The sequence below is a fragment of the Schistocerca gregaria genome, unplaced genomic scaffold, assembly GCF_023897955.1.
Source record: "Schistocerca gregaria isolate iqSchGreg1 unplaced genomic scaffold, iqSchGreg1.2 ptg000139l, whole genome shotgun sequence".
Lineage (NCBI taxonomy): Eukaryota > Metazoa > Arthropoda > Insecta > Orthoptera > Acrididae > Schistocerca > Schistocerca gregaria.
Window position 1 is genome coordinate 252,008 of NW_026061718.1, and position 72,089 is coordinate 324,096.

At 42.2% G+C, this 72,089-nt stretch overlaps 1 long non-coding RNA gene across 1 annotated transcript; it reads right to left on the reverse strand.

The window, feature by feature from the left end:
- Positions 1–18,137: 18,137 nt before the first annotated feature.
- Positions 18,138–50,305, reverse strand: LOC126301790 (uncharacterized). Its single transcript, XR_007553094.1, has 5 exons — positions 49,959–50,305; positions 23,259–23,374; positions 22,970–23,074; positions 22,623–22,874; positions 18,138–20,944 (listed from the first exon to the last, which is right to left on the reverse strand). It is a non-coding gene; the product is annotated as an uncharacterized LOC126301790 (long non-coding RNA).
- Between the last annotated feature and the right edge of the window lie 21,784 nt (positions 50,306–72,089).

Here is a 72,089-nt window from a genome sequence, read left to right on the forward strand (position 1 = left end):
TATCGTCTGTATTCTATCATTGCTTAACCCTTGTATAAAGCATGCTCTTCCTAGTGAATCAACCAGTTCTATTGCGCCCTTTAAGTTCTCCCTAGCCGTAACTCTGCTTACTGCTTCCCTGAAATCCCTTTGCATTTCATCTATTCGGCTTGCCCATGTCGCAATTGGCTCTCCTTGTCCCTGTCTCGATTGAAATATCTTGCACGCGTAGTAGTCAATGGTACGCTTACTCGCATAATTTTCCTCTAGAACATGTTTTACTTCCTGCCATGTCCCCGTGCGTTCCCTTACTTGCAGCGATCTGGCCTCTCCGGTTATTTTGGCTTTAACAAACTTCAGTAACGTTTCGTGTTCCTCCGGTTTCACAAGTTCAAATGCAGCGCCTACATTTTCAATAAACTCCCTAAGATCTCTCTTATTTCCTTCGAACACTTTTGGAACTATACACAAGGCTTCTTTCACTGATATCTTACCGCTACTGGAGGATGACAGAACTTCGTTAGTTTGGGCCATTTTACCAACTTAACTATGTTAGCACTTTACAATACAAGATACAAAATTCTTAATATAATTTTATATGTACCGCTTCTCTTGTGGTGCGCCGTCTGTTCCGCTGATCCGCGTTGTCCCGCGTTGCTCCGCGCTGTCTTTGTGCTCTCTATGCCCGCGCTGCCGCGATACGTCGGCCGCCGCTCTGCTGGGCTGTGCCGACCCCGTCGCTCGCCTCGGCTGCCGCTGCTACGGCTGCTGTCGCTGCTCGGCCCGGACCCCCGGTCTCGAACGCTGGCTGCTTAGGCACCTCTGTGCCTCGTCGCTCCGCGTCGTGCTGCCACTATCCTGCGTTGCCCTGCACCCGCGAGGACTACTTCTCTGGACTCTGTCGTAGTGGGGCTACTAATGCTGAAAGTTGCGAGTCGCCACAACTTCCTGCTAATTGCCACAGTCGCTGTAGCAAAATCTACTGGCTCCTATCTCCTTTTTGCCTATATGCCTTTGTGGTACCCCACACCTGGCACCAAAACTTTTATTTATGTCGCGTCCCAAGTGTGGGTTTTGCGAGGGATTGAGCGACACGGTTCGTAAACGGGAATTAGCCGGTTGACCTAATTGAGAGGGAGACTTTTGATCTGGCTAAGATGTTAAATTCCCTGGTGTGAAGGTACAAGGCTAGGATGTTGGTAGAAGTAAACTCGTATGGACGTTATAAAAGTTCTAATTTATTCATAAAGAATACAGATCACCCTAACTGCGTAGTGATTGTACCTACAGAATAGCCAAGCCCATTACAGAGACGGTGACTGACTTCCACCGTTCTGGCTGCCTGATAGAACTTTCCAGCACTTTGCTGCCCACACTAGCACCCTACGTCAGAGTCCCGCGGTCGCTGCCTAAACGCTCATCGGCGACTATCTCCAACTGTCTGCCTGCAGCCCGCCCTCAGCCCAAGTCGGCTGCTACTCACGCTGACTACCGTCGCTGCCTAAACCCGAGAGAGAGAGAGATCCCCGGAGCGGCGTGCCTCCGAGTTTTGTTAGCTCTTCCCCTTCGACCCCGCCAGCGCTTGGCATGACGTAGCGTCGAGTGCAACTTTTCCTTATTAGGGATTGTTTTAGTATTAACTTCAGTACTTTTCTTCAGAAGCTGGGTGGAGGGGTAGAGGGGCCTCTCCCTATATGGTCACGCACTGCGTCCTGAGCCCTTCATTGGCTCCTCATGACGTAGTGCGGTCCCCACCTAGGGCCCTCTTTCTTTCTCTCTCTCTCCGCTCCCAGACTTCTCCCTCTAGCCAAGAGTGTTGATACTGCAAGTTATTGTTTATTAAGGGACCTGCCCAGAGCGCCCTGTTTATCTTAATAGCTGAGTCTGCTTCCTTGCTTATCACGCGCAGCTGCCTGGCCGCTTGGACCGCCGCCTCAGCTATCTGGCTGCGTCATCTTTTGTGACCCCTCTGACACGCCTGGCGTCCCCTGTTAACTCTATCTCCCCGTATGATTTCTGGTGTATCGTCTGAGAACAACTGCATTTAGACTTGCCTTTTCTGCGGTTACAACAGTTATTAGAAAGACTTTTTTCTTTTGCTAGGTGCTTCCGTTGATTGATACCTTAATCACATATATTCATCAATTTCACAGTGGAGTAATGTATTTCATTTGTGAAATGTTGGTAAATGTTTGTTGTTTACGAGAGGGTCATCTGGTTGTATGGCCAGAAAGCAGATTCTCCTTTCAATGTTCTTATGGTGCAGATTGGACACCACATGCACCTTACTTAATAACGGCTGTTAGGAATTTGATAAATCTTCTTGTTTTGGTATTTCCTTCATTTGCTTTAGATTTTTAAAAATGTTATTCCAATGGTCACTAAAAATGCTCAATGTGCTGCACAAATTGTGGTACATGTTTCTTCCCTCTCAGCAGGGACATTCCGTTTCATGACGGCTATATTTGTTCTACCATTGAGTATGATTTTGTTTAATGGGAACCACCACTCCGAGCATCCTGAGTATTGGAGTTATTAGGAAAGACTTCATTGTTTTGGTAGGTGCTTGTTTTGATTATTTCCTTTATCATTTATATTCATCAATTTCACAGTGGGTTAATATATTTGAATCGTGAAATGTGATTATGTGTTTATTGTTTACAGCAGAGTCATCTGGTTGTATGGCCAGAAAGTAGATTCAGCATTCAATGGTTTTTTGGTGGAGATTGGACACCACATGCACCCTACTGAACACCGAATGTTCAGAATGTGACAAATCTTCTTGTTTAGGTATCTCCTTCATTTGCTTAATATTTTTTAAAATCTTATTTCAATGGTCACTAAGAATAAGAATGTGCTTCACTAATTGTAGTACATGTTTCTTCCCTCTCAATAGGGAGAGTCCGTTTTATGACTGCTATGTTTGTTCAATCAGCGAGTGTAATTTTGTTGGATGGGAACCACCAGTCCAAAAATTCTGATGATTGGAGTTATTATAAAGACTTTTTTCTTTTGCTTGTTGCTTCTTTTGATTGCTACTATTGTCACTTATACTCATCAATTTCACAGTGGAGTAATGTATTTGATTTGTGAAATGTGGGTAAATGTTTGCTGTTTACAGCACATGCACTTAACTGAATAACGAATGTTCGGAATTTGATAAATCTTCTATTTTAAGAATCTCCTTTAATTGCTTTATATTTTTAAAAATGTTATTGCAATGGTCACTAACAATAATCAATGTGGTCCACAAATTTTGGTACATGTTTCTTCCGTCTCAATAGGGAAATTTCGTTTCATGACTACTATGTTTGTTCCACCTTCGAGTGTGATTTGTTGGATGGGAACCACCACTCTGAACATTCTGACTATTCGAGTTATAAGGAAAGCCTTCTTTGTTTTGCTAGGTGCTTCTTTTGATTGTTACCCTTCTCACTTATATTCATCAATTTCTCAGTGGAGTAATGTATTTGAATCGTTAAAAGTGGGTTAATGTTTGTTGTTTACAGCAGGGTCATCTTGTTGTAAGACCAGAAAACAGATTCTCCATTCAATGGGTTTTTGGTGCAGATTGGACACCACATGCGCTTTACTGAATAACGAATGCTCGGAATTTTATAAATCTTCTTGTTTAGGTATCTCTTTTCATTTGCTTTATATGTTTCAAAATCTTGTTGCAATGGTCACTAAAAATAATCAATGTGCTCCACAAATTGTGGTACATGTTTCTTCCCTCTCAATAGGTGATTCCGTTTCATGACTGCTATGTTTGTTCAATCATCGAGTGTGATTTTGTTGGATGGGAACTACCACTCCGAGCATTCTTACGATTGGAGTTATTAGAAAGACTTTTTTCTTTTGCTTGGAGCTTTTTTTGAATGATACCCTTATAACTTATATTCATCAATTTCACAGTGGAGTAATGTATTTGATTTGTGAAATGAGGGTAAAGGTTTGTTGCTTACAGCAGGGCCTCTGGTTGTATGGCCAGAAAGCAGATTCTCCATTAAATGGTCTTTTGGTACAGATTGGACACCACATGCACTTTACTCAATAACGAATGTTCGTAATGTGATATATCTTCGTGTTTAGGTATCTTCTTCATTTGCTTTATATTTTTTATAGCATTATTGCAATGGTCACTAAAAATAATGAATGTGCTGCACAAATTGTGATACATGTTTCTTTCCTCTCAGCAGGGAGATTCCGTTTCGTGACTGCTATAATTGTTCTACCATCGAGTGTGATTTTGTTGGATGGGAACCACCATTCCGAGCATCCTGAGTATTGGAGTAATTAAGAAAGACGTCATTGTTTTGCTAGGTGCTTGTTTTGATTCTTCCCCTTATCACTTATATTTATCAATTTCACTGTGGAGTAATGTATTTGAATCGTGAACTGTGGGTAAATATTTGTTGTTTACAGCAGGGTCATCTGGTTGTAAGGCCAGAAAACAGATTCTCCATTTAAGTGTTTTTTGGTGCCAATTATACACCACATGCAGTTTACTGAATAACAAATGGTCAGAATTTGATAAATCTTCTTGTTTAGGTATCTCCTTCATTTTCTTTATATGTTTAAAAATCTTATTGCAAAGGTCACTAAAAACAATCAATGTGCTCCACAAATTATGGTACATGTTTCTTACCTCTCAACAGGGAGATGCTGTTTCATGACTGCTATGTTTTGTTGAAACATCGAGTGTGGTTTTGTTGGATGGGAACCACCACTCCGAGCATCCTGAGTATTGGAGTTAGTAGGAAAGATTTCATTGTTTTGCTATGTTCCTATTTTGATTGTTGCCCTTATCACATATAATCATCAATTTCAAAGTGGTTTAATATATTTGAATCGTGAAATGTGGTTATGTGTTTGTTGTTTACAGCAGGGTCATCTGGTTGTATTTCCAGAAAGCAGATTCTGTATTCAAAGGGTTTTTGGTGCAGATTGGACACCACATGCACCTTACTTAACACCGAATGAACATAATTTGATAAATGTTTTGGTTTTGGGATCTCCATCATTTGCTTTATATTTTTAATAAATGTTATTACAATGTTCACTTAAAATAATCAATGTGCTGCACAAATTGTGGTACTTGTTTCTTCCCTCTCAACAGGGAGACTCCTTTTCATGACTGCTATGTTTGTTCAAACATCGAGTGTGATTTTGTTGGATGGGAACCACCACTCCGAGCATCCTGAGTATTGGAGTTATTAGGAAAGACTTCATTGTTTTGGTAGGTGCCTGTTTTGATTATTTCCTTTATCATTTATATTCATCAATTTCACAGTGGGTTAATATATTTGAATCGTGAAATGTGGTTATGTGTTTATTGTTTACAGCAGGGTCATCTGGTTGTATGGCCAGAAAGTAGATTCAGCATTCAATGGGTTTTTGGTGGAGATTGGACACCACATGCACCCTACTGAACACCGAATGTTCGGAATGTGACAAATCTTCTTGTTTAGGTATCTCTTTTCATTTGCTTTTTATGTTTCAAAATCTTGTTGCAATGGTCACTAAAAATAATCAATGTGCTGCACAAAATGTGGTACATGTTTCTTCCCTCTCAATAGGGACATTCCGTTTCATGACGGCTATATTTGTTCTACCATTGAGTATGATTTTGTTGGATGGGAACCACCACTCCGAGCATCCTGAGTATTGGAGTTATTAGGAAAGACATCGTTGTTTTGCTAGGTGCTTTTTTTGAATGTTACCCTTATCACTTATATTCATCAATTTCACAGCGTAATAATGTATTTGAATCGTGTAATGTGTACTTAAAGAATCCGATGTAAACAAAGCGGAAATGTTGATTCACTGTGCAAGTTGTACTTCGCCAAAAGAAGACAGGTATCAACATCAGGAAACCGAGAAAGACATCTCAGTGTCTTGTAATAACGGTTTTTCAAAGGAATATGCTAAGTGTGTCAAACATCAGCTCAGCAATGGAAAAACGGCTACAAAAAATGAAAGTGAAATTATTTGGCCATAGTCATGCACAAAACATTCCGGAACTATTGACGAACAACGTGAATGACAGTGTTCAAGTTTCTGGCATTGTAAAACCGGGAGCAAATTTCGATAGCGTAACGGTGAGTGTTAACGAATTATGTTCTGATTTCACAAGTACTGATTGTGCTGTGCTCATAGGGGTTGCTAACAACATCTACAGGAACGAAGCTAGTGCCTTTATCAAGAAGCTGTTTAGAGTGATGCGGTTCCTGTACTTCACCAATATCATCGTAACAACATTGCCACTAAGGTATGACTTACCAGACTGGTCGTGCGTAAACAGAGAAATTAGACTTACTAATTTAAAGACGAAAAAATTCTATGAAAGAAACTGTTCCACTTACCATGGAATGCATCTCAACAAATACGGTAAAAGGATGCTAGGTTTTAACATAAACAATGCTTTTGAAGAGGTCTCTCTGGTCAACGAAAGTTGAAGTAAGCCTGTTATTGTGCTGGGCGATCCTTCACAGGGAAACTAACAGAGTTGACCAGTTCCCATGGAATTTGGTCCACAAGTAACACAATAAAGGAATGCAATTTAGAATTAAAGACCCACGCAGGTGCCACATTCGATGACCAATTAAATGATTCTCTGATTGATTTAAAACATTATTTCATAATGCATCTTAATATAGGCGGTCTATCAGTTGGAATGATGAACAAATTGTATGAACTAGAAGTATTTTTGGAGAACACAGGTACTGTAAAAGTTATATGCTTTAACGAGCACTGGCTTCAAAGTGAAAATATAAACTTGATAAATTCACTTTCAGGTTACAATTTAGCAGCGAGTTTTTGTAGAAAAAACGGTTTTGGAGGATCGTGCATTCTAGTAGAAGAATCACTAAGCTTTGAAGTCAGGCAGACTTTTAATTGCTTGAACGAGGAACTATTATTTGAAAACTTCTGCATTGAACTTTTGGAATACGGCATATTAATTATTAGTATATATCATATCCCTGACTATTCCGCTACATGTGCATTTTTAGACATACTTGAAACCTTGTTATATAGATTGAAGATAGGAAAGTTATGTAAAAAGGTCATAATTTGTGCTGACTTCAACATAAATGTAAGGGCTGATAACAGGTTTGCCATGTCTCTGAAGAACATGTTATCTACAAATCGCTTAACATTAAACTTTAGTGAGTACACTAGAATAACAGCATCTTCTGCAACATGTATAGATAATATAGTGAGCAGCATCAACTATGATACTACAGAAAAGTTCATCATAGAATTAGGTATATCTGACCATTCAGCTCTTTTTCTCTCATTGCCAAATTTGGAAAAAACTGTAACAGTGAAACGAGTCAGGAACTTTAGCCAACACAATTTGAATACATTTGTATCAAGGCTAAATGAAACATCCTGGTCTTTCAGCAAGCAGAACTCAGTAAATACAAACTACAATGCTTTTGTATCAGAATTCATGAGTGTTTTCAATGAATGCTTCCCCTTCATAACAGCACGTGACAAAAACTGTAGAAGTAACTCAAGGATAACTGAAGGCATCAGGATATCTAGTATTAGAAAGAGGAAACTGCACATGCAAGCAAAGAACAGCCATGATGCAGAGTTTGTCAGCTATGTAAACAAATACAAAAGAACATTTGGTAGAGTAGTTAAACAGGCAAAACAAATGGCAAACAGTAAGTACATATCAGATGCCACAAATAAATCAAAAGCTGTATGGCAAATTGTCAGGAGTGAAATAGGTGCAGAAAAAACAAGAAGTTGTAGTCATAAATTAGAAATAGATGGGGAAATGATTTTAAACTCCAGACATATTTGTGAAGAATTCAACAGGTATTTCATAAATTCTAACAAAATTGACAAATTCCCTCCTCCACATGTAAGTCCCAATATAATGCAGCACAGATCAGTAGAATTTAAATTCACTAAGGTATCCTGCGACGGGTGGCTAACATTATAAAATCCCTAAAAAATCTCAAATCTCTGGGCTGGGATGAAGTCCCAACAAAAATAATAAAGGCGGGATGTGATAATATTGCACCCCAACTCTGTCACGATGAAGCAAAGCAAGCGCTGTATCATGTATAAGATACAGAGGCGAGCGAGTGCACGGGACTTACCCTAGTTCACTGCTAGTAGCGTCACGTCATCGTAACGCGCCTGCATATAGTATTGCACCACATTTAACATAAAAGTAAAAATTAAGATTTGTGTGTAAAACTTTGTTAAAGTATAGTTCTATGTAATAATGTTTCAGGTAACAAATCTTAATGTTATAAAATTAGTAGTTTACGTAAAATTCACGTTTTGAAAGAAAAATAGGAGGCGCTAAATAATGACGCTAGGAAGCCAAAATTTGGTGAGAAGGTGCAGTAAGAAGTCATTAATGAGTGGTGCTGGTTTCCAAAACCATAAAACTAAAATTGACTCCAGAATCCGCGTTTTTCGGAGAAATCAGAGGCGCGAAATAATAGAGCTACAATATTGAAAATTGGTAGGATGCTTCAGTTCACCCTAATAATAATAATGGAAATACCACAATCAGTTACCTCTTCTAGTTTTTTAGTAATTTAGTAAAAACTACTTTTGTGAGTAAAATGTACATAAGCATTATAGATTAAGTACTTTAAATTTTAATGATAAAACAAATTCTTTAAGACCAATGATCAGATAGGACAATTAACAAAGCTACACCAAGTTTTAGTCTTGTAGCATAATTAACAGCTGATACAAGTCTTGATAAAGCTATGGTTCAGAGGTAACAATCTACCGTTAGTTCCATTGTAAAAATTCTAGAGAGTAAAGTTTTAATTTTAGCGGGCTGAGATTTTCTACGTGCTTCTGTACTGCTCAGATGTATGTATACAAAAATTGAGAAGTTTGTAAAGCTATTATTAAATGTGATATTTAAGATTATGTGCCTGAGATAGCGATCATTTGAAGGCTGCAGGCATCTGCATAGGAATGGAAAGAACAGATGCTCTCTTGGCGGTACGCGCCGGAGCTATATAAAAAGAGCGGCAGAGGCAGTAGTAAGCTCACTCCGCATTAGACCAACGCCTAGTCCACGCGAGCTTAACGTCCGATCGCGCCTCGCCTCGGGTGACGTCATAGCGGGCTGTGACATGCGCGAACTTAGCAATGTAAACGGACATTGAAAATCGCGAGGACTGTACACCGTCCTGGATCGTTTAGACTTCGGTAACAAACTGTTATTGTGCCGTCCGTGTGAAGTATAATTCCGCGTGGCAAGTGGTGACTAACTCCACTTTTAAGGCGAGCATTAATCTTTTTTTTTAACATTATTGCGAACTATTAATAGAGCACCGTTAGTTAGAGTAATGAACTATTCGGGAGGAACTTGCTGTAGAAGTCGCCTCTGAACTATTAAACGATTGGCTGAATTAACAATATTTAATGTCTTTAGCATTTTCAGAAGTTTCGAGTAATTTGTGTGAGCCTTTAAGATAATAAAATCTTGTTTGGAACTTTAAATTTTATTGAAGCAGCCCTAATCCCGTGAAGAACTATGGATATTTTTCGTTTAGCTGGGCTGTACAGGAATGTGGCCGTGCAGACTGGGAACTAAGGTCAGTAAGTTTCCCTTCGCTTTCTGACTGGCCACCAAATTAGTTGCCAGGCTCGCGTGATTTAAGGTGGCAATGTTCAACTTTCATTCATCATTAAACAACGACTTCTTCGCCGTCCCACATATGTTGCATCGGCAATAGTCTGTTACGTGAAATGAACATTCAAACAACTCATTCGACGACTTCTTCGCCGCCCCACAACATAATAAATCTATCGTTTGATGAAGGCTGCTTTCCGGATAGGCTGAAGTATGCGGAAGTTCGACCTATTCACAAAAAGGGCAGACAAGAGGAGATAGGAAATTTTCGCCCAGTATCAATATTACCAATTATTTCTAAAATATTTGTGCGAGTAGTTTGTAACCAACTAGAGGAATATAAAAAAAATAACAATATTCTTAATAATCAGTATGGATTCAGGAAGGGCCGAAGCACTGTGCATGCTATTAATGAACTAATCTCTAAAATAAGCAAGTGCCTCGATAACAAGGAGAGTGTATACGGTATCTTCTGTGACCTGAGTAAGGCATTTGATATGGTAAGCCATAAGCAGCTGCTCCTCAAATTAGCTTCTTATGGCTTCCATGAAAAATCTTTAAATTGGTTCAAGTCGTTTCTCAAAAATAGGAAACAGAGTAGTTATACAAGGTAAGGGTAAGAAAGCTTGCTCTAGTTGGAAGGAAATACAAGCAGGAGTCCCCCAGGGGTCAATACTAGGCCCGTTACTATTTTTATATTATATAAATGACATGCCAGGTAAGGTAACTTCAGATACGATTCTGTATGCAGATGACTCAACAGCAGTAGTCTGCTGCAAAAACACTAAAGAATTAGCACAGAAAACAAAACAGACTCTTCAAGAACTAGAAAGTTGGATGAATAATAATGCTATGAAACTAAACTTAACAAAAACACAAATTGTACAAGTCAGGACCAAAAAATCTGTTGAATATGTAACAAAGTTAAGTTATGAAGGCAGAGATTCTGTCAAATTTCTGGGAGTGACCATAAATAAAAACTTGACATGGACTAATCATGTGGATTGCTTACTGAAACGGTTAAATAGTTTTGTTTACGCAATGAGGGTTCTGAACAAAGTAACTGACTTAAGTGTTAGGAAAATTGTGTATCATGCATATTTTATATCAGTTGTAAGATATGGGATAATTTTTTGGGGAGTTGAAAAAGGAAGCCCCCTCAGAGTGTTCAAGCTACAGAAAAAAATAAGAGCTATGACTGGAACAAACAATAGACAATCATGCAAACCCTTATTTGCAAGCCTTGACATACTGACAGTTCCTTCCATGTTTATATACGAAACACTTCTCTTTGGTTTAAAAACCCACATCTTTTTGAGGGAAACTCATTTTCACATTCTTATGAAACAAGGCACAAACAAGATTACATGTTACCTTGCCACAGGTTAACATTTGAAAATACGCCATATTATATGGCTTTGAAGCTTGGCAATAAAATCCATTCAACGTTGAAGGACTGCAAGCTAGAATCCACTTGTGCAAACATTGAAAAATATTTAAAAAGCAAATGCTACTACAGTGTGGATGATTTTATAAACGAGGAAGGCAAGGAGGAGATATTCATGTGCTTGGTTTTCCTGTTTGTTCTACATTATGTTCAATGTGTATGCTTATGTTCCCTTTTAATGGAGGTATATGTTCTTTTTATATGTGTCCATACTTATAAACTATGTATCTAAATTTCTAGATGTAAACATGTATACTACTATTAAGAAAGTATTTGGTCTTTGGAGGATGTCTATATTTATAAACTCCAGAAAAAAAACATGGTAAATACTTTAAAAGAATGATTTCAAACCACAGTGGAAATGTTAAGAAAAAGGAAGAACTCTAACATGTAATTATCTTTTTATGTTATGTCTTTGTGGGAGCATCCACAATGCATTATTTTAATGTATCTTGTTGTAGGTATACTTAGGTAGGCATAGAATTATTCATTGACGAGTCACCAATGTTTCAATTGAATGATTGTATATAAAATGTCATGTGACAAAGATTCTATTCTATTCTTTACAGCAGGGTCATCTGGTTGTATGGCCACAAAGCAGCTTATCTATTCCTAGGGTTTTTGTGCAGATGGGACACCACATGTACCATACTGAATAACAGCTGTTCGGAATTTGATAAATCTTGTTTAGATATCTCCATTTGTTTATATTTTTAAAAATCTTATTCCAATAGTCACAAAAATAATCAATGTGCTGCACAAATTGTGGTACATGTTTCTTTCCTCTCAGCAGGGAGATTCCGTTTCATGACACATGTTTGTTCTACCGTCGACTGATTTTCTTGGATGGGAACCACCACTCCCAGCATTCCGACTATTGGAGTTTTTAGGAAAGACTTCATTGTTTTGCTAGGTGCTTGTTTTGATTGTTACCCTTGTCACTTATATTCATCAATTTCAAAGTGGAGTAATGTATTTCAATCGTGAAATCTGATTTAGTGTTTGTACTTTACAGCAGGGTTGTCTGGCTATATGGCCACAATGCAGATGCTCCATTCAAAGGGTTTTTGGTGCAGATGAGGCATCACATGCGCCTTACTGAAAACGGATGTTCGGAAGTTGAGACATTCTTGTTTAGGTATATTCTTCATTTGCTTTATATTTTTAAAAATCTTGTTGCAATAGTCACTAAAAATAATGAATGGGCTGCAAAAAATGTGGTACATGTTTCTTCCCTCTCAACAGGGAGATTTTGTTTCATGACTGCTATGTTTGTTTACCATAGAGTGTGATTTTGTTGGATGGGAACCACCACTCACAGCATTCTAAGTATTTTAGTTAAGAGGAAAGACTTATCTTTTATATTCATCAATTTCACAGTGGAGTAATGTATTTGAATCGTGAACTGTTGTTATGTATTTGTTGTTTACAGCAGGGTCATCTAGTTGTATGGCCACAAAGCAGATTCTCCATTCAATGGGTTTTTGGTGCAGAATGGTCACCACATGCACCTTTCAAGCATAATATCTCATTTCAGCTCATACAATTTATAACTTTGGCATTCTGTTGTTATTAGTGCATTGCTTGACAAATCAAAAAAGTAAACAACAGTTAGCCAAGACACAAGCAATCATAGCATCCACAATGGCTCAATTTTCACTTTCACAAAAAGAAAACCAGACTGACTGTGGGTTCGGTGTTCAGCAGGAGGCAAAACCTTGTCAGTGGTCTGGCTGTGAGACTCTAATGCATTCTAACCCCCGTGCTTACATTACTGGGTTTTGAGAGAACTGTCAGGAGGCGGCAGTGTTCTGCTTGGTAGGTTGCGCAGGCCCTGAAACACAAAGTGTATCAAAAGTTATTATTGCGACAGTAACGCATTAAGTCATTAGAAACTGCTGTCAGGTAGGACCACTGTACTGAATAACAACCAGAAGCATTTTGATAAGTAATGTATATCAGTTCAGTTTATAGAAACTATATGAACACCAGTTCAAAATCCCTTTCTTATCCGCAGGAATTTACACTAGATTATAGTACAACAGCTGTAGGGACCTAGATTAAGTTTATTCATTGTGGCTGTTAACTGTTTATTCAGTGTAAATGCAGAAAATTGCAACACTCATTTCATTTTATTCAACAGAACAACCAAAGGAAATAGAAAATCTAGCAGAATAAATTACACCACAAAATTCAATTCACTTCACGTCACTGCAGAAATGAAACACCAGAAAACATTAACAAAACTGTATATAAAGGTGCTGAAATTTCCAGGAAGCCAACAATTACAAGCATTACTCTTCTTGCTATCCAGATCAATATAAAAAAATGTTCAGAAGAATGTTTTAGCATGTGATTTACCACCCAATGGATACAAGTTAAAGATAAAAAGAAACAAAAATTGTAGAATCAGTTGGCTCCAGTAATGAATACAATCCTGCTGTAATACATTAACTAAACCAACCAGTTTCTGGACAACCACGCACAAACAGGAAGTTCATGTATATACTGACACCTCGAAATATACCGCGTTTTTCCACTATACTGATATGTCGAGGCGCCGACCTCGGGAAACGCGCGCCGACCTCGGGAAACAGGTTTTTTTTTTTTTTTTTTTTTTTTTTTTTTTTTACAGTTTATTGTTTAACATACAAAGACCCACTGTCTTGGTTACAAAAGTGGGTTGTTAATCTAAACAATACTATGTTTGTTACAAGTAGTGTGTTTACATACTTTACAATATACATTACATTCGGTGATTACATACCAGCCTCTTAGCCGCTCCGGGATGCCAGGAGCGTTGCCCGTCCCTCACCACGAGGAGGTGGGCCGGGCTCTACTGCCTAGGAAACCACTACTGTGCTATATCCACATTTTCTTCCCTCCACCACCCTTTATTTACACACAATGTACATACAAAATTCTACTTCTACAAACTACTTCAAAATTACAAATCTTGCGCTTCTGCGCCAAAAAAAGACAAACAAGATTATTTTACAACACAATTACAAACACAGAAAGAACTGAAATACAATTACTTCTCTTTCATCTTTTAAGGGTATTTGTGTCCAGTTGTGTTTATGTACTTGTCGGGTTTTTTGTTTGGATCTGCAGAAGGCTTGACATCCCTTGGAACCACCCTTAGGGCATCTCACGCGTCTATGTTTCCATAGACCGCAGAGCCCTCCATCATCTTCCTTCTTGCCCTCTTACAGTTCCCAGAACTTTGTGCGGCACCAGTGGGGCGGACAGGCGCCACGCGAGCGGAAATCCGGAAGGCATGGCCACCCTCCATTCCACCACTGACAGATAGGTGTATGGTGTTTGTCACTTCTGTTGCCGCGCAATGCTCCTCATCCCTGTTGAGGAGTATGGCTTTTCTCTAGTTTAACGTTGGTAATTCTCCTCAAATATTAATTTCGCAAATTGTGATACTTGGTCAACTAGACATTGTAAGGTGTTATATGTCTCAGGGTTTCTCAGAATGTTCATGACTGTTTGATCTTGGATTTCAAGCCTTAGCTCTGAGGCGACTGGATCGAAATCGGGACATTCAAATACTACGTGCTCGGGCGTCCCCACAGGGGCGCCACAAACGCACTCAGGTGTCGGACGACTCCCAATCCTGTGAAGGTACACAGGATATGGGCCGTGTCCTGTTAAAAAATGTACAATTTCTTGAGAGGGGACGAAATGTTTCATGCGTGTTCTTTCCTGAATACTTGGAAGGAGGTCATAGACACGCCTTCCTGTGTCTGATGTATCCCATTGCTGTTGCCACAGATTCATCGTTTTTTGTTTTATTTCTTTAACATTATTGAGGCGTTCACCCATTATTAGTGTAACTTGTTGGTGTTTACGTTTGGAAAGCCAGTACATTGCAGCCTGCTGTCTGATTAACAGATCTAAAGGTCAGAGTCCCATGATTAGACACAGTGCATCTGTAGGTGTTGTACCAAATGCGCCTACACATCTCAGTATTACATTGCGCTGTATCCTTCTTACCATAGTGGCAGGTATGACCTGAGTGAGTTTGTGGGCCCAGGCACTGGAGCCGTATCCCACAATTGGTACCAAGACACAGTTATTGTACATTTTTGTTGCAATCGGAGGAAGATGGAAGCGCCGTTGGGCTATACTTATTAATTTGTTTAGTACTGCCATAGCCTTAGAGGCAACGTGATTTATATGTGGGATGTAGCTCCAGGCTTCGTCTATGAAGACGCCCAAGTACTTTGCAGCACGTGTTCTTGCGACTATTCGGTTATTTAGTCTTATAATTGGGTCTCTGGCTAGTCTGCCTTTTAGCAAGATGAAACTTGACTTATGAGGCGCGATTTCCAATTTTGAACTTTGACACCATTGTATCAGTATTTCGGATACATGGGCCGCTCTTGTCTCAATCTCGGCACGGCTGTCGCCCTCAACAAGAACGAGGAGGTCGTCTGCATACGCCACGACTCCTAGTGTCATGTTGTTCCTTTCCAGTGTTTCCAGTAATGGGTCCATATTCACGTCCCAAAACAAAGGACCGCACACAGAACCCTGCCGACAGCCCTTTGAGATGTTCTTAGACACCACGGCACCAGGAGCCGTGATTCTGGTGACTATTTCTACAGTAGTCCTTCAGACAACCGTATAGCGCCGCAGGGCACTCCAGCTCTCGAAGTCGAGAGAAGAGCGCCGGCCACCACAGATTGTCGAAGGCACCCGAAATATCCACCATGACTCCGAGAACATACTTCCGCGTGGATGAGTGTACAATACTTGCCACTTTGTTAATAGCATCAGATGTTGATTTTCGAGCTCGGAATCCGTATTGCGAGTCACTCATTCCACGTAGGACTCTGTGACTAGACAGTCTAGAGACCAACAGCTTCTCAAATGTCTTTCCCAAGACGTCCAGGAGACAGATCGGTCTGTAGGATTTGGGCACCATTGGATCCTTATCGGGAGCCTTTTTAATGATGATAACTTCTGCCGTCTTCCAGCAGGTTGGGAAGACCTTTGTTTCCATACATCTGTTGTATATTTTCGCAAGGCCCGGAGCCAGTTTGTTTGCAATACATTGCAGAACTTCTGCAGGAATGCAGGAATTGCATCCGGCCCCGGAGCCTTGCACTTTGCAAAGGAGCGAATAGCTGCCTTCACTTCCTCGATGGAGTAGGGGTACACCTGTACGTTGTTGTAGTAGTGTAGCTGGTCTTGCCGTCTGATTTCCTGCTGCATCTCAGTGTCTGTGTCAGGTCGATCGTCTGGGAGGAGCACCCTCAGTAGCTCCTCAGCAGTCTCTGACCAGTCCTGTGTCAGTCTGTCTGTGTCACCGACTCTTACAGTCGAGAGATGCATTGGTGAATGTATTTTCTCTCTAACTATTTTGTATGGTGTACCCCAGGGATCCAGAGTCAGGTGAGACTTTACAAAATCTTCCCAACTCCGCTGGCGATGTCTGAGAGTTTCCTTGAAGAGCCATTTCCTTCTCCTATACTGGGCAAGATGGTAATGCCGTTCCTCCTGGGTGAAGGACCTTTGATAGCTGCTTCGTGCTCTTCTCATAGACTGCCTGAGCCGGGTAAGCTCTGGAGTCCATGGAGAAGTCGCTTTGCGTATGAAACGCCTTCGCTTTGGTATCGCCGCAGCCAAGGCCGCCCTGATAGAGACAATTAAGGCCCCTACAGCCTCCTCCACTTCAAAAGGACCGTCTCCCAGCTCTGGAGGATGAAACTCCGCCTCCAACAGGTCCCAGTCTGCTCTCCCGTAATCATACTGCATTGTCCACCCCTCTAGCACACGCTCCACTTGTGATGCTATCGTAAATTCGATAACGTTATGATCACTGGTGCTTATGTTGTCATTTACGTGCCAATTTTGAATAGTGTTCACAATGTTTGTCGTACAGAGCGTGACATCAATAGAGGATGCTGCCCCAGCTCTACTCCTGTAGGTAGGAGGGTTGCCGGGGAGATTGACAACATTTAAATTATGTTCCATAATTAGATCTTCTAGTGCCTGTCCTCTTTGATCTTGAACTTGGCTGTGCCAGAGGGGGAATTTTGCGTTACTGTCCATTGATATTATAATTGCTTTGCCTGCTAGGGCTCGCAATGCTGTAGATAATTGCCCGAGATAAATATTGATTGGATCCCTGTATTGACAGTATATATTGATTATGTACCAAAATGTATTACAAAAGTTTATCTCCACAACCGTTACGTGGGAAGTGCAAAACTGTGTCAAAACAGTGGTTTTAATTAGCTTGTTGTAGATGACAATTGCTGACATGGGATTTGGACCCATTGATATTACCTGAGCAGTGACGGGAAAGCTTGTGACCCTGCCGGAGGCAGAGCTTGGTTCTTGAATTAACATGACATCAATGTTCTTCTCTTCCGCTATCTTTCGGAGCTCCTGAGTTACGAGGGAGCTCCTCATAGAGTTTATTTGTAGGACTTTTATCTTAATCCGGGTGTCTGGTGTAGAAATGGCTATCAGGCCATACCTGGGCAGGGTCAAAACCAATCCTGCCGTACATCTTGACCATGTTTTTGTAGGTCTTGTTAATATCAAATTCCCGACCCCGTCTGATATATAATTTTGACACTAGGTCTCGTAATTTCTCAAAGTCTGTGGGAATGTTTAACGGGGCAAGTTGAATACAGTCTGCATCCTCCAGTGCCGGGAATGGGATTTTCTCTCCGCAAGGATGCCCGACCCTCACCAGCCGCCTCGGAGCCATGTTTAGAACTGTGGGTTCCTCCAGTCTTGACAGTCTTAAAGTTTCCTCCTGGTGGACACTGAGTGTACATCTTTTCTAGTGTGCCGTCACCATTTGTTAGTTCTACAATCTTTCCAGCTTGAGTTATTTCTACATCTTTTTGTGTCATTTTTACAGTCTGTTGCTGCTCCGCTGCAGAGCCCAGCGCGACGGCCGACGACGACTCCACCTCCGAGGACGAAGGCGAACCCCCGCTCCCAGCGGATGAAGCCACCCCGCCGGTCACCGCCGCCACCAGAGCGCCCAGAGGACCCCCCCCCCCCCCCCCCGTGGCCAGGAAACCCCCAACCTGACAGGAGAAGTCCGTCAACTCCGGCTGCTCTGTCGGAACAGGAACTGTGTAGATCTCTCCCTCCACTCGCGAGGGGAAGCCCCCACTCTGTGAGGAGGGAGACTCCAAGCTGTTCTGCTCAGTCGCCGTCTCGCCTGGAGGACTCCTCCTAGTGGCCAGGAAGGACCCGACCTGGCAGGAGAAGTCCAGCATCTCCGGTCGCACGTCTGGAACTGAAACAGAATAGACTTTCCTTTCCTCCTCTCTCTCGTTGACCACTGAGGGCAGAGATTCCTGCGATTCCTGGAACTTCGCCACCGACCTGCATCTCGCAACTGTTTACTTGGTGATTTCCGAGTGACCTTATAGCGCGTCGCCATAATCGGTCCTCTGTATGAGCCGCTGTATCATTATCTTGTAAGTTACACACTCCTTGCCAGGAGTGTTGCAGGTACGTTTTCGGTATTTACATGGAATGCAGGTGGGCGTTTCTCTTTCGCACTTGGTTTTATCGTGCTTTTCGCTTCCGCAATTCCCACATACTGGGTTTAGGAAGGTGCAGTATTTTGCGACGTGTCCATAATCATGACATTTAGAACATTTGGCAAGGGCAGTATAGTCCTTGACTGATATCACATTGTAACCTACGTATAGTCTGTTGGTTGTTATAATTTGCTTACGCCATGCTGGTGATACTTCGATAGCATGATGCACAGTGTTTCGGTCACGAGGGCCTGCCTTAAAACGGACCTTGAATTGTTCAATGAACTCTTCGCAGGTCATTTTATCCTCGAAATTCTGTGCATAGACGCAGTCAGCCACATCGTTCTGAGTCATATATGATGGTACATCGTACATCATCATAAGTAGCCTGCGCTTTTTGGGTTTTTCACATGTGAATGACTCTTGGATTTTAGTGTTGCTGATTAGTTTATCGCTGTCCTCGGTAGAGGCCAGTTCAACTATCAGCACGTTTTTCGTGGTCCTGATCTGGTTTATTTTTATTTTGTCCACTCTTGGGTTTATGCTCTTTTCGAATTTTGCTTTAGCAGTCTTAACATCGTCCCCTTTCTTTGGTTTTATGAAAACTGTTGGAACGGCTTTTTGTACATTCTGTTTAATCGTTTCTTGTACCGTGCGTTTTGTAATAGTTGGTGCTGCTGCAACTGCAGCATAAGACTTTTGGGGTTTTGCCGCCTCTTTTCTAAGGCGGTCATTTTCCGCCTTTATCTCCTCATATTGCCCCTCGAGCTTGGCATGCGCCAAAGCCCAGTTGGCAATTTCTTCTTTGATCACCCGGATTTGATCTGCGGTGATCTTTCCGTGTTTGACACTTCAGTCTAAAAGCCGAAGGAAGTGCGCATGTCGTTCCATGACGGATACATTCGACCTTGCATCGATAGGAGCGTCTTGCTCCGGTAGCGCTATATCACTCTCCACGTTTTCCGCCATCATTGAGTTGAAGAGTGATTAATTGGAGGCCCGTCTCTCACCCCGGACCGGCCTCTCTGACATGGGGGGGGGGGGGGGGGGGGGGCAAATTGCAGCTCGCTCACCAGTCCCGCCCCTTGACCAAGAGCCTTATGAGCTGCTGGGTTTAGCACGCCGTTTCCAGCGCACTAGTCCCCTTCCACGACCACATCACTGGGGATTTCACCCGTCCCTCCCCGGCAAATGCCCACCGCATTCCGGAGAGGCGGATTCACCTCTCGGTCTTCGCCCCCTACTCGGCCGAGTTCCCACCTGAAGGCCAAGAACCCAGTCCTACCCAGGTGCTGGGTCGGTCCCCCAGACTTTCGGAGGTCTGGCCCCATCTAACCTAGCCAGGGACATGTCACCACGCCCTGGCTTGACGGAGCGTGTCCGGGACATCCCGTTCACGGCGATGAGCCTTTGCCGGCTCGGGCCGTGATCCCTCCCCAGCGAATGTGGCCGTGGGAATTGCAGGGCTAAGATGTTGTTTGCCCTGCGAGGGACAGATGTGTCCCTTACGACGCAGCTTCCCCTGCGCCACGCACCCTTTGCTTTCGCTTGGGTTGGGGGCACTTATTGTCTTGCCACGACGGGAGTTTTACGTCCTGCCTTGACACACGACAACCCTCACAAATCCACAGCCCAGAGATGTTGATGGTGATAGCTGGGTCTTATATGTGGAGTTTGACATCATCGAGACGGTGCGGCACTCAAGCCCGAGTTACGTTCCCCAGGGGGGTCTCCACACGTACCGGGGGATCATGACCGAACATGTCTCACCCACCGCTTTTGCTAGTTAACGGTGGGCCAGTGCAGACCGTGAGGATTGCACCCAGTTAAGGGCTAGCCTTTTAACGTCATGCATGGACGGCCCATCCCGTGTTAGCTTCGCCCCATCTGAGGGGGTTACTGAGCCAGAGAGCCACGAGATTGGACATTACGGTCCCCGCCCCACTCAGGTTCCTCTGAGCCCCGACGCGTTCGTTGACTTCAGGGAATCAGAGGGTCTCCTGGCGGTTTTAACCCAGTTATGGGAGGCAGCGCGCCGACCTCGGGAAACGCGCGCCGACCTCGGGAAACGCGCGCCGACCTCGGGAAACGCGCGCCGACCTCGGGAAACGCGCGCCGACCTCGATATTACTGGTAATTCATTTACAATAATCTACATGTACTGCACAATGAAATGTACTGCACAATGAGAAGAGACTGTCAACCTCAGCACTTTGAAGTAGTGCACAGCCAGGATGACTGAGGTTGCGTTGCTGTTTCTAATCCTCTGGTGCTTGAGCTGCAGAATCCATAACTGCCTCGAATGAGAATGGCAGGAATGAATATCCTGCAGCAGTATAGAACTTACTCTGGATCTCCACCCTGCACAGAAAACAACGAGGCACTATTAGTTCTTATCATTCTCACCAAACTACAGAAGCCTGTAATGGACATTATGACGATGTCACCACCTTCACCAGTGAAAGTTCTTAGTAGCAATTGAGACAAGAGAAGTAGGCCAATTATTAATTTGTTTTTCAAAAGTCATTTCATTGTATATGGGAATACTCAGTGGACATCATCTGTCTAAAAGATGTCAACTTTGCAGACTATATGTATAATCAGAGCTTTGTCTTTTCCATTCCGAGTTTGTTTATAATGGTATTAAGGGAATCAGATCCACTGGGCATTTAGAGCAACCTGCTTTAAACAACATGAGCAGGCAGTAGGCACAGTATTTGACTGACTGTTCTTATATTGTTTGTTTCTCACAAAAAAAAAAAAAAAAAAAAAAAATGCTTGAATGGGGGTCAAAACCAATACAACCAGTACAAGTCTCAGACTGTGCAGCAGAGGATCTGTGCTTCATTTCTCTGGAAGGTGGCTGGATGTCAACTTTCCCTCCAATGACTTCACAGCACTCATTACACTGGCACCTTACTAGCATATAAATAAACTTGATGGAAGTACATTGCACCCTTGCACCTGAAGGTGACTGGCACACTTCCTCAGTGCCAACACCATTTAGTGTAACACTCATCTGTTCATCTTCTAATGTCACAGCATCAAAGGCAAGTTTTTTAAAATGTTTTCAAGACAGTTGCATATCATGTACATGCACTAGGCCCCCACACACAGTCAAAAATTGATAAACATTTTTTACATTGCTTCACAGTCAATATAAATAGATTATTTTGTCTTTTTTTCAACCTCTAGATGGGCAGTGTCAAATATTTAAATATTTAATTTATAAATATAAAATTCACGTACACAGAAAATCTTAGTGGAGAAAGAATGATACAAAGTGAAAAAAGAATACAAATGGAAAAATTTACTCAGTGATTAACATGATGTGACAAAGGAAAAAAATTAGATTTAAAACCATTAATGGAATAAAAGTAATAAAGTAATTGACAAAATTTAGTGCCATTATTAGTTTCAAACCTACAACCTTACCCTATTTGTTATGCAATGTAACCAGCCATTATACTATTATAAATTAATTCTATTGAGTGTCACATAAAATTCCGATTTTTTCCATTGATTACTCCCAGAATAGGTCCCACAGGGGTGAGTGACTAAGTGCAATACCTGGTATCTTAACTTACATCATCGTACAGATGGTTTCACAAACAGTCAATCTCACCTCTGAGGATCTCTTCTTTTAAGTGCTCATCTACTGCCGAATGCCCCTATTACACAATGATGGGACACCTTTACTCTTTCTGCTGTTCACTGTACATTTCCATTAAATATGAAATTATATTGAAAGTAACGGTACTGACCAAATTCCACAATCTGTATTAAATACTTTAACAAAATTAAATACCTGGATTGATTTAAGTTTGTTGAAATTAAACATGGAAATGAATGAGTTAATGAGTAAATCAAAACAAGCAATATTATATCTAGGACAGCCACAGAAACCGGGATTTACAATTTATTACTTTCAGTGGCACCTCTATGAAATATAATTTTTTCCTACTCTATATTTAAAATATACTGCCATAGTGAAATAAATTATTTGAAAAACAAGTAAAAGATAACCACATATACTTACGGGCATGCACCAGTGACAGTGCCCAAAGTCACAGATACAAGGCAGTGTGAGAGCCTAGCACGTACTCTATTGTGTGGATACCCTGATGGATGAAGATTTCTCCCAGGTCGTGGTCTGGACTGCTCTGCGGCACGGGAGCCCCATCTGTAATGTCCTTAGTGTGCTGTCCCTGACATCGATCCCACCTCCACATCCATGCCATTCTCTGCAGGTACGGGATGGCTTGAAAGTTGGGGAAAGTCAGAAGATTGTCTGTTAAATGAAAGAGCAAACTGACTCAACACTCCTGCGAGATATTTACCCTCAAATGTGTCAAAACATTGCAGGGGGTACAGATTATTACTCACCAGTTGGTGGGCTTTGTGGTGCCTCATTATCGAAACATTGGGTTTTGCAAGAAGTATCCAAGGCACACACAGTAGGGCAAGAACAAAGAGCCGCTGCAAGCCTTTCTGCAATACAGAAGAAAGACAAAATTGCATATACTAAAAGTAATGGAAAAATGCGAAACTGGTGAAATTACTTTCCAGAATAAGTTGTTTGAAAACACACATTAATACTATTTGAGGTAAGACTAATGATAATGTAGAGTGAAACCAAACAAATTCAATGAAACATTTTTCCACTCTTGCTCACCTGTCAACTATACATGAACTCATCACAACCTTTTGGAGGAACAATACCTTTGAACAATACCATATTGATGAAAGTGATTGAAATTGATGGAGCACACGCAGGGCCTGATGTGAAACCTGAAAAAAGAAAAGTTGTGTTTAGTCATCTATCAAATCACAAGCTATAAATTTAATCTAATGCTCCGAAAGTGAAAGCCAAGACGACTTTAACAAAACCTCCACTGTAATCACAAATTCTGTCTACTATAGTAGAAGTTTAAAATGCCAAAAATTTAATTCCCACTTACCAAATGTCAGTTCATAGTTCACCCGTTTTACAAACACCAAGATACACGTGAAGAGGAACAAGATAAAAAAATTATGTCAGACAAACTTGCATATGATAATGGAATTTTTGAAATACCTGGAGAGCAGAAATGGAGCCATGTAAATAAAGTTGCCTTATCATCACCTGTTTAATAAACACGGAGTCAATACTCTAATGTAAAACAAATATGAGAGTCATATGTGAATTACTCAAATGGACGCTGATGAAAACTATCAAAATTAACACATGTACACTATATACCAAAAGGAAAATTCAGTTCAGAAAATCACCAAAACATAGCTTCAGCTGGCAAAATACAAAGTACTGTCGATGGATAAACTTAAAAGAATAGGAAACTATTACAAGTGTGGGGAACATACGAGTTCCTTCATTAGAGATGAAAGTGGCATTAGGTTGGGAAGGCTGGAAAGGAGTGCAACTTGCTCAGACCCACCTATTGTAAACATGATAGGAGGCAGAGATGAAAGATGTTTGAGAACGTAGGAAGTCAAAGGTAGGCACTACAGCAGCATCATATAGAAGGGATAGTGTGAAAATCCAACACTAACACTCACTCTTACCTGCTTTCTCACTAACCTTTGTTTCATCTTTTTCTCAACAGCTAGGTCGTTCACAACCTGGCCTCAGACACTGACCTCAGTTCAACTATGTCCGCCCTACCTAACTGCCCTCCTAAAGAAATTATACAGAAGTTCTGGAAGTGTGTGTCTTTCTTCTTCTTCAAGTGCTTCTATCAGTGATACTCAGAATTTCATCATCAGAAAGTAAGTGCAAGGTTGGATCAAATATATATCGAAATTTTTGTTTTGTGTGCCTTTTTGTAAACAGGGAGTGGTGCGATCTCTCCTTGTTGTTGCTTTGGTTTCCAATGGCTGTTCTCCACAGCTAGATTTACTGAAGAAACAGTAATGTCAGAGCAAAAGGTAGTGTCCTATGTTGCACAACACATTATAATAAAGTTTGTCACAATAATGGTTGTAAAATGTTAAACTTTTTGGAAGGACTTGCAGCACAGTTCAGAGACTACACCCTGAGAAAGACTGAAGAGTATGCATGGCACAAACATTTGTATCAGAACAACAAGCAATTGAGAAGGAAACTCGCCAACTTCGCACAAGGACTAGCATGACAACATCCACGCTGTTTCTTCAGTCAGTTGACCTCACAGAAAAGTAATTTTGTGGATATGAATTTTTCTAAAGCTTAAATAAATTTAAGACAATTCTGGTTTATATTCAATTAACTCTCTTACTGACCAACCTGTCACGTATATATTTTCTATGACATACGGAACCGAAGATATTAGTGAGAGAATTCTAGTGAACTACAAATACATACAAGCTCTGAAATATCATTGGGTAACATGGGATTTATCAATTTTGATGCATCAAGAAAACATACACATCACAGCTTCATTCTCTTAATCCTGCTCTGAGCAAGTTAACAGTTACTTCCATGATACCAATCGCAAGTTGCAAAATGAGAAGATAAGCTGTGTCTAGGAACAAGTAAGGATGAACAGAGAGATGGAAAGGAGAGAGGTTAGGGTTCAACAACCCATACACAATGGACATATACATTCTGGGCAAAATAAATGGCACAGAAAATAATTATAGTAAGAATGATGTGGGATTTCAGTTTTTATGCACTTCAGTACCTGTTTGGTACCATTTTGCCACTAAGTTTTGCATTGTACACTTTGCTGGACATTTTACCAAAATACTTCCAGTCAATCTCTTACACTAACAGTCCTGCACATGTTTTCCATGAACTTTTTTGTTTGTGTGTTTTACTCATCTAGTCAGTAAACACATGTGCTCATCTTACTCAAACATAATGACACGCGCAAGTACTCAACACAGCATGAGGGACAGACACTTGCAGACATATACTAACAATCGATTGGTGCATCAAAATCACAGTTTCCAGCTTTTATGATGAGCAGCCCCCTGTTTAACAACAATCAGCTCCATGTCAAGTCTTACAAATATTTGCTGTTGCCTTGAAGAAATCATCAATGCATACCTACAGCAAGACAGCCAAATGAGATCTGAACCTCCATCTTATTTCCTTAAGGGGTACAACAATTTAAAAAAATCTCATTTGAAGATTAGGTGCTTTCCAAGCATTCTTAAATACGAGACTGTTTTATTCACAAATTTGTTGGCAGCTAAGTGCATAGCGTAAGCAGAATAAAATCATGATGATTTTTTGAATCTCACTAGAAGCATAACATTTATTCTTACTTTTCTGAATTTCTCATTAACTAACAGAAATGTTAACAAATAATATGGACTCAAATTTGTTAATAAAAATTTATCTATTTATTTTTAATTACTATCTGCATGAAAATCCAAGTACTCACAAATTAAATTTTGTTACACAAATGTGAAACATCAGTTTCAAAAAACAAAACATTATTTGAATCTAGAGGTTTACTCAAGCCAGAAGCCATACAAGATTCTACCATATTATGTGATACCACTAAAACCACAATTTACATGGTTTACATAATCAACTACATTATCTTGGCCCAGAACTGGGCCACAGCAACTATACTGCCTTCAGTCTTCATCAGGTATCCATCACTACATGACTGCACAACTCAGGGCAGATGGGCAGTGGCACAGGTGATCCATTGTTTGTTGTCCTCCACATTTTACAGTGCCATTCCACTGGAAGATTTCTATTTGAGAAGATGGTCCCTGGATTTACAAACACCTAATCTTAGCCTCTTTAGTCATCTTGGCTGATCAACCTAAAGTACTTCCAGATGGTAGAAATGCAGAAAGTTTACCCACCTTTGAAGTGTGTCACATCTACCTGCCTATATTTCTCTGCCAGTGCATGGAGACATATATATAGTGTGGACGTTTAAGTAAAGAAACTACTTCTGGAGTTCTGCCTGTATCTTGGTGGTGTCATTTCAGATAAAACTCAAGATTTTAATAGTGTCTCTACCACTTGTCTTCAGGGATAAAATGAGTGTCACAGTTGGTTCTGTGTTCTGCTTCTGACACAGACAAGCCAGCATGGTTTGAAACCTACCACAGGAGAGTGTCACAGAATTAAATGGTGTCACATGCTGAGGGACACCAACAGCACATTTGAAACTGCCGTTTTGCCTCCCTGTAAGTTTCAGTCATTCCCTCCTGTTACCCATCTATAAACAATGTGTCATCTTGCCCCCACCCTGGAATTTTCTAGATTCTGCTGGTCCTCCTATATAAGCAGTGTGACATTACAGCCTTTATCAATGCGATTTTTTAACATGTAAAAGTTTTTTTTTCTGTATTCGTGTCAGTATGTGCGAACTTTTAACATATTCAAATGAATGCTGTAACCAGATATCTTTGCCGTGCTCCTGAAAAGCGCAGAATATCACGATAGCTATAAACTGTTATACGCTGCTATCGATCAGTAAAAAAACGACGCACCTATGTTTCAAAATAACAATTGCCAATTTTTACTTCTGCAGGGAGCCGCGCCACTCTCTAGCTGTTCTTCTGTGAATGTGTTGCGAGTCGGACGCAAAATTATTGTGCTCCATGCTGATATAATCATTTTATTGTAACTTTAAGAGTTTAAGTGATTAAAAATATATGTAGCCACAAACACTCGAGAATGTGTATCATGAAAATTCGCTCCACTACCACAATGGGTGGCCATGTTAATGTAAGTTTCCGTTTCATAATATAATACTTGAAGCCTTGAAGTTTATTTAATTTCAAAGAAAATCTCTCAACCTTATTTTCATTAATTATACTTGTGATAATCTTTTCTGTTTAAAAGATTTATGTAGCCTTATGATCCAGCTTGTGTTCTGTCGGAACAGGAGGCTGTCGTGACGACATCGTTATAATATTTATTCCAAGTTCTTTCAGTTCCATTTATATGTTCGTACAAATCCAATTTGTTGGCCCCTTAGGTTTCTTTCATGTAACTTCTGTCTGCTTTCTCTGCGCGATCTTCCTCTGAAAAAATTTCTGTTCATTTTTTAGTAATTTTCTATATCGCGAATAAGAAAAGACAGCCGGCTCCTGCTCCGAACGGAACACCGTGACTTTTCTAACGCACGAGTTATCCGCTGAAAGGTAATAGAATTCCTTAAAGCTGGATCAATTACACATGTTGCTGCTGTTCTCCGACAAATCTGGTGTGATTAATAGTAATTTATTCTGTCACGATAAAAAGAACCTATTTTACTTTTACCAAAGCAACAAAGCTTTCAATTAAATTACTCAAAAAAATCATACCAGAGCAGAATAGTGTGCCAGTTCCAAGTAAGTGATTTTATTCCTGAATATGATGGCAGAAAACTGTTGAAAGCTCAACAATTTTATTCAAAATGATGGAACTTGAACATTGAGACTTTTTGTTCCATTTTTCTATCAACACATCCCCCCCCCCCCCCCCCCCCCCCACACACACACACACACACACACACACACACACACACACACACACACAGAGAGAGAGAGAGAGAGAGAGAGAGAGAGAGAGAGAGAGAGAGAGAGAGACACACACACAGGAAGCCTCAAGATGGCGTCAGTTGCAGAAGTTTTGAATGTAAAGGTTGTCGAAAATAATGTTATACAGTGTCAAACTTGCAAAAAGTGCGTGAAACCTGTTAAAAGTGGCTTCGTGTGTGTCCAGTGTAACTATAAATTTCATTTTCGTTGCGGAAAGACTGATCCTTCCCTGAGAAGCGACGATAACTGTGCGACTATGTGGAACTGTGCGGATTGTAAACAAAAGGCTGCATCTCTTAATGATCAAGAAACGTGTACTTGTGATGTAGCAAGGAAGACCGACAGTATAAAAAAGGAAAACCTATCATATCTTAAAATCATTGGACTCTTGCAGAATGAATTAAAAAAACTGTACGAGAAATATTAAGTAAATCCGCACAAGTCAGAGCAATGGCGTGGTAAAACAACGACCAAAGATGTGAAAATCGGTGCTTCATCTTCCGAAAATGATCTGTTAATTATTGCTGAGCTACGAGAGGAAACAAAAATTCTGAGTGATGAAAACAGAAGACTCAAGCTTAAATTGGTAGAGAGTGATCATCGGCTATGTCTTAATATCTCCAAACCCATGGAAGGATTGCCAGAAAGTGAAGCTACGACTAAAACGGCTCTCAACAGGCCTAGCAGTAAATGGGTTACTGTAAAATCGAAGAGGAGCTTTTACAAACATATTAACAATAAACATAGGCAGGACATTCTGTTACCATTAAATAACAAATATAATTCGCTTCAAAACACAGGTGACATAGAAACTGTATCAGCATACTCATCTGATAATGTGGTGCAGGACACTCAAAACTTGGCGAACAGCGAAGTAAGGTACAAGAAAAAAACGTAAAATTAAGATTTATTCAGACAGTTACACCAGAGGATTAGCAGCTATGTTAACGGAACGCGGACCTCGTGTGATTAACGAGTTTGAAATACAAGGTACTGTTAAGTCAGGAGCTGGTCTACGAGACGTTGCAACATCAATCAAGAAAGAAAGCACAGCCCTCGCGGACAGAGACTTTGTAGTGGTAATGGCCGGAGCAAACGACGTCAGCAGAAATGAAAGGAAGATAGCTACTTCGACACTGAAGAAGACTCTCGAAGTGTTAACCCACACCAACGTGATTGTTGTTAATGTTCCTCATTGACACGATTTGCCCCAGTGGTCGTGCGTGAATAAGGAAGTGGAGCAGACCAACAAGGAGTACAAAGCTATCTGTAAGCACTTTAAGAATGTTTCCTTAATTAACACCATTAGTTGTAGCAGAGAATGGCATACCAAGCATGGGCAACATTTCAATAAGCTAGGTAAATGTGTTTTAAGTGATACAATTCTCGGAATAGTATTGGATAAGCTAGAGAAGGAAAAAAGACCAGTAATGTGTTTGGATTATGTTTCAACTGAGATGACAAAAAACTTGTATGCATAGACCAGGCTGGGTGTTCTAGTAATGGAAGGACACAACCTGGTCAACTTTCATGCGGTAACACTAGGTCATGTCAACTAAGAGAATATACAAAAGAAGAAATGCCTAAAGTAGGGTTCAAAATATGCTACCTCAATATTCAGGGTATGACAGATAAAAACGTAATAGTCAACGAATTTTCAAATGAAAACGTGGTAGATGTTCTCTGTTTAAGTGAACATTGGTGCAAAGAGGATGAGCTTGGGTACAAAGTATTGGAGGATTACACACTACTAAGTTACTATTGTAGAAAACAGCACTTACGTGGTGGGGTAGCAATATATACAAAAACACCTCTTGCACCAAACTGTGGCAGGATGGATCTCAATACCGTTTGTGATGAAATGCATTTTGAAGTATCAGGTCTAGTAATTGAGAGCCTTAAGCTAATGGTAGTAGTAGTGTACAGGGCACCTAGTGGTGACCCACATATCTTTCTGGAGAAACTTGAGGAAATCTTAATGTACATATGTATACCAAAATGGAAAAAATACAATATTGTCATTGGAGGGGATATCAACTCAAGTTTTGATGTCCTGCGGGACAGAAAAACTGTGACAGAGCTCCAAAATGTGCTTCGACAATTTAACCTGTACTATGTTAACTGCAAACCCACCAGAGGCTCATCCTGTCTAGACAATATATTTACAAATATTAAGAGAACTTGTATGTCCACTGATGTAATTGGTTTCCCTTTCTCAGACCATGATGCAGTATATCTTAGTCTTAATAATGTAACTTCAGACTGCACTAAACGAGAATCTAAAATTGTGATTACAAGACCAGTGAGCAAAGAGAGGGTGGATAGGTTTAGACATGCCCTCACTTATTTCAGTTGGGACACACGTTTTAATAAGTTTCAACACTGTTCAGGTGATATTGTTTTCACCAAGTTTTTCTCCGTATTCTTAAATATATTTGAAAATAACATCCCTCTGAAAAAATGAACAGTGAATATTAGTAGTAATTACAAGAAAAGGAAAACGAAGGAATGGTATACTCCACAGTTAGGGCACCTGAAAAATACTGTCATGCTGTATTCTAGTCTGTACAAATCCAGTAAATCAGAACTGCATAAAGAACTATGCTAAAGCTAAATACAAGTATAGGAAGGCAATAAATGAAGCAAAGAAACTGCATAACATAGTAAACATTGAAAAATCTAACAATAAATGCAAAAAGTCGTGGAGTCTAATAAACTCCATTGCACACACTAAATACAAAGAGGAAATCGCCATTACCCCAGAAGAATTTAATAAATATTGCATCCAGTCCATTGAAGAAATTAGTAGTTCAATAAACAAACCCCTGAAAATGCACTTAGCATTATGGACAGCTGTTTTGAAAAGCTTCCCCCGAGCACCTTCACTTTCACGGAAGTGAGCCCAAATAATATCCTAAAAATTGTAAAAAATTTCAAACCTTCAGTTAGTGTTGATTACTATGATATGTCAGTTAATTTGTTGAAAGATGTTATTGGTTGTGTGATTTATCCTTTAACCTTTTGTGTTAACAAATGCCTAGTTGAAAGTAAGTTCCCTGACATACTAAAAATTTCTAGAGTTGTGCCCATATATAAAAAAGGGGAAAAGAACTGTCCCGCTAGTTACAGACCTATATCCATAACCCCAGTTTTTTCAAAAATTTTAGAAACAATTATGTATGAGCATGTTAGTGTCTACTTGGGTAAACTAAATATAATTAGTGATAAACAGTTTGGATTTAGAAAAGGTAAATCCACAACGGATGCAATGGACTCCCTCGTAAAATTAGTCCTAGATGTGTTCGAGGCTAGGGACTATGCCCAGGCTACATTTTGTGACCTGAGCAGAGCCTTTGACTGTGTAGACCATGACACTGTGCTGAAAAAGCTAGTTTACTATGGTTTTGATGACAACAGTATAAATATGTTCAGGTCTTTTCTAGAGAACCGTCAACAAGTTGTGTGCATTGGTAGAGAGAACTCAAATTTGGTTAATGTTAGGTACGGAGTGCCTCAAGGGTCGGTGCTTGGACCTTTACTGTTTATACTAATGATTAATGACCTGCCCTTATTCATAAATTCTCACACAATATTGTATGCTGATGACAACTTTTCTACATAAAAGCTCTGATCTAGGTACACTAAAAACACTGACTGAAAATACCCTTGCTCAGTCCTCATTATGGTTCAAAGCTAACGGCTTCCTACTAAATGAAAACAAAACCCAGACACTTTACTTTAGCCTCAAAGAGATTCCCAATTACCAAGAATTAGAAACTGTTAAATTTTTAGGTGTTACTACTGACAATAAATTAACATGGGAACCACACATTAAAAATATATTGGCTAAGCTTTCAAGAGTCATTTATCTAATTAGAAATTTAAAAAGACATGTCCCCCAATGACTATGTGAGATCAGCATATTTTGCCTTCTTCCAAAGCATCATCTCTTATGGAATCTTACTGTGGGGTAGTAGCTGTCATGTAAATGACATTTTACTTTTACAGAAGAAAGTGATCAGAATAATAACGGATTCTGATAAAAAAGAACATTGTAAACCTCTGTTTATTAAATTGCAGTGTCTTACAGTAATAAACTTATTCATCTACAATGTTTTATTGTACATTAGAAACAATGTCTCTAATTTTGTGTTTAGAAATGATATTCATAGCCATAATTCTAGAAAAAGAACATCTGTAGACGTACCATATCGTAGATTATCAAAATCGCAGAACTCCTATCTAGTTCTCGGACTAAGGATGTTTAATAGACTAAGTGCTGACTTTAAAGAACTGCCTGTAAATATTTTTAAAGCTAAATTATACAAGCTACTAGTGAACAATCCGTTTTACACCATTGATGAATTTTTTAAAGTTGAAAATACTGTATTCTAATGTGTACCTATTTTATGTTTTTAACCAATTTACATCGATATAGTAGTTTATGTAGAAATATAAGCTCCTGACTGTCTATTGCTGTAACCAGCTGAATGACAATAAAATTATTTTTATTTTTATTACAGACAGACAGAGACAGACAGACAGACAGACATTAATGACAAACTGTACAAAGGTACCTGATGAGGAAAAGCTATAGGTAGAACACTGTCATTTTATCTTTCTGCTCTAAAAACTTAAACTCTTCCAAAACACTTCCCCATATCTACTGCTCACAATCTTTTCAATTTTATTTTATTTTTAGGTCAATCTGACCTAGGACTGAGCATCTATTTAAATACTTCTTGTGAATGTTTCCCAAATTAATCCATCTATTGAAGTGGGTCTGACCACATTCTGTATCATATTGTGTGATGTGAACTATTTTTGCTTTTCGCCCACAAGCAAACCAATTTACTCTGTAAAGTTGTTTTACTGGTGCTATTTTTATACATTCTAATTTTTTAACCAGGAGCTGCGATAACTGATTATGGATAACCTCAAAAGTTTATTCCTTAACAAAACAATTAATTTGCATTTTTGTTTCATTTACTATGCACCACACACAATTCAATGCCATAAATACGAGGGGAATGCAATATGTAATGCAACAAACAATTTTTTCTCCACAAATATTGGTCGACATATGCGCAATTTGTTGTGGGAAATTGTGGAATATTGCCACTTCTGCCACCATAGCTCATCAAGTTTGATAGGTAGCAGCACTGTGTGTAGTCTTCAAAATTGTGTCTAACAGAGGAGTATTCCAAAAAGGGAGCTGTCACTGCATTTCTTTTGGCAGGATGTCTACAGAGACCTGGCAGTGAAGAAATGCATGGTGCGTCATTGGGCAAGCATTTGTCACCCTCGCAACAAGGTTAAGCAAACCTATATAATCTCCCACATGCCAGCAGCTGCACACAGCTAGGACTCCTACAATTTTAGAACTTGCCCACAGTCGAGATGGGTGACTGTTCACAATCAAAACACTTCACTGCTCAACTGGACATCTGTTGACAGTGATGGCACAGTCACCCACTAGATGGGGTACTCTACGATGTGTGCCCACTGGATTCCACATCACCTAACAGAAGACCACAAAGAGCAAGAAAGGACCATTTCTTCAGAACTGCTTGCGTGTTACTTGGCTGATTGTGTCAATTTTTTTGTCAAACATCACAGGCGATGAACCATGGGTTCGTCACTCTGAACCGGAAACAAAACTGCAAGCCACAGAGTTGTCCCACACCACTTCTCTGAGGAAGAAGATCAAAGCCGCACACCCGGCCATTAAAGTCACGGTGACAATCTTCTGGGATTCAGAAAGTGTTATTCTGTTTCATGTCCTCTCTTGCAGTGCAATAATTAACTGACATTTATTGTGCTACACTCAGGAAATTGAAGAAATGACTTCAGGGTGTTCGTCACCACAAAAATGCAAACAAAACTCTCCTTTTCCATGACAATCCAAGAACTCAAAACAAGCCTATATCCAAATGGAGCTGCTCACGAAACTGCATTGGACTCTTGTTCCTTATAGAGGCTACTGACAATCTCACACATTCCGATTTCCATCTGTTTGGCTCAATGCAGCTTGCACTCTGCAGGAAGTATGTGTAAGATGGTGAAGTTATTGGTGCAGCAGGATATTCACTCTGATGTCAACCAGCAGAGTGGTACATGCAGGCATACAGGCACTCCCAGTCAACTGGTACAAGCCCATTGCATTGCACATAGATTATTTTGAGAAACATCGTTTTACAGAGAAACATGTTTTTGCAACCAAGAGGATGGGAAACAATGTGGTTATTAGCATCTTAAATAAGAAACTTGCTTCCAGGAAAAATTTTGTTGCATTACTTATTATATGCCCCTCATAATTCCAGTGCAGTAACATTTTTTTGTTGAGTAAATAAAAAATTTTCTTTAAATATTGTACATAGCACAACCACTAAATCTTAGCATGAAATACACTGGCTGTGCAAGTAAGTTTTAATTCTGCGGTAACAATCGAACTGCTGTTCTTTAAACATTTTTGTTGTTTAAATGTTCAGTGTATTTTTCTTCTTATTTTCTTGCATGTACGAGTATGTGTTAGCAGTGCGTGAAGAAGGGCAATGGAAAACAACATTGTAAACTTTATACATATTTTTGAAGACTTTCACAAGGGCTGGATTCGGTTGGAAGGGGGCAAGTGAAGATTATTTTAGTCAAACACTTTTACATTCAGAACAAACATTTGAAGAAAAGAAATGTGACTAGGGATCTTGGCTAGAATTGGACAGACACTGCTCTGAAATTGCAGTAATATTTGTCTAATGGTATATGGAGCATTTGTTTAAGTGCATCTAAGGAAAATATTTAGCCAACAGTCTGTACACTGAAACTGTAGCAGGGTTTTTCCTTAATATAGTAAAGTTTTGTCACAATCATGGCTGAATAGGAAATGCAGATAACTGCTGATCCCTAGAATGTTCCACTTGCTCTCTTTAAATGTGTTTCTGTACTGTGTCAACACTGTGTTTTGAACTTATTTTGTGTGTGAGTGCTGTTAACATGAAACCACTGGTTGTTATCCCAACCCCATAAATTATGATCTGTTAACTGAATGCCTCATGTGCCGATGTACAACAATCAATGCTCATACAACAGTCATGTGCAATTATTACTCTGATATGGCACTAAAATAATCATTGCACTGCCATGTTATAATATTAATAATGGCTCCTTGAAACAGGTAAGGTTTTATTGTATATGGGAGTGGCAACTCATTAAATAGTGAAGATGCAAATGAGCAATGTGGATATGCAGATTGCCTTAAACGAGAGTGTCTAAATTATGGTTCGAAGTTTTCTTTCCAAGCTACACCAGCAAAAGAATCTTCAGTGTTGACCAACCCTAGAATCACGGTGCCATTCTATAGCATCACATCTCCAGTTTATTAGTACACAGTGTAACTGCATCTTTTACACATGTTTGTGAACAAACAATAAGCTAACAAGTATTGCAACAAATTCTGCATCAGTAAGCAGTATCTGCATTATTATTCAAATAGCTGTAAGCCCTAATGCAAATGTTTTGTGCATTATATACTCATAGTTATGGGTACTAATTAACAGTGTTACTAGGCAGATATCATCCTTGCCTTTAACTTCACGAAAATGCATGCTGATAGCCAACACATAAATCTTGCTTTTTTGATTAATTTTCATGGTACTTAATGTTTCCGTCTGTTTTGGGTTGTATGAATTTTATGTACACAAAGATACGTGTGTGTTATGGAGCTACTGAGTGCACTTAGGCTCCCATACTGTGTAATATACTATTAACAAGTTATCTTTTTCATGTTCCATGTTACTTCATTATTTAAAGTGCAGGCATATACTAACTGCTCAATGATTATTCAGGATTGTCATGTTTTGTATTCTACATGCTAAATTCTCACAGAACCAATAAATGTGTGTTCTGTTCGACCTGATGATGGTGGTGGCTGAGTGTGCATAAAGTGTGCTTGCTTGTGTGAATGTGTGCATGTGTGCATTTTCTTTGATGAAAAAGGCTTTCGCCGACAGCTGCATGTGTTACAGTTTCTTCATTGGTCTTTATGTTTTGCCTGTCTGCAACTCAATGGATCATCTTTACATTGAGTAGCAGTCTATGCTATCTGTTGTATAGTTCTTATTACAAAATGGAGTTTCTACTGTTTAGTTATCATATATACGATGTCCCAAAAGGAATGATCATTTGTCAATTATCTATGAGGAATGGTCATTTGAAGCAAAAGAGTCAGGTAAACAATTCTTTTATGTTTTGTAATAAATGTGCATATTCTTTTTGTTTAAGTTTATTCCACAATGCTTAAAACTCGTCGCCAAAATTGAACATGATTTTATCCAGATTTAAGTTGCGCATGCGTGCAAAAAGGCACAAAAAATTACGTTTTAATTCTCCTAATGTGAACTGTGTTGGGCACAATGAAGGCGCACATAAATCAATGCTTGTAACAATCTATGGACACAATTTTCTCATAACCATTACTATCAATATTTTTTAAATCACACACTAATAAAAGTTCATGAGGAAAACATTATCTGATACTTAAAGTAAATCACATTATCACGAACTCTCAAATGATTCCAAAGACTCAGAACTCAGAGCATGTGCAGCACACCAAGAATGATTGAAATTTTCATCTTTTAAGAGTTCATGAAGATGATTTTATTTTCAGCCAGCTGAAATGGAAGGGCTGTATGTATGTATTTTTTGTGGTTTTAGGGCGCACAACTACAATGGTCATTAGCGCCCTGACTAATTTAGGAATGTACCACGAAGCACAAGGTTAAAACAGCAACTAAAAGGGACAACACTATAAAAGACGTATTAACAGACATAGGATTAAAAAACTACAGCATAATCAAACGTCCTTAGACAGGTGTGTCAAGTTGATAAAACGAAGAACGCGAGCAGCAGCTCCTGGGTCATCCACTAAAATGGCATCCAGAGTGCATGGCAGGCCAAGATCAAGACGCAGCGTAGTAAAATCCGGACAGGACGTTAAAATGTGGCGGACAGTCAGCAATTGCCCACATGGACAGAACGCCGCCGGCGCTGCCGTCAGCAGATGGCGATGGCTGAACCAGCAGTGTGCAATTCGTAGCCGGGCCAAAACGACCTCCTCCTGCCGAGAAGGACGTGAGGAGGACGTCCAAGCTATGGGAAGAGGTTTCAAGGCCCGAAGCTTGTTCTCCCTAAGTGCAGTCCAGTCGGCATGCCACAGCGATAAAATGCGATGACAAATGATCGTGCAACAATCTGATGAAGGGACACAGCAAGAAGCCGTCCGAGGCTGGAGGACTGCAGCCTTGGCCGCAGCACCTGCAGCTTCGTTCCCAGGGATACCGACATGGCCAGGAACCCACGTAAAGCTAACTGGAGACCTGTCGTCCACCAGCTGCTGAAGAGAGCGTTGAATCCGGTGCACGAAAGGGTGAACCGGATACGGATCACTGAGGCTCTGGATGGCGCTCAGAGAATCGGAGCAGATGACATAAGCAGAATGTCGGTGGCGGCAAACGTAAAGAACAGTCTGGTAGAGGGCAAAGAGCTCAGCTGTGAAGACCGAACAATGGCCATGTAGCCGGTATTTGAAACTTTGTGCACCGACAATAAAAGAACTCCCGAACCCGTCATTGGTCTTAGAGCCATCTGTATAAATGAAGGTCATATTAATGAACTTCAAACAAAGTTCGACAAAACGGGAGTGGTATACTGAACCGGGGGTAACCTCCTTTGGGAGCGAGCGGAGGTCAAGGTGAACGTGAACCTGAGCCTGGAGCCAAGGTGGCGTGCGGCTCTCGCCCACTCTAAAGGTTGCAGGGAGTGAAAAATCAAGATGTTGAAGGAGGCGACGAAAGCGAACTCCAGGGGGTAGCAGGGCAGGGACATACAACCAGTATTGACGGTCAAGAGTCGTCAAAAAGTCACGATACGATGGGTGGTCGGGCATTGACAGAAGCCGACAGGCGTAAAGACGAAGCAGCATATCTCGTCGGTAGGTGAGTGGCAATTCACCAGCTTCAGCATGAAGACACTCTGGGAGGCAATCCATTATTGGATTGATCGCTATGGCGAAGAGAGCGACGCTCAAAACGGAGCCCTGTGGCACCCCATTTTCCTGGCGAAAGGTGTATGACATGACAGAAACCACACGTACCCTGAACTGTCGATCCACTAAAAAGGAACGAATAAAAAGAGGGAGGCGACCGCGAAAGCCCCATGTATGCATGGTGCGGAGAATGCCCGCCCTCCAACAGGTGTCGTAAGCCTTCTCCAAATCAAAGAACACAGCCGCGGTCGGGCACTTCCGAAAGAAGTTATTCATAATGAAGGTCGACAGGGTAACCAAATGGTCAACAGCAGAGCGGCGCCTACAAAATCCACATTGTACATTGGTAAGTAGGGGTTGAGATTTGAGCAGCCAAACCAAACGAGAGTTAACCATTCGCTCCTTACAGACACAGCTGGTAAGCGATGTGGGTTGATAACTGGAAGGCAAGTGCTTGTCCTTCCCCGGCTTAGGAATTGGTACAACAATAGACTCGCGCCAGCAAGCGGGAACATGTCCCTCAATTCAGATGCGATTGTAAGTACGAAGAAGGAAACCTTTACCCGCAGGAGAAAGGTTCTTCAGCATTTGAATATGAATAGAATCAGGCCCTGGAGCGGAGGACCATGACCGGGCAAGTGCACTTTCGAGTTCCCGCATGCATGGTGAATGGGGCATTATAACTTTCACGATTCGAGGAGCGGAGGTTAGGTGGCCTTGACTCTGCTGCCCGTTTTCGGGGGAGGAAGGCAGGGTGGTAATGAGCGGAGCTCGAAACCACTGCAAAAAATTGGCCGAAGGCAATGGAGACATCCTCAGGGGCCACAAGGACGTCATTCGCAACCGTCAAGCCAGAAACTGGTGAGTGGACCTTAGTGCCAGGTAGCCGGCGCAGGCTACCCCAGACAACAGAAGGAGTAAAACTGTTGAAGGTGCTTGTGAAAGCAGCCCAGCTGGCTTTCTTGTTTTCTTTGAAAATACGACGACACTGCGCACATAATCGTTTGTAAGTGATACAATTCGCCACTATAGGGTGGCGTTTAAAGGTGCGTAAAGCATGTCGACGAGCACGTAAAGTGTCTCTACATGCTGCGGTCCACCAGGGGACCGGTACGCGAACGTGGAGAAGAAGTAGTGCGAGGGATGGAATATTCAGCAGCAGTGAGAATGACTTCCGTGAGGTGTGCGGCCTGACTATCGCAGCTTGTGAAGGTTTGATCGTGAAAGCCCCCAGTCTGCTTTGGAGATGTTCCTACTAGGTGCGCACGGAGAGGGGGGTATGATGCAGGAGATGGATAACACACGGGAAGTGGTCGCTCGAATATGTATCAGAAAGCGCATACCACTCAAACCGGCGTGCAAGTTGGGTAGTACAGACAGAGAGGTCCAAATGGGAATAGGTGTGAGGTGTCTGAAAGGAAAGTAGGGGCGCCAGTATTGAGGCAGACTAGATTGAGCTGGTTGAAAACGTCTGCTAACAGGGAGCCCCTCGGACAGGATGCTGGAGAGCCCCAAAGAGGATGGTGAGCATTGAAGTCTCCAGTTAACAAAAATGGTGTAGGAAGCTGAGCAACAATTTGCAGCATGTCTGTAACGGCAGACGACGATGGAGTGTAAATGGTACAGATGGAAAATGTAAAATTGGGGAGAGTAACGCGGACGGCAACTGCCTTCAGGGCGGTGTGCAATATGATGGGATCATAGTAGATATCATCCCGGACCAGCAACATAACCCCTCCATGAGCCGGAATACCTGCCATAGGGGTAAGTCAAAACGCTCAGAGGTGTAGTGTGCCAAGGCAATTTGATCACATGGGCGTAGCTTGGTTTCCTGGAGGGCTATGACGAGAGGACAGTGTGAGCGGAGCAGCAATTTCAAGTCCTCTCGGTTGGAAGGAATGCTGCGAATATTCCAGTGAATAAGTGCCATCGTGAGAAGAATATGCAAGAAGGGTTCATCGAGAAGGCCACTGAGGGCCCGGCTTCGAGCGAGCACTGCCGCCGCTAGCAGGAGGCGGACAGTCATCGTCCATTTGTTCTATAGCTTCATCGGCCATCTTGTGAAGATGGCCGGAAGGGGGAGCTTCCTCCGCTGGTGAACGGCCAGATGTTTGGCTACCAGCAGTGTGGCCAGGCGAAACGGGTGACGGCCTCGGGCGGCAACCGCTGGGGGGCGCAGGAGGAGAAATGCGCCGTGGCGGGGAAGGAGAACTGTGCTTCCTATGAGCCTTCTTGGAAGGCCGTTTTGTGGAAGGATTGGTCGATGGCTCAGGGTTCGAGGTACGTAGAATGTCTGCACGAGACGGTTATGTCTTGAAGGCCCGTGCTTCTGACTTCTGGGTCTTCGTCCTGGCAGAAGCTGATAAAAGTGCTTGTGTTAGAGGGGCGACGGGAGGAAGAGGAGACGTCGACCGGGCAATCTTAGCACTGGCCTAACGGACGATCATAGTGCTGAAGGTCAGATTGCATGTCTGCGTCGCCACCTCCCTGGTAGTCTGAGGAGAGGCGAGGACAGTACTGTACTTCCCCGCTGGGAGCAACATGGGCTTCCTGCTAGCGAATAGCTTGCGAGCAGCCGAGGTGGAGACTCTCTCTTTGACCCAAATTTCTTGGATACAGCGTTCTTCCTTGTAGACGGGACAGTCTCAGGAGGACGCTGCATGGTCACCGCGACAGTTCACACAACGAGGAGACGGAGGTGGACAGTCAGCCTCATGGGCAGCCCTGCCACAAGTCGCATGTAGCCGCATTGGAACAACAATGGCGAATGTGATTGAAACGCTGACACTGGTAGCAGCGCGTAGGTGTCGGGACATAGGGGTGAACAGAAATAACCTCGTGGCCTGCCTTGATGTGTGATGGCAGCTGAACACTGTCAAAGGTCAAGAAAAGTGTCTGGGTCAGTACAAGGTCATTGTTGACCTTTTTCATGACCCTATGGACAGCTGTCACGCCCTGCTCAGCGAGGAAAGACTGAATCTCCTCGTCAGTCAATCCGTCGAGTGATCTAGTATAGACCACTCCACAAGATGAATTCAAAGTGCGGTGAGCCTCCACCTGGACAGGGAACGTGTACAGGAGTGTGGCCCAGAGCAGTTTCTAGTAACAAGGTACAATTACGCAACCTGGTACAAGACTTGACAGATCCGGCTATGGCATCTACACCCTTCTGGATAACGAAAGGGTTGATCGAGGAAAAATCTTTTCCGTCCTCAGATCGAGAAACTACAAGGAACTGTGGGGCAGGTGGTACTAGTTTTGTCACTGGTGGCTGGTGAAGGTTCTGTTTGTGGGCAGAAGTCGAGAGAGAAGAAGAAGAGAAATCTATTGCGGAGGAATCCCCCATGATTGCCAGCGTCTCCGATGGCGCGCTCCTTCCTTGTGGGGACCCTCTCAGAGGGCATTCCCGCCTTAGGCGACTGTTCACACCTCCCGAGAAACGGATGGAGGGACCAATCTGCATGGTCGGAGGGTGTCAGCTCAGGCAATCACCCCTCCCTGGGCCTGGCCTTTACCAGGGGGTACGTGCGTGCCTTACTTGTCTACCCAGGGCGGGGTAGCTTGGAAAGAAAACTTCGAACCATAATTTAGACACTCTCGTTTAAGGCAATCTGCATATCCACATTGCTCATTTGCATCTTCACTATTTAATGAGTTGCCACTCCCATATACAATAAAACCTTACCTGTTTCAAGGAGCCATTATTAATATTATAACATGGCAGTGCAATGATTATTTTAGTGCCATATCAGAGTAATAATTGCACATGACTCCTAAAATTATTCCAATAAACAAAAGTCGACCACTTGCCTTACACGTTTATCCCATTTCAAGACACTTAGCAGTGTTCCCTTAGACATTTACATGACCTGACTGTGTCAAGCAGGATACTAATAGTGCTGTATTCAAACTTTATGGATTTGTTATTGCTAATCATCTGCATTAACTGATTTTTTCACAACTAGAGTTAGCTGACATTCATCACATTAGCCAAAAATTCTGTCCAAGTCATCTCATATCATTCTACAGTCACCTAATGGCAACACCTTCCTGTAAACCATAGCATCATCACTAAACAGCCACAGATTGCAGCTGACCCTATCCCTTTATGTATATAAAGAAAAATAAAAGTCCTGTCACACTTACCTCAGCAAATGTGTAAATAACAATGGTTTCTTGACAAAATTTAAATTCTAATCTGGCACTGATACGAATTCAATGGCTGAAAGTGACAATCTGTGCCAGACAGACTCAGCCTGGTTTTCCCACTTCCCGAGTGAACACCTTAAATGCTTCAGCTGTCTGAGCACACTTCACATCCTACCCTAATTCCTGACTTGTCACACTACAGATGGGTCCCTCATTACTTGCTGCTTCACGTTGATTCCCACAAGAGTTCAGATAAGAGTGCATCTGCACCAAGTAATCTTTGGGGGGGGGGGGGGGGGGGGGGGTACAAAAGACGTGGGTATAAGAATTTGATTTTTATTTTTTGACGGAAAATAATTGTTTGGATTTCTCTCTTTGATTTTATGTATGTTGAGTTTTGGATGACTGAGTCTTTTAATTTACTTTGAAATAATTAACTACAAAATTTTCACAGGTTCCATGAGTACTTGTTCAGCTACAACATATTGCAGGGACTGTTTGCTCTAGATGGCGGGTGATTGATCTGCAGTGAATATCCTGCTGAATTGGTTGGCCACATTGGTTGTTATGGTATCACTTCCTGTTTGCCATATAATGCATGGTATTCATTCATGCTTCGTAAGGCGCATTACGTGTTTCACTGCATATATTTGGGCTTGTTACTCATTGAGTTGTGTTTCTTTGATATTACTCCACCAAAGCAAATATTTAAGAGAAACCTGAGGAAACCTCCAGTTTTCGGTATTTGCTGTCTTAAGGACGTACTGCCTGATCGTCGCAATGGTCACTTTTCTCTCCCAAACGTGTACATTTATCACCTGCTAACTTCTGTCGCGTGCTGCGGAATGCGAAAACACTACAAGCAACACAGTAGAACACAGTAGAAGCTACTAAGTTGATGCAATCGGCCAGTAGGAAGTAGCACAATCCAAGTTTCTGTTATCGATTATTGAATAATTGGCCGGGTTTGGTGCCTTGGTTCATGCAACTCTTAACGTCCTCGCTCATGTCCAAGGTCTGGCAGCCATGTTGCGAAAGAAAATGTGAAAAGTGTTAATATGTAGTAAAAACCTAAGAAATCCTCCCGTTTTCGTCATTTGCTATCTAATAGATGTAATGCCAGAGCGTGACATTGGTCGCATTTCTCTCACAAATGTGTAAATTTATTTTGTATATTGTAACAAATAAGCTCTGACACAAATATTAAGTCATGAGCGCCGTCTTCAGAATTAGACTAACTGTGCTAAAACATTAGGTATATAGTACATTAATCAAATTAAAGTTTCTACTAACTCGAAAAATGCAGTACTTAGAAGTCGCATATTAAAAAAGATTTAAGCCGGAAAGCCGACGTCATGAACACTTGTTAGATGGCGACCCGCTAAGGGCTGCTCGTACTGTGAACAATGGTTGCAAGAAGACTGAGGTGCCCACTTTAGAAAGTGTGGGCAAGTACACGTGGTGTTGCTACAAGCGCCATCTAGTAGGCGCAGAAACAGCTACTGTACATTCAAAATTAGACACATGAAACTGTGATGCAGCTGATTCAGGCATAACGTAAAAATTAATAATAGCAGGATGTAGTTACATATTTATCTACTTTAAATAGATATACATTTTTTAACGTACAAACGTTAGTTATGACATACAAGAAAACAGCAAAGATGTGACAGGAAAACAACATTTCGGTAAACTGCATGAGGAAGTCTGACTCAAAGATCAAGCAATGGCTTTAAAGAATCAAAAAAGTTTTTATTTCGCAGCTGCAGCTGTTCGTTGAGAATGAAGCCATCATAACGAGTGATGTTTGAAAATCTCCAATTCCTATAAGACATCTAACCTACGGCCCTCCTTTTCCGTATGCAGAATATTGTTATCGCCTATGGCTTTAGGCACGTGTCAAGTAATTAAGAGATGATCGGCAAAGGATGAATTTAGGGGCTTGGTGCCGTTCTTCCTCAAAAGATGTTCTTCATATCTTATGGTGAGAGGACGTAGGGGTTGTCCTATACAATAGGAGGAGCAAGTATCGCAGATCTTACGAACGCCAGAACTTTCTGTAGGTGAGCGAATGGATCTCAAATTATGAATGAAGTATCTCTTTGGATTATTATTAGTAGAGAAGGCAACATTGCAGTTGTATTTGTTGCGAAGCATGCGCTGAATGATTGGGAGTGGGTCCTATGAAAGAAATAGAAAAACGTGTTTTTGGTTTAATTTCAGTGCATGAGGTGTTGTGTGTGGTAGTTCTTGCAGTTTTCTTTTTAGGATATCGTCCACTATGTTAGGCATGTATTCATTATTGACTGCTATGGTATTAAGTAAATTAATCTCCTCATTAAACTTTTCTGTTGAAAGTGGTATGGAGGTAGCTCGGTGGACGGCAGAGTGAAAAAAGGCCATTTTTTGAGACTGTGGATGAAAAGAGGAAGAATATTTTCGAAAAATATTGAAAGTGATATTGTCTTCTATTGTAAGCGTCAAGTCTAAATAATTTAATTGGCGGTTATCGCTTTTGAGTTCAATAGTGAAAGACATTTTTTCATGGAGGTAGTAAATATATCATCATTTCTATCAGCGGGTCTGTTATAGGTGACTAGAATATCATCAACGCATCTTCTGCAACCTCCCCCATGAACCATGGACCTTGCCGTTGGAAGGGAGGCTTGCGTGCTTCAGCGATACAGATAGCTGTACCGTAGGTGCAACCACAACGGAGGGGTATCTGCTGAGAGGCCAAACAAACGTGTGGTTCCTGAAGAGGGGCAGCAGCCTTTTCAGTAGTTGCAGGGGCAACAGTCTGGGTTATGGACTGACCTGGCCTTGTAACAATAACCAAAACGGCCTTGCTGTGCTGGTACTGTGAACAGCTGAAAGCAAGGGGAAATTATGGCCGTAATTTTTCCCGAGGGCATGCAGCTTTAGTGTATTATTAAATGATGGCGTCCTCTTGGGTAAAATAGTCCCCCATTCGGATCTCCGGGAAGGGACTACTCAAGAGGATGTCGTCATCAGGAGAAAGAAAACAGGCGTTCTACGGATTGGAGCGTGGAATGTCAGATCACTCAATCGGGCAGGTAGGTTACAAAATTTAAAAAGGGAAATGGATAGGTTAAAGTTAGATATAGTGGGAATTGGTGAAGTTCGGTGGCAGGAGGAACAAGGCTTCTGGTCAGGTGACTACAGGGTTATAAAAACAAAATCAAATAGGGGTAATGCAGGAGTAGGTTTAATAATGAATAGGAAACTAGGAATGCGGGTAAGCTACTACAAACAGCATAGTGAACGCATTATTGTTGCCAAGATAGATATGAAGCCCAGACCTATTACAGTAGTACAAGTTTATATGCCAACTAGCTCTGCAGATGAAGAAATTGAAGAAATGTATGATGAAATAAAAGAAATTATTCAGATAGTGAAGGGTGACGAAAATTTAAGTCATGGGTGACTGGAATTCGGTAATAGGAAAAGGGAGAGAAGGGAACGTAGGTGAATATGGATTGGGGGAGAGAAATGAAAGAGGAAGCCAGGTGGTAGAATTTTGCACAGAGCACAACTTAATCATAGGTAACACTTGGTTTAAGAATCATGAAAGAAGGTTGTATACATGGAAGAACCCTGGAGATACTAAAAGGTATCAGATAGATTATATAATGGTAAGACAGAGATTTGGGAACCAGGTTTTAAGTTGTAAGACATTTCCAGGGGCAGATGTGGACTCTGACCACAATCTGTTGGTTATGACCTGTAGATTAAAACTGAAGAAACTGCAAAGAGGTGGGAATTTAAGGAGATGGGACCTGGATAAACAAAGAACAAGATGTTGTACAGAGTTTCAGGGAGAGCATAAGGGAACAATTGACAGGAATGGGTGAAAGAAATACAGTAGAAGAAAAACAGGTAGCTTTGAGGGATGAAGTAGTGAAGGCAGCGGAGGATCAAGTAGGTATAAGGACGAGGGCTAGTAGAAATCCTTGGGTAACAGAAGAAATAGATTTAATTGATGAAAGGAGAAAATATAAAAATGCAATAAATGAAGCAGGCAAAAAGGAATACAAATTTCTCAAAAATGAGATCGACAGGAACTGCAAAATGGCTAAGCATGGATGGCTGGAGGACAAATGTAAGGATGTAGAGGCTTATCTCACTATGGGTAACATAGATACTGCCTACAGGAAAATTAAAGAGACTTTTGGAGATAAGAGAACCACTTGTATGAACATCAAGAGCTCAGATGGAAACCCAGTTCTAAGCAAAGAAGGGAAAGCAGAAAGGTGGAAGGAGTATATAGAGGGTCTATACAAGGGCGATGTACTTGAGGACAATATTATGGTAATGGAGGAGGATGTGGATGAGGATGAGATGGGAGATGCGATACTGCGTGAAGAGTTTGACAGAGCACTGAAAGACCTGAGTCGAAACAAGTCCCCCGGAGTAGACAACATTCCATTGGAACTACTAATGGCCTTGGGAGAGCCAGTCCTGACAAAACTCTACCGTCTGGTGAGCAAGATGTATGAAACAGGCGAAATACCCTCAAACTTCAAGAAGATCATAATTCCAATCCCAAAGAAAGCAGGTGTTGACAGATGTGAAAATTACTGAACTATCAGTCTAATAAGTCACAGCTGCAAAATATTAACAGGACTTCTTTACAGACGAATGGAAAAAACTAGTAGAAGCCGACCTCGGGGAAGATCAGTTTGGATTCCATAGAAATACTGGACCACGGAGGCAATACTGACCTTACAACTTATCTTAGAAGAAAGATTAAGGAAAGGCAAACCTACGTTTCTAGCATTTGTAGACTTAGAGAAAGCTTTTGACAATGTTGACTAGAATACTTTCTTTCAAATTCTAAAGGTGGCAGGGGTAAAATACAGGGAGCGAGAGGCCATTTACAATTTATACAGAAAACAGATGGCAGTTATAAGAGTCGAGGGGCATGAAAGGGAAGCAGCGGTTGGGAAGGGAGTAAGACAGGGTTGTAGCCTGTCCCCGGTGTTATTCAATCTGTATATTGCTCAAGCAGTAAAGGAAACAAAAGAAAAATTCGGAGTAGGTATTAAAATCCAGAGGGAAGAAATAAAAATTTTGAGGTTCACCAATGATATTGTAATCCTCTCAGAGACAGCAAAGGACTTGGAAGAGCAGTTGAACGGAATGGACAGTGTCTTGAAAGGAGGTATAAGACGAATAACGAAAGCAAAACGATGATAATGGAATGTAGTCGAATTAAGTTGGGTGATGCTGAGGGAATTAGATTAGGAAATGAGACACTTACAATAGTAAAGGAGTTTTGCTATTTGGGGAGCAAAATAACTGATGATGGTCGAAGTAGAGAGGATATAAAATGTAGACTGGCAATGGCAAGGAAAGCATTTCTGAAGAGAAATTTGTTAACATCGAGTATAAATATAAGTGTCAGGAAGTCATTTCTGAAAGTATTTGTATGGAGTGTAGCCATGTATGGAAGTGAAACATGGACAATAAATAGTATGGACAAGAAGAGAATAGAAGCTTTCGAAATGTGGTGCTACAGAAGAATGCTGAAGATGATGGGTAGATCACATAACTAACGAGGAGGTATTGAATAGGATTGGAGAGAAGAGAAGTTTGTTGCACAACTTGACGAGAAGAAGGGATCGGTTGGTAGGACATGTTCTGAGGCATCAAGGGATCACCAATTTAGTGTTGGAGGGCAGCGTGGAGGGATAAAATACATGAAGCAGATTCAGAAGGATGTAGGTTGCAGTAGGCACTGGGAGATGAAGAGGCTTACACAGGATAGAGTGGCATGGAGAGCTGCATCAAACCAGTCTTAGGACTGAAGACCACAACAACAACAACAACATCTTTTTCTAAGAAAGGATACCTAGTGAAGCGACTTTTCAGTCCTGAGACTGATTTGATGCAGCTCTCCATGCTACTCTATCCTGTGCAAGCTGCTTCATCTCCCAGTACCTACTACAACCTACATCCTTCTGAATCTGCTTAGTGTATTCATCTCTTGGTTTCCCTCTACGATTTTTACCCTCTACGCTGCTGAGACACGGTTAAATAGCTTCGTTTTCAAGGAATTGGCAAAGATGTCAGCGAGGATGCGGGTTAAAGGGTTGCCAATAGCAAGCCCATCAGACCGCTGGTACAGTTGTCCGTTGAATTCAATGTAGTTGTACTTGACAACGACATTAATGAGATCCATAAAATCGGTAACCTGTTTATCCGATAGATCTTTTTTAAATTGACGTAAGTTTTCTTCCACAATGATGAGCGTCTTATGTACCGGGTCTTTGGTATAAAGATTTTTAATATCTAAGGAAAAAAGCTTGGTGTCTGAACTGCATACTAAGTTTTTAATATTTTGGACCAAAACGTGACTGTTAGGAACGGAATATTTATTTTCGAAAACGAAGGATTTTTCAAAGTTTCATAAAGAAACCGGGCCAAATCGTGATATGCGCCATTCATATTATTGGAGATTTGACGTATTGGATGATTAGGTTTATGAATTTTGAATTGTGACCGAAGCTTAGGGTGCTGAGGGTTCATATTGATATGTATGATTCTATTTGAAAGGTTTTATAAGAAATTTTGCATTGTTAATGGCTGACTTTCTGTAATTTAGGAGTCGGATCATCATGCAGCTCCGATATGTTGTTCCCACTGAAGAAATTTTCAGCTTTAGAAATATATTCAGAAATATAAGCAATGTATAGACAACAACCTTTATCGGATTTAGTTATTAAAGCATTTGTTGTTTTAAGTTTATTATTAACGGAAGTTACTAAAATTCTGTCTTGATGCATAGCATTAGACAAAGTAGCTGCATTTTTCTCTAGCATGCGGGTTACGTCATTCGCAATTGGGCTTGAGAAGCATTATCTATCTTATAATCGAGACCGATTTTTAAATCAACAAGCATATTTTCTCACATTTCTGTCTGACAGGTTAGGTCTGACATTGTATTTTAGTCCTCTTCCTAACAGGACTTTTTCATTCTCAGTAGAGACGATGTTGGTTTTATTTAAAATTATTACATGAAAGACGTGGCTGCTTTTTTGAAATGTATTCTGAGGGCATTTTCATTAGAAAGCAGACAAAAGACTGCTGAACTTACTCTCGTGTTTCTGCATTATACCTATTTTACAAATCTCTAGATGTTCGTTAATTTGAGTCCACATGTCAATATTAAAATAATAGTTAACACGATAAGTGTTTGTAATATTTCAGTACAAATGGTATGCTTCTTCGTTAAGACGGTCTTCAGCGTTAAGCTATTTCAGCCTATTAGAAATATTATTCTTAATGATAGGTCTAAAGGACTGGATTTTTCATACATACAGAAAAATTGATGTAGGCTTTTGTATAAGTCGGGACAAGTCCTATTTTTTCACACTGCTTGTTAAAATAGCCATGCTAATATTTAAAATTTTCTTTTTTAATTCGTTGTATTTAGAAGCAGCGTTAGAGACCTGTGCAGGTAAGAAATATAAAACTTTGAACACAGCTGCTAAGGTTTAGTGACCGTGAAAGATTTATATTTTCACAAATAAACCCTCGGTCTCAAATATTAAGTCAAAATTGACCTGGTTTCGACGATACTATGAGCGTCGCCAGCAGAATTAGATTAACTGTACTAAAACATTAGATGTACTGTACACTAATAAGATTAAAGTTTGCACTGACTCGAATTGATGCAGTACTTACATGTCACATAATATAAAAGATCTAAGCCGGAAAGGCGACGTCATAAACACTTGTGAGATGGCGAGCCGCTAAGGGCTGCTCGTACTGTGAACAACAGATGCAACGATACTGAGGTGCCCACTTTAGAAAGTGTGGGAAAGTAAACATGGTGTTGTTACGAGCGCCATCTAGTAGGCGCAGAAACAACTAGGCTACTGTACATTCAATATTAGACATGAGGGAATTGGGTGATAGTTGTAGGTAAACAACTAGTATTCTCTCATGACAATTTATTAGCACTTCACGTCTACACCGATACAAGTCCATGAGGCTAACTGCCGTTAGCGGAAAACATCCTCCAAAACTCTCCATCTCAAAGATAGCACACTTACACTCTTTACAAATATCGATATTTACGGCGCTGCACGCCACATAGCCCCCCCCCCCCCCCCCCCCCCCGTGCAGTATGGAGTACGACCCTGTGAATGGGGGGGGGGGGGGGTGAGAATTTAGGAAGGTAACATACAGTTCTTCAGCGTGAGGCGGAAGCGGTCGACTGGTAGGAGACCGAGGGGTGAAACCCGGTACGTCGACGGCAAAATCAGCAAGCGAAGCCGGCGGCCGAAGACGACGTCCTGTCCTGGAGTGGAGGTGTAGCACTTCGTCTGCAGGCAGGCGGAGAATCACCTTGCCAGAAGGCCTAACAAAGGCACGCAAATTGCCACACGCAGCACTTGTGCTTAATTTAAAGCGACGCACCACACGAGTTTCTGCACTTCCTCCCTCAATTTTGCCACACGAGAGTAACACACACGCCTTATCACCATCAACAACAACAGATAATTTATGTATGTCATCAGGATGTACATGTGTTGTGAATTCTTGGGTGGCACCTGTACGAGCCAGGGGGGGGGGGGGGGGGGGCGGCAGGGAGGTGTGGGGAAGCCATGGCAGGGAGAAGCGTTTGCGGAGAGGGGTGTGGCAGATGCATTGGACTGCACAGGCGACAACCTCGGGTGATCAACTGACGGCCGAGGGAGTGTGGCCGAAGGCAACGAGGAGCCCACATGGATTGAACGGCGTGACCAAGAGCTGTCACACGAAGATGGTGACACAATGGTAGAATCCAAGTCGTTGGCAGCTCGACTGCGAGGGCTGGGAGGAGTGAAGCCTCGAAAAGTTTGGCCACTCGAATTAGATGAGAGCGGAGAAGAAGCAGTGCTCGGCAAAGAAGCCCGCTGTGGAGAATCAGTACCCGAATGTATGGTATGAGAAGATGAGTGGCCACTTGAAGTAGGACTGGAAGAGATAGGGGCCGAATCAGGGGGGTCCACCTGAGGCTCAATGAAAGCTGGTTTCACTCAGTTGAGTGAGACCGTGGTTACAGAGTCTTTTATAAGGAGGTCCATGTTATTCCCAGAGCGTTTGACAACCTTGTAAGGTCCTGTGTAGGGTGACTGAAGTGGGGCTTTGATTGAGTCATCTCTGAGAAACACATACCCACAAGAGTCTAGAGTGCGCGGTATGTACACGCGCGGAGGTGTATGACTACATCTACATCTACATCCGTACTCCGCAAGCCACCTGACGGTGTGTGGCGGAGGGTACCCTGAGTACCTCTATCGGTTCTCCCTTCTATTCCAGTCTCGTATTGTACATGGAAAGAAGGACTGTCGGTATGCTTCTGTGTGGGCTCTAATCTCTCTGATTTTATCCTCATGGTCTCTTCGCGAGATATACGTAGGAGGGAGCAATATACTGCTTGACTCTTCGGTGAAGGTATGTTCTCGAAACTTCAACAAAAGCCCGTACCGAGCTACTGAGTGTCTCTCCTGCAGAGTCTTCCACTGGAGTTTATCTATCATCTCCGTAACGCTTTCGCAATTACTAAATGATCCTGTAACGAAGCGCGCTGCTCTCCGTTGGATCTTCTCTATCTCTTCTATCAACCCTACCTGGTGCGGATCCCACACTGCTGAGCAGTATTCAAGCATTGGGCGAACAAGCGTACTGTAACCTACTTCCTTTGTTGTCGGATTGCATTTCCTTAGGATTCTTCCAATGAATCTCAGTCTGGCATCTGCTTTACCGACGATCAACTTTATATGATCATTCCATTTTAAATCACTCCTAATGCGTACTCCCAGATAATTTATGGAATTAACTGCTTCCAGTTGCTGACCTGCTATTTTGTAGCTAAATGATAAGGGACCTATCTTTCTATGTATTCGCATCACATTACACTTCGCTACATTGAGATTTAATTGCCATTCCGTGCACCATGCGTCAATTCGCTGCAGATCCTCCTGCATTTCAGTACAATTTTCCATTGTTGCAACCTCTCGATACACCACAGCATCATCTGCAAAAAGCCTCAGTGAACTTCCGATGTCATCCACCAGGTCATTTATGTATATTGTGAATAGCAACGGTCCTATGACACTCCCCTGCGGCACACCTGAAATCACTCTTACTTCGGAAGACTTCTCTCCATTGAGAATGACGTGCTGCGTTCTGTTATCTAGGAACTCCTCAATCCAATCACACAATTGATCTGATAGTCCGTATGCTCTTACTTTGTTCATTAAACGACTATGGGGAACTGTGTCAAACGCCTTGCGGAAGTCAAGAAACACGGCATCTACCTGTGAACCCGTGTCTAAGGCCCTCTGAGTCTCGTGGACGAATAGCGCGAGCTGGGTTTCACACGATCGTCTTTTTCGAAACCCATGCTGATTCCTACAGAGTAGATTTCTAGTCTCCAGAAAAGACATTATACTCGAACATAATACGTGTTCCAAAATTCTACAACTGATCGACGTTAGAGATATAGGTCTATAGTTCTGCACATCTGTTCGACGTCCCTTCTTGAGAACGGGGATGACCTGTGCCCTTTTCCAATCCTTTGGAACGCTTCGCTCTTCTAGAGACCTACGGTACACCGCTGCAAGAAGGGGGGCAAGTTCCTTCGCGTACTCTGTGTAAAATCGAACTGGTATCCCATCAGGACCAGCGGCCTTTCCTCTTTTGAGCGATTTTAATTGTTTCTCTATCCCTGTGTTGTCTACTTCGATATCTACCATTTTGTTAACTGTGCGACAATCTAGAGAAGGAAGCACAGTGCAGTCTTCCTCTGTGAAACAGCTTTGGAAGAAGACATTTAGTAATTCGGCCTTTAGTCTGTCATCCTCCGTTTCAGTACCATTTTGGTCACAGAGTGTCTGGACATTTTGTTTTGATCCACCTACCGCTTTGACATAGGACCAAAATTTCTTAGGATTTTCTGCCAAGTCAGTACATAGAACGTTACTTTCGAATTCATTGAAAGCCTCTCGCATAGCCCTCCTCACACTACATTTTGCTTCGCGTAATTTTTGTTTGTCTGCAAGGCTTTGGCAAGCCGGAAGTGGCGGCTGAAGTTTGCTGCAGTGCAAGCGCACTCGCTCGAGAAGTGAAGGGAGTTCGGAGGGCCGAGGAAGTGGGGTGGGAGCGACTAATTCTCCAGGCAAAACCACCGGTTGGCCATACACAAACTCGGCTACGGAATCCTTGAGATCTTCCTTGAAAGTCGCACGAAGGCCAAGAAGCACCAAGGGCAGTGCTTCTGTCCATAGTGAGTCATGACAACGCAAGGCAGACTTTAAGGTACGATGCCATCGCTCGACAAGCCCATTGCTTTGGGGGTGGTATGCAGAAGTATGAATTTTGACAATACCACACATTTTACATAAATCGGAGAAAACTGAAGACTCAAATTGTCGTCCCTGGTCAGTAGTGAGGTAAACAGGTGAGCCAAATCTAGAGATCCACGAATCTAAGAATGCTCGGCTTATTGTCTCAGAGGTAATGTTTGGAATAGGCACGGCCTCAGCCCACCGAGTCATCCTGTCAATGGCTGTAAACAAGTAACGGAAACCCTCGGAGGGGGGCAAAGGTCCTACGAGGTCCACATGAACATGATGAAACCGGCCTGGCGGTTGGGCAAAACAGCCAAGGGATGGGGAAGTGTGCCTGGAAACTTTGTTCTGTTGACACAACAAGCATGTCCGGGCCCAAGACTGACAGTTGCGGCGCATGTCTCTCCAAACAAACCGTTCAGATACCAGACGGGTGTAAGCTTTGACACCGGGGTGTGCTAATGTGTGTAATTTGTCAAAGACCTGGCGCTGAAGGGGCTTAGGAATGAACGGCCGCAACGTACCAGTCGATTCATCACACCACACTAATTCAGGTATGCCGGGGAAAGTAGAGCGTACCGGTTTGAGAGAGGAGCTGTGGTCCGAAATCAACTGCATGGTATCAGGGTCCGCCGATTGCAACCGAGGTAGGTCTGTTAAGTCAATTAAGGTTGTGACAGCACCTACACGCGAGGGAAAATCAGCAACCACATTGTCCGCTCCTCGGATGTAGCGAATGTCATTTGTAAATTGCAAGATGTAGTCGATGTGACGAAAGCGTCGTGGGGGCGGATCAGACGAAGGATTTTTTATCGCAGGAACCAACGGCTTGTGATCAGTGAGCACATAGAAATCTCGTCCCTCAACATCAGTTCTGAAGTGTTTTATGGCCTCGTACACTGCAAGTAATTCTCTGTCGAATGCTGAGTATTTCTTCTGTGCAGTGTTTAACTTTTTTGAGAAAAACTGCAGGGGTGTCGTAACATCATTGTATGTCTGACTCAGTACTGCGCCGACAGCACTGTCACTAGCGTCAGTAGTGATAAACATTGTCGCGTCCGCACGTGGGTGAGCAATAGTGACAGCGGAGGCCAACAGCTGTTTGAGTTCGTTAAATTCCTTGTCCATGTCTGGTGTCCATGGGACCTGGCGGGTGCCGGAAGTTTGTGAGCCTGCGAGTGCATCTGTGAGAGGTGCCTGCAACGCAGAAGCAGCTGGCAAATGTTTACGATAATAATTAACTGTTCCGATGAACCTGCGTAATTCCCTATAGGTCTGGGGGCGTGGCATCTCAAGAACAGGCTTGATCTTGTCCTGCGGTGGTGTCAGACCGTCCGACGACACAACATAACTTAGGAATGTGACGGATGACTGGTGCAATTGAGTCTTTTTATTGTTCAGTTCTATACCAGCAGCTGCTAACGTGTCTGTCACGACTTGAACACGCTCCTTACTCTGTTCCAAAATATGAGCAAAAACCAATATGTCGTCCATGTATACAAAACAAAAGTCTAAATTGGATAAGGTTTGATTGATGAAACGCTGCCACGTTTGGGGGGCATTTTTCAACCCAAACGGCATAAATTTGTATTGAAACAACCCGAAGGGAATGGTTATGGCAGTCTTTTCAATATCCTCCGGAGCCATGGGGATCTGATGAAATGCGTGCTTGCAGTCCAAAACAGAGAAGTACTCTGCACCTGCGAGCGCATGATTGAAGTCCGCAATGTGTGGGACCGGGTATTTATCAATGGTGGTGCGGGCATTTAAACGCCTATAGTCTCCGACCATACGCCAAGTACCGTCTTTCTTTTGATCAAACAAGATAGGACTAGCCCAGCAACCGGAAGAAGGTTCAATTATTCCCTTTTGTAATAAATCATCTAATTTTTCTTTTGCAATTTTCATAAATTCCGGCTTGAGGCGGCATGGGCGTTGCGATATGGGCGGCCCAGCGGTTAGACGTAACCGGTGAACTGTGCCATTAGTGACTACTGCAATACGTGGCGCGGCAAAACAGTCAGATGTCCGTGAAGCGGAGCAGGCGGTGCCAGGCAAGCAAAGCTGTGGCGCTGAGGCGTGCCAATCGCTCGAAGGCTGCGTAGCGAACGCACGCATGTTAACCTGGGCGAGGTTGGTACACTGGTTTTTGGTAGCGGGCCGTGCCGCTACGCGCGCTGTAGGCCCGAGTGGGTGTGGCCTAACAGCAGATGGCTGTATTTCATTGCCACGGGCTTGGGAGGTTAATTGTTCATTCGAAACGCATGGAACATGAGCACACTGGCATACACTGTCATTACAAGGGGGAATGCTGACACAGTTTGCAGAGTTCACAACATTGTCATTAATGTGTGCGGGCACGGGAACACCAGATTGGCACGGACTAACCTTGTCTGTAGCCGACGAGTCGTCCGCTTGTAGTGACACGAGGCGTTGTTGTGTGGAGGTCAACTCGTGATGTATGTCGCGGGGATGCAACAGCATTTCCCTACGTTTCATCCGCAAGTTCGAAGACTCGGCGCGCTCTGCTAGCCACTCGTTTGTCCAAGATAGGTTTGGGCACTTCTTAGCCCAGCGCACATGTTTGGTGTTAGCCGAACTGTCACTCGGCGGAGCGAAAGGAATATGTTTGTTCAGTGGGGGGTAAAACACAGTATTTTTCACAAAATCTAGTGACAACTGATAGTGCCTGAGGAAATCAATTCCGAGAATAGGTTCTTCAACTGTTGACTCTAAAAACGTCCACTTCAGCTTGCACTCGGGCGAAATTTTCACTGTATACAGTGTAGAACCCGAACACTGTAAGGTAGACAAGTTCACTGCACGAAGTACTGTTTTGTGCGGTTGCACTTTATTGGTCGCTAGGCGAGCCGGTAGCAAAGAGACATCTGCGCCAGTGTCTACCAGAAACCGTACACCCGATTGTAAATCTCGGACATAGACTCGACCACACTTACTGTTGTTGTCCAAGACGGAATGCAACGTTGGATGGTGCACGTTGTTTATGTCGCAGGAGGTGGTACCGCTGCCTACCTGCGGTTGGAGTTTGGGTAAGAGCATGGCGACTGGCATTTGCGTGCTTGCTCCCCGAATCTCGCGTGGAAGAAACAGTAAGATTGAGCGGGTCTGTGCTCCTGTGGGTAGTAACTAGGTGACGGAGTATGCGACCCAGAATCTTCCACCGAGGCCGGTGCGCTGTCGTTGGGCGGAGCTGGAGGTGCAGGTAGGGCGGCTAGTTTAACAAACTTGTTATTAGCAGCACCAGACAAGGGCGTGGTGTTGGACAGCTTCTTAGTGCGGTCACGTCCAGAATGCAGTGCGTGGAGCTCACGCTGCCTGGCGGAGTAAGCTCTATCGGCGGCACGTAAACGTTCATTTACTGGCCTATCCTCATACGCAGAGATTGCAGTCTGGACAGGCAGAGGCAGCTTTTCTGTCCAGATTTCTGCGAGTGTGTCATCAGGCATAACTTGCTCGTCGACGAGAAGACGGATGCACCGCCACAGCTGGGACGGAGACCTGTCGCCGAGACGCTCTTCGTAAATTAGCTGTCGCACGTTTTCTCTCCTGGTTTTTGAGACGCGCTCCAGTATCGTCTGTTTCGCCATAGCATATTTCTCTGCTAGGGGCGGTGCTTTGACCAGATCGTAAATTAAATCGACGCGGTCGTGAAGGTGGTTCATGAGGCACACGAAGCGCGCGTCGTCGTCCAAAGCACAGACATTGAATGTTTGCTCAACCAGGTTGAACCAAAATTCCGGGTGAGCGGGTTTGAAGTCTGGTAGTTTCGGCAGATTCGGCACAGCAGTCACTGTAGAGGTGCACCTATTTCTTTGGATGGGAGTAGAGCACGAAGAGGATAGAGTGTCCGAATTATTGGCGTCCTGTAATGCGGGTATCGCAAAGTTCACTTGACGCTGGGGGGGGGGGGGGGGCGGCTGAGAAGCGACGGACGCACGAACAGTGTGAGAATCGTAGTCACAATGTGCATTCTCATTGACTAGATAGCTCGGAGAGAAGCCGCTAGTACTTACGTACGCCGGTGAATGTCCGTTATGCACTCTGTATTCATTTGGCCGTGAATGGTGGGGGTGGTTGTAAATGTCCGGGTAATTACTGTCCAGCACAGAATTGTTGACTTGATTATGAGCAACACAAGGATCCCACACATGTCCACAAGGATGCACACTCGATGTGATATTGTCCGTTTGGCGAGCATTGAGCACATGTTGACTAACCGGCGCGGAAGGATACACATGTGGCGGGAACTGGCTCGGAATTGAATTTACTGCTGGATTTTCCAAAGTGGCAAGATTCCGCTCGACACCACGAACTGTATTGAATTGTGCGTTCGACACAGGAGTAGGAATGTTCCGAACAACACTCTGTGGAGAACACGTGGAAAAGTCTAGGCTAACAAAGCCAGAGTCCGCGACCGTTGGCGGTTGGCAGAAACTGGCTGCACTCGATGAATTCCACTGCATGTTCGGGCTGAAAGATTCCGAAGGATCTCGCGGCATATCCACTACGACGGCAGGGATGCTGGAGAGATGTTGCTGAGATCCGGGCGGCTGTGAGTGCTGAAAGGCCATTGTCTGAAGCTAAAACACCGGCCCTCGCGATCGCGAAAAGAAAACCGACGCGGTAGGCGCGTAAATAACACTTCGTGCCGTAACTTGAACGCGTATTACACAAAACGGGGTCACCAGTGAGGGAATTGGGTGATAGTTGTAGGTAAACAACTAGTATTCTCTCATATGACAATTTATTAGCACTTCACGTCTACACCGATACAAGTCCATGAGGCTAACTGCCGTTAGCGGAAAACATCCTCCAAAACTCTCCATCTCAAAGATAGCACACTTACACTCTTTACAAATATCGATATTTACGGCGCTGCACGTCACAGACACATGAAACTGTGATGAAGCTGATTCAGGCATAACGTAAAAATTAATAATAACAAGATGTAGTTACATATTTATCTACTTTAAATATATATACATTTTTAACGTACAAACGTTAGTTATGACATACAAGAAAACAGCAAAGATGTGACAGGAAAACAACATTTCGGTAAACTGCATGAGGAAGTCTGACTCAAAGATCAAGCAATGGCTTTAAACACCCAAAAAAGTTTTTATTTCGCAGCTGCAGCTGTTCGTTGAGAATGAGGCCATCATAACGAGTGAGATGTTTGAAAATCTCCAATTCCTATAAGACATCTAACCTACGGCCCTCCTTTTCCGTATGCAGAATATTGTTATCGCCTATGGCTTTAGGCACGTGTCAAGTAATTAAGAGATGATCGGCAAAGGATGAATTTAGGGGCTTGGTGCCGTTCTTCCTCAAAAGATGTTCTTCATATCTTATGGTGAGAGGACGTAGGGGTTGTCCTATACAATAGGAGGAGCAAGTATCGCAGATCTTATGAACGCCAGAACTTTCTGTAGGGGAGCGAATGGATCTCAAATTATGAATGAAGTATCTCTTTGGATTATTATTAGTAGAGAAGGCAACATTGCAGTTGTATTTGTTGCGAAGCATGCGCTGAATGATTGGGAGTGGGTCCTATGAAAGAAATAGAAAAACGTGTTTTTGGTTTAATTTCAGTGCATGAGGTGTTGAGCGTGGTAATTCTTGCAGTTTTCTTTTTTAGGATATCGTCCACTATGTTAGGCATGTATTCATTATTGACTGCTATGGTATTAAGTAAATTAATCTCCTCATTAAACTTCTCTGTTGAAAGTGGTATGGAGGAGGCTCGGTGGACGACAGAGTGAAAAAAGGCCATTTTTTGAAACTGCTGACCTATGTCGTGCGCAGCGGAACGTAAGGACACTACAAGCAACACAGAAGAAGCTTCTAGGTTGATGTAATCGGCCAGTAAGAAGCAGTACAATTCAAGTTTTAGTTATCGTTTATTGACTTATTAGTCGGCCTTGGTGCCTTGGGCATGGCCGACGACATTTAAGATATGTCATGGAACGTTGTCTCTCAGCTACGTTGCACGGGAGAATGTGAGAAGTGTTCATTCGTAATAAAACACTACGAAATCCGCATGTTTTCGTCATTTGCTATCGAATCAACGTAATGCCAGATCGAAACATTGGATTCTTTTCTCTCTGAAACGGTTACATTTATCGTCTGCAAACTTTTGTCGTGTGCTGCGGAATGCGGCAACACTAAAAGCACCGCAGTAGAACACAGCGAGAAGCTTCTAAGTTCATGTAATCGGCTAGTAAGAAGCAGTGCAATTCTAGTTTCAGTTATCGATTAATGACTTATTAGCCGGCCTTTGTGCCTTGGGCATGGCCGACGACCTTAAGATTTGGCATGAAACGAGGCCTGGCAGCTACGTTGCACGGGAGAATGTGAAAAGTGTTCATATGTCGTATAAGGTATGTCGTATAAGGTCATTTGCTATCGAATTAACGTGATGCCAGATCGATACATTGGCCGCTTTTCTCTCTGAAACGGTTACACTTATCGTCTGCAAAGTTATGTCGCGTTCTGCGGTATGGGGAGACCTTAAAAGCACCACAGTACAACACAGAAGAAGCTTCTAAGTTCATGTAATCGCCGAGTAAGTTGCAGTACAATTCAAGTTTTAGTTATCGATTATTGACTTATTAGCCGCCCTAGGTGTCTTGGTTATGACCGACGACCTTCAGATTCGGCATGAAATGAGGTCTGGTAGCTAAGTTGCACGGGAGAATGTGACAAGTGGTCATATGTAGTAAAACATTAAGAAATCCCCCCATTTTCGTAACTTGCTATCGAATCAACGTAATGCCAGTTCGATACATTAGCCGCTTTTCTCTCTGATAAGTTCACATTTATCGTCTGCAAACTTACGTCGCGTGCTGCGTTACGCGGAGATACTAAAAGAAAAACTGTAGAACATAGGAGAAGGATCTAAGTCGTTGTAATCGGCCAGTAAGAAGCAGTAATATTCAAGTTTTAGTTATCCATTATTGACTTATTAGCCGAACTTGGTGCCTTGGGCATGGCCGACGACCTTCAGATTTTGCATGAAATGAGGTTTGGCAGCTACGTTGCACAGGAGAATGTGAAAAGTGTTCATACGTAGTATAAAGTAAGAAATCCGAATGTTTTCGTCATTTGCTATGGAATCAACGTAATGCCAGATCGAAACATTGGCAGCTATTCTCTCTGAAACGGTTACATTTATCGTCTGCAAAGCTATGTCGCGTGATGCGGTATGCGGAGACACTAAAAGCACCACCGTAGAACACAGAAAAAACTACTAAGTTGATGTTATCGGCCAGGTAGAAGCAGTACAATTCAAATTATAGTTATCGATTATTGACGTATTAGACGGCCTTGGTGCCTTGGGCATGGCCGACAACATTAAGATTTGACATGAAACGAATTCTGGCAGCTACGTTGCACGGGAGAATTTGAAAAGTGTTCATATGTATTAAAAAGTAAGAAATCCGCACGTTTTCGTCATTTGCTATCGAATCAACGTGTTGCCAGATCGAAACATTGGACGATTTTCTCTCTGAAACGGTTACATTTATCGTCTGAAAAACTTTTGTCATGTGCTGCGGAATGCGGTAACACTAAAAGCACCGCAGTAGAACACAGCGAGAAGCTTCCAGGTTCATGTAATCGGCCAGTAAGAAGCAGTACAATTAAAGTTTTAGTTATCGATTAATGACTTATTAGCCGGCCTTGGTGCCTTGGCAATTGCCGACGACCTTAATATTTGGCATGAAACGAGGTCTGGCAGCTACGTTGCATGGGAGAATGTGAAAAGTGTTCATATGTAGTAAAAGACTAAGAAATCCACCCGTTTTCTTCATTTGTTATCAATCAAACTAATGCCAGATCGAAACATTGTGAGCTTTTCTCTCTGAAACGGTTACATTTATCGTCTGTAAACTTATGTCGCATTCTGCGGTAAGCGGAGACACTAAAAGCACAACAGTAGAACGCAGGAGAAGCTTAAAAGTTGATGTAATCGGCCAGTAAAAAGCAGTACTATTCAAGTTTTAGTTATCGATTATTGACTTATTAGCCAGCCCTGGTGCCTTGGGCATGGCCGACGACCTTAAGATTTGGCATGAAACGAGGTCTGGCAGCTACGTTGCGCGGGAGAATGTGAAAATTGTTCATATGTAGTAAAATACTAAGAAATCAGCCCGTTTTCGTCATTTCCTATCGAATCAACGTGATGCCAGATACAAACATTGGCCGCTTTTCTCTCTGAAACGGTTACATATATCGTCTACAAACTTGCGTCGCGTGCTGCGGTATGCGGAGACACTAAAAGCACCACAGTAGAACACAGGAGAAGCTTCTAAGTTGATGTAATCGGCAAGTAAGAAGCAGTACAATTCAAGTTTTAGTTATCGATTATTGACTTATTAGCCGGCCTTGGTGCCTTGGGCATGGCAGGAGACCTTAAGATTTAGCATGAAACGTGGTCTGGCAGCTACGTTGCACGGGAGAATATGAAAAGTGTTCATATGTAGTTAAACACTAAGAAATCCGCCCACTTTCGTCATTTGCTGTCGAATCAACGTAATGCCAGATCAACACATTGGCCGCTTTTCCCTCTGAAACGGCTACATTTATCGTCTGCAAACTTATGTATCATGATGCGGTATGTGGAGACACTAAAAGCACCACTGTAGAACACAGGAGGAGCTTCTAAGTTTATGTAATCTGCCAGTAAGAAGCAGTACATTTCAGATTTTAGTTATCGATTATTGACTTATTAGCCGAACTTGGTGCCTTGGGCATGGCCGATGACCTTAAGATTAGGCATGAAACGAGGTCTGGCCGCTACGTTGCATGGGAGAATGTGAAAAGTGTTCATATGTAGTAAAACACTAAGAAATCAGCCCGTTTTCGTCGTTTGATATCGAATCAACGTAATGCCAGATCGAAACATTGGCCGCTTTACTCCTTGAAACGGTTATATTTATCGTCTGAGTACTTATGTCGCGTGGGCGGTATGCGGAGACACTAAAAGCACCACAGTAGAACATCTACATCTACATGACTACTCTGCAATTCACATTTAAGTGCTTGGCAGAGGGTTCATCGAACCACAATCATACTATCTCCCTACTATTCCACTCCCGAACAGCGAGCGGGAAAAACGAACACCTAAAACTTTCTGTTCGAGCTCTGATTTCTCTTATTTTATTTTGATGATCATTCCTATCTATGTAGGTTGGGCTCAACAAGATATTTTCGCATTCGGAAGAGAAAGTTGGTGACTGAAATTTCGTAAAAAGATCTCTCCGCGACGAAAAACGTCTATGCTGTAATGACTTCCATCCCAACTCGTGTATCATATCTGCCACACTCTTTCCCCTATAACGCGATAATACAAAACGAGCTGCCCTTTTTTGCACCCTTTCGATGTCCTCCGTCAATCCCACCTGGTAAGGATCCCACACCGCGCAGCAATATTCTAACAGAGGACGAACGAGTGTAGTGTAAGCTGTCTCTTTAGTGGACTTGTTGCATCTTCTAAGTGTCCTGCCAATGAAACGCGACCTTTGGCTCGCCTTCCCGACAATATTATCTATGTGGTCCTTCCAACTGAAGTTGTTCGTAATTTTAACACCCAGGTACTTAGTTGAATTGACAGCCTTGAGAATTGTACTATTTATCGAGTAATCGAATTCCAACGGATTTCTTTTGGAACTCATGTGGATCATCTCACACTTTTCGTTATTTAGCGTCAACTGCCACCTGACACACCATACAGCAATCTTTTCTAAATCGCTTTACAGCTGATACTGGTCTTCGGATGACCTTACTAGACGGTAAATTACAGCATCATCTGCGAACAGTCTAAGAGAACTGCTCAGATTGTCACCCAGGTCATTTATATAGATCAGGAACAGTAGAGGTCCCTGGACGCTTCCCTGGGGAACACCTGATATCACTTCAGTTTTACTCGATGATTTGCCGTCTATTACTACGAACTGCGACCTTCCTGACAAGATATCACGAATCCAGTCGCACAACTGAGACGATACCCCATAGCTCCGCAGCTTGATTAGAAGTCGCTTGTGAGGAACGGTGTCAAAAGCTTTCCGGAAATCTAGAAATAGGGAATCAACTTGAGATCCCCTGTCGATAGCGGCCATTACTTCGTGCGAATAACACAGGAGAAGCTTCCAAGTTCATGTAATCGGCCAGTAAGTAGCAGTCCAATTCCAGTTTTATTTATCGATTATTGATTATTAGCCTGCCGACGACATTTAACATTTGTCAAGGAACGTTGTCTGGAAGCTACGTTGCACAGGAGATGGTGAAAAGTGTTCATATGTAGTATAAAGTAAGAAATCCGAATGTTTTCGTCATTTGCTATGGAATCAACGTAATGCCAGATCGAAACATTGGCAGCTATTCTCTCTGAAACGGTTACATTTATCGTCTGCAAACTTATGTCGCGTGATGCGGTATGCGGACACACTAAAACCACCGCAGTAGAACACAGGAGAAGCTTCTAAGTTGATGTAATTTGCCGGTAAGAAGCAGTACAATTCAAGTTTTAGATATCGATTATTGACTTATTAGCCGAACTTGGTTACTTGGGCATGTCCGACGACCATAAGATTTGGCATGAAACGAGGTCTGGCCGCTACGTTGCACGGGAGAATGCGAAAAGTGTTCATATGTAGGAAAACACTAACAAATCCGCCCGTTTTCTTTATTTGTAACGAATCAAAACTAATGCCAGATCGAAACATTGTCAGCTTTTCTCTCTGAAACAAATACATTTATCGTCTGCAAACTTATGTCGGGTTTGCGGTATGCGGAGACACTAAAAGCACCACAGTAGAACACAGGAGAAGCTTCTAAGTTGATATAATCGGCCAGTAAGAAGCAGTACAATTCAAGTTTTAGTTATCGATTATTGACTTAATAGCCGGACTTGGTGCCTTGGGCATGGTCGACGACCTTAGGATTACGCATGAAACGAGGTTTGGATGCTACGTTGCACGGGAGAATGTTAAAAGTGTTCATATGTAGTATAAAGTAAGAAATCCGCAAGTTTTCGGCATTTGGTATCGAATAAACGTGATGCCAGATTGATACATTGGCCGCTTTTCTCTCTGAAACGGTTACACTTATCGTCTGCAAACTTATGTCGCGTTCTGCGGTATGGGGAGACCCTAAAAGCACCACAGTACAACACAGAAGAAGCTTCTAAGTTCATGTAATCGCCGAATAAGTTGCAGTACAAGTCAAGTTTTAGTTATCGATTATTGACTTACTAACCGACCTTGGTGCATTGGGCATTGCCGACGACATTTAAGATTTGTCATGGAACGTTGTTTGGCAGCTACGTTGCACGACAGAATGTGAAAAGTGTTGATATGTATTAAAAAGTAAGAAATCCGCCCGTTTTCGTCATTTGCTATCGAATCAACGCATGCCAGTTCGAAACATTGGTCGCTTTTCTCTCTGAAACGGTTACATTTACCGCCTGCAAACATTTGTCGCGTTCTGCGGTATGCGGAGACACTAAAAGCACCACAGTAGAACATAGCGAGAAGCTTCCAAGTTCATGCAATCGGCCAGTAAGTAGCAGTACAATTAAAGCTTTAGTTATCGATTGTTGACTTACTAGCCGACCTTGGTGCCTTGGGGATGGCCGACGACCTTAATATTTTTCATGAAACGAGGTCTGGCAGCTATATTGCACGGGAGAATGTGAAAAGAGTTGATATGTAGTAAAACACTAAGAAATCCGCCCGTATTTGTCATTTGCTACCAAATCAACGTTTTGTCAGATCGAAACATTGGCCGCTTTTCTCTGTGAGACGGTTACATTTATCGGTTGCAAACTTGTGTCGTGTTCTGCGGTATGCCGAGACACTAAAACCACCACAGTACAACGCATAAGAAGCTTCTAAGTTGATGTAGTTTTCCAGTCAGAAGCAGTACAATTCAAGTTTTAGTTGTCGATTACTGACTTATTAGCCGGCCTTGCAGACTTGGTTATGGCCGACGACCATCAGATTTGGCACGAAACGAGGTGTGGCAGCTACGTTGCATGGGAGAATGTGAAAAGTGGTCATAAGTAGTAAAACACTAAGAAATCCGCCTCTTTCGTCATTTGCTATCGAATCAACGTAATGCCAGATCAAAACATTAGCCGCTTTTCTCTCTTAAACGGTTACATTGATCGTCTGCAAACTTATGTCACGTGCTGCGGTATGCAGTGATACTAAAAGCACCACTGTAGAACATAGGAGAGGGATCTAAGTCGATGTAATCGGCCATTAAGAAGCAGTACAATTCAAGTTTTAGTTATCGATTATTGACTTAATAGCCGGACTTATTGCCTTGGGCATGACCGACGAACTTAAGATTTGGCATGAAACGAGGTTTGTCAGCTAAGTTGCGCGGGAGAATGCGAAAAGTGTTCATATGTAGTAAAACACTAAGAAATCAGCCCGTTTTCGTCGTTTGATATCGAATCAACGTAATGCCAGATCGAAACATTGTCAGGTTTTCTCTCTGAAATAAATACATTTATCGTCTGCAAACTTATGTCGGGTTTGCGGTATGCGGAGACACTAAAAGCACCACAGTAGAACACAGGAGAAACTTCTAAGTTGATATAATCGGCCAGTAAGAAGCAGTACAATTCAAGTTTTAGTTATCGATTATTGATTAATAGCCGGACTTGGTGCCTTGGGCATGGCCGACGACCTTAAGATTTGGCATGAAACGAATTCTGGCAGCTACGTTGCACGGGAGAATGTGATAAGTGTTTATATGTAGTAAAACACTGAGAAATGCGCCCGTTTTCGTCATTTGCTACCGAATCAATGTAATATCGAAACATTGGCCGCTTTTCTCTCTGGAACGGTTACATTTATCGTCTGCAAACTTATGTCGCGTGCTGCGGTATGCGGAGACACTAAAAGCACCACAGTAGAACACAGGAGAAGCTTCTAAGTTGATGTAATCGGACAGTAAGCAGCAGTACAATTCAAATTATAGTTATCCATTATTGACTTATTAGCCGGTCTTGGTGCATTGGGCATGGCCGACGATTTTCATATTTTGCCTGAAACGAGGTCTGGCAGCTACATTGCACGGGAGAATGTGAAAAGTGTTCATATGTAGTAAAACACTAGAAATCAGCCCGTTTTCTTCAATTGCTATCGAGTCAACGTGATGCCAGATCGATACATTGGTCGCTTTTCTCTCTGAAAAGGTTACATTTATCGTCTTCAAACTATTGTCACGTGCTGCGGAATGCGGTGACACTAAAAGCACCACAGTAGAATACAGGACAAGCTTCCAAGTTCATGTAATCGGCCAGTAAGTAGCAGTCCAATTCCAGTTTTATTTATCGATTATTGACTTATTAGCCTGCCGACGACCTTTAAGATTTATCATGGAACATTGTCTGGAAGCTACGTTAACGGGAGAATGTGAAAAGTGTTCATGTGTAGTAAAAAAGAAGAAATCCGCCTGTTTCGTCATTTGCTATCGAATCAACGTAATGCCAGATCGAAACATTGGAGGCTTTTCTCTCTGAAACGGGTACATTTATCGTCTGCAAACTTTTGTCGCGTACTGCGGAATGCGGTGACACTAAAAGCACCGCAGTGGAACACAGCGAGAAGCTTCCAAGTTCATCTAATCGGCCAGTAAGAAGCAGTACACTTCAAGTTTTAGCTATCGATTATTGACTTTTTAGACGATTTTGGTGCCTTGGACATGCGCTAGGACCTTACGACCTTGCATGAAAGAAGTCTAGCAGCCGCGTTGCACGGGAGAATGTGAAAAGTGTACATATGTAGTGAAATCCTGAGAAATCCGGTCGTTTTCGTCATTTGCTATCGAATCGACTAAATGCCAGATCGTCATATTGGCGGCTCTTCTCTCTGAAACGGTTACATATATCGGGTACAAAGCTATGTCGCGTGCTGTGGTATGCGGAGACAGAAAAAGCGCCAAAACAGAAAACAGAAGAAGCTTCTATGTTGATGTGATAGCCAGTAAGAAGCAGTACAATTCAAGTTTTAGTTATCGATTATTGACTTTTTAGATGGCTTTTGTGCCTTGGACATGAGCTGAGACCTTAAGATTTTCCATGAGGGATTATCGCAGCCGCGTTGCACGGGGGAATGTGAAAGGTGTTCATATGTAGTGAAAACCTGAGAAATCCACCCGTTTTCGTCATTAGCTATCGAATCGACTTAATGCCAGATCGACATATTGGCCACTCTTCTCTCTGAAACGGTTACATTTATCGTATGCAAAGCTATGTCGCGTGCTGTGGTATGCGAAGACACTAGAAGCACCATAATAGAACACAGAAGAAGCTTCTAGGTTGATGTGATAGCCAGTACGAAGCAGTACAATTCAAGATTTAGTTCTCGATTATTGAGTTTTTAGACGATTTTGGTGCCTTGGACATGAGCTGGGACCTTAAGATTTTGCTTGAAGGAGTTACAGCAGCCGCGTTGCACGGGGGAATGTGAAAAGTGTTCATATGTAGTGAAAACCTGAGAAATCCACCCTTTTTCGTCATTTGCTATCCAATCGACATTTGCCAAAACGTCATATTGGCGGCTCTTCTCTCTGTAACGGTTACATTTATCGTGTGCAAAGCTATGTCTCGTGCTGCGGTATGCGGAGACACTAAAAACACCATAATAGAACACAGAAGAAGCTTCTAAGTTGATGTGATAGCCAAAACGAAGCAGTACAATTCAAGTTTTAGTTATCGAATATTGACTTTTTAGACGGCTTTGGTGCCTTGGACATGAGCTAGGTCCTTACGATTTTGCATGGAGGGAATTCTAACAGCCGCGTTGCACGGGGGAAAGTGAAAAGTGTTCATATGTAATGAAAACCTGAGAAATCCACCCGTTTTCGTCATTTGCTATCGAATCGACATTTGCCAGATCGTCATATTGGCGGCTCTCTCTCTGAAACGGTTTCATTTATAGTGTGCAAAGCTATGTCGCGTGCTGCGGTATGTGGAGACACTAAAAACACCATAATAGAACACAGAAGTAGCTTCTAAGTTGATATGATAGCCAAAACGAAGCAGTACAATTCAAGTTTTAGCTATCGATTATTGTCTTTTTAGACGGCTTTGGTGCCTTGGACATGAGCTAGGACCTTAAGATTTTGCATGGAGGGAGATCTAGCAGCCGCGTTGCACGGGGGAATATGAAAAGAGTTTATATATAGTGAAAACCTGATAAATCTTCCCGTTTTCGTCATTAGCTGTCGAATCGACTTTTGCCAGATCGTCATATTGGCCGCTCTTCTCACACAGACGGTTACATTTATAGTATGCAAAGCTATGTCGCATGCTGCGGTATGCGGAGACACTAAAAGCACCATAATAGAACACACAAGAAGCTTCTAGGTTGATGTGATAGGCAGTACGAAGCTTTACAATGCAAGATTTAGTTATCGATTATTGACTTTTTAGACGATTTTGGTGCCTTGAACATGAGGTAGGACCTTACGATTTTGCATGAAGGGAATTCTAGCAGAAGCGTTGCACGGGGTAATGAGAAAACTGTTTATATGTAGTGAAAACTTGAGAAATTCGCCCGTTTTCGTCATTAGCTATCGAATCGACTTTTGCCAGAGCGTCATATTGGCCGCTCTTCTCTCTGTAACGGTTACATTTATCGTGTGCAAAGCTATGTCGCGTGCTGCGGAATGCGTGGACACTAAAAGCACCATATTAGAACACAGATGAAGCTTCTAAGTTGATGTGATAGACTACGAAGCCGTACAATTCAAGTTTAAGTTCTCGATTATTGAGTTTTTAGACGATTTTGGTGCCTTGGTCATGAGCTGGGACCTTAAGATTTTGTTTGAAGGAGTTATAGCAGCCGCGTTGCACGGGGAATGTGAAAAGTGTTCATATGTAGTGAAAACCTGGGAAATCCACCCTTATTCGTCATTTGCTATCCAATCGACATTTGCCAAATCGTCATATTGGCGGCTCTTCTCTCTGAAAAGGTTACATTTATCGTGTGCAAAGCTATGTCTCGTGCTGCGGTATGTGGAGACACTGAAATCACCATAATAGAACACAGAAGAAGCTTATAAGTTGATGTGATAGCCAAAACGAAGCAGTACAATTCAAGTTTTAGTTATGGAATATTGACTTTTTAGACGGCTTTGGTGCCTTGGATATGAGCTAGGACCTTACGATTTTGCATGAAGGGAATTCTAGCAGCCGCGTTGCACGGGGGAATGTGAAAAGTGTTCATATGTAGTGAAAACCTGAGAAATCCACCCGTTTTCGTCATTTGCTATCGAATCGACATTTGCCAGATCGTCATATTGGCGGCTCTTCTCTCTGAAACGGTTACATTTATCGTGTGCAAAGCTATGTCGCGTGCTGCGGTATGGGGAAACACTAAAGGCACCATAATAGAACACAGTAGAAGCTTCTAAGTTGATGTGATAGCCAAAACGAAGCAGTAAAATTGAAGTTTTAGTTAACGATTATTGACTTTTTAGACGATTTTGTAGCCTTGACATGCGCTAGGACCTTACGACCTTGCATGAAAGGAGTCTAGCAGCCGCGTTGCACGGGGGAATGTGAAAAGTGTACATATGTAGTGAAATCCTGAGAAATCCGGTCGTTTGCGTCATATGCTATCGAATCGACTAAATGCCAGATAGACATATTGGCGGCTCTTCTCACTGAAACGGTTACATATATCGGGTACAAAGCTATGTCGCGTGCTGTGGTATGCGGAGACAGAAACAGCGCCATAACAGAACACAGAAGAAGCTTCTATGTTGAAGTGATAGCCAGTAAGAAGCAGTACAATTCAAGTTTTAGTTACCGATTATTGACTTTTTAGATGGCTTTGGTGCCTTGGACATGAGCTGGGACCTTAAGATTTTCCATGACGGAGTTCTCGCAGCCGCGTTGCACGGGGGAATGTGAAAAGTGTTCATATGTAGTGAAAACCTGAGAAATCCACGCTTTTTCGTCATTTGCTATCCAATCGACATTTGCCAATTCGTCATATTGGCGGCTCTTCTCTCTGAAAAGGTTACATTTATCGTGTGCAAAGCTATGTCGAATGCTGCGGTATGCGGAGACACTAAAAACACCATAATAGAACACAGAAGAAGCTTCTAAGTTGATGTGATAGTCAGTACGATGCAGTCCAATTGAAGTTTTAGTTAACGATTATTGATTTGTTAGACGGCTTTGGTGCCTTGGACATGAGCTAGGACCTTAAGATTTTGCATGAAAGGAGGTATAGCAGCCGCGTTGGACGGGGGAATGTGGAAGGTTTTCATATGTAGTGAAAACCTGAGAAATCCACCCGTTTTCGTCATTTGCTATCGAATCGACTTAATGCCAGATCGTCATATTGGCCGCTCTTCTCTCTGAAACGGTTACATTTATCGTCTGCAAAGCTATGTCGCGTGCTGTGGTATGCGGAGACACTAAAAACACCATAATAGAACACAGAAGAAGCTTCTTAGTTGATGTGATAGCCAAAACGAAGCAGTACAATTCAAGTTTTAGATATCTATTATTGACTTTTTAGATGGCTTTGGTGCCTTGTACATGAGCTACTACATTAAGATTTTGCATGAAGGAGTTGTAGCAGCCGCGTTGCACGGGGGAATGTGAAAAGTGTTCATATGTAGTGAAAACCTGAGAAATCCACCCGTTTTCGTCATTTGCTATCGAATCGACATTTGCCAGATCGTCATATTGGCTGCTCTTCTCTCTGAAACGGTTACATTTATCGTGTGCAAAGCTATGTCGCGTGCTGCGGTATGGGGAGACACTAAAGGCACCATAATAGAACACAGATGAAGCTTCTAAGTAAATGTGATAGCCAAAGCGAAGCAGTAAAATTGAAGTTTTAGTTAACGATTATTGACTTTTTAGACGATTTTGGTGCCTTGACATGGGCTAGGACCTTACGACCTTGCATGAAAGGAGTCTAGCAGCCGCGTTGCACGGGGGAATGTGAAAAGTGTACATATGTCGTGAAATCCTGAGAAATCCGGTCGTTTTCGTCATTTGCTATCGAATCGACTAAATGCCAGATAGACATATTGGCGGCCCTTCTCTCTGAAACGGTTACATATATCGGGTACAAAGCTATGTCGCGTGCTGTGGTATGCGGAGACAGAAAAATCGCCATAACAGAACACAGAAGAAGCTTCTATATTGATGTGATAGCCAGTAAGAAGCAGTACAATTCAAGTTTTAGTTATCGATTATTGACTTTTTAGATGGCTTTGGTGCCTTGGAGATGAGCTGGGACCTTAAGATTTTCCATGAGAGAGATCTCGCAGCCGCGTTGCACGGGGGAATGTGAAAAGTTATCATATGTAGTGAAAACCTGAGAAATCCACCCGTTTTCGTCATTTGCTATCGAATCGACTAAATGCCAGAACGTCATATTGCCCGCTCTTCTCTCTGAAACGGTTACATTTA